Genomic DNA, 72,089 nt, shown 5'->3' on the forward strand with positions numbered 1-72,089 from the left:
ACCAATAACTCAGAGATCACCAATTCAGATCCCACTAGGGCAGTTTGAGAATTTAAATTTAGTTTAGAACAACGTGGAAATACAAAGTTGGTATCTGTTAAAGTGACCATCAAGTTGTTGGATTGTGGTAAAAGCCCAACTGGTTTACTAATGTCCCTTGGGGAAGGAAATCTGCCACCCATACCCAATCTAGCTTCTACGTGACCCCTTTTCCCACACCAACATGGTTGACTCTTAACTGCCCTGAAAAGAGGTCTGTCCAAGTAATTCAGTTGTATCAAACCGCTGTTGGTGGTCCATCACTACCTTCGCAGGGCTACTAGAGATGGGCAATAAATCGGCCTTGTGAGTGACACCCAAAACTTGAGAATGAATTTTTAAAAAGGCATAAAAATAAAATCGGACAAAGCTTATCAAGTGTACATTTCAGAAATGAATGCCTGTCACAAGTGGGATATCATATTTCAGAATCTCCTATATAAAAAAAAGTCAGTCATTTCATGCTGCTGTTTTCTGACCTGGAGTCAGAAATTTACAAGTACTCTACTTGCCACTCTAACTTCTCGCACTGAAAAGAGACTAAATTCTAAGGAACCTCAGGTTGTGTACCTTTTTGGGTCAGGTAATTTTAAACACAGAATAATGGAAGTTGGACGGGAAAGTGGAGTTGAGATACAAGTACAGCCATGAGCTTATCGAATGGCGAAGCAGTCTGGAGAGGCCGGATGATCCACTCCTGCTCCTAATTCTTATGTTCTTACAATCCAATGTGCAGTACGTGATGTAACGCTCCAGTCAGCGTAGCCTCTATTTACCATGAGCAATGCCATGGGAGATCTAGTAGTATTTATTATTTATTGAGAGGCTGCCCAAAGTTGAATAACTTGCACCTCAGTCCCTGTTCTGGAAGGTTCTGGAAAGTCAACCGCTCACTGACACTTGCATTATAGTTTTCCCATCAATGGCAACTGAACATTTAAAACTACAATGATCTCTGACAGTGGGGGAAAAGAGTACAGATTATATGCAACTGCAACAATATTACTGACTAATCCTCCTATTTAAAGTGAAGTACCATGGTGAGATAATCTCATGGCATTTGCATCCTATTTCTTCTCTGCAGGCTAACAAAACACCACACAGTGCATGAACCAGCAGACCAGAGTGACGATGCAGAGCCGATTTCTGTATTGCATCGCGTGTCCTATTGCTCTGCAACATGCTGTCTCCTTCCTGATATATTAGCGGAGTAATTCATGTTCAACATTCACGATTTTGCCACGATCCTAGTCCTGCAGATGGTATTTCTCCATGAATGAGGAATGTCCTGATAGAATCCAAGGCACTTCAAAAATACAGCAAGTACACACCTTAAAAAGTTAATGCGAGATATTGCCACAATACAGCAGGGCCTGTGTGGAAGTATCGGCCTCGCCTCTCGGCTGGGGGGTTGCTGCTGGGAGGCTATTTGTAACTGGCGTTAAATGCTCTGCCGATGATGAGCCTCCTGACTTCACTGGTTCCAGCCCCTATTTCGTACAGCTTGGCATCCCGTAGAAAGCGGCCCATTGGGTAGTCATTGATATAGCCATTGCCACCTGCAATTGCAAACACATTAGAATAAGCATGAGCAGATGCACAATAGTACAAGAGTCAATTAGCAAAGACCATATCGTGCAGTCATGAATAACGTCTGAGAGTCCCCACTTCCCAAGTATTAGATGAGTTAAAAAACACGGAACTAGTGAACAGATCTGAAACTCTGATAGGGTGAATGCATTAGGGGTACGGAACTGTATTTGTTCATGCTAATCTAGAGGCCTGGACTAATAAATCCAGAGATCAGGAGTTCAAAGTCCGCCAGGGCAGATTGAGAATTTACATTCAAATTCTCAAACTACCCTGAGAATTTTTTTTAAAAAGCTGGAAATTAGAAACTTGCATCAGTAAGAGTGACCGTGAAGCTGTGAGAATGTTGTAAAACCCAACTGATTCACTCATTTCCTCTCGGAAGGAAACCTGCCATTCTTACCCGCCTGACCTATCTGTTACTCCAGTCTCACACCAACGCAGTTGACTCTTAACTGTGCTGTGAGGTGGCTGAGCAAGCCACCCAGTTGTTTGGGATGGGCAATAAATGCCGGCCTTGCCAGCAATGCCTTTATCCTGAGAATGAATATATATATTATATTTATTTAAAACTGTGCTTGCTATTGCGCACAGACACTTATTGCATGTTTGTTCTTTGGATCTGGGCATTTAGTTTATCAGCATGTTTCACATTTCATACAAATTACATTTTAAAGTTGTCATTCGTCATTCCATCGTCACAAGTACAAATACTTCAGCGATGGACAGTTCAGACCCAAGTATCTCACTAGGGTTGGTCCATTTAAAGTCCGTGCAATGGGAAAGAGTGGAAAGAGGTTTGTATTCATGAGAATTCTGTGCTTGGATTGGGTAATGTTGAGTTGACTGCACACGTTTAATAGCAAAATCTAATTAAGGGCCCATAATTTGCAGTCAGCAGTGAAGCAAAGGCGTTTGCTACTGACTGCGAGTTACAGCCCATACATTTGATTTTGTTGTTAAATGCGGAAGTAAGTTTCCCACAGGGATCTCGCGATCTCTCTGCAGAGAAGTTCGGCTTTTCCGAAGCATAGTTGAAGTCAACAGAAGTTAATGGGGAGTCCCAGCGAAGAGCTGTTGTGACATCAGCAAGCTGTCTAAGCAGCCAATGAAAAAGCAGAATTCTCAGAGACCGAGAACCAGGAAGTGGATAAGCTCCTTTGATTATGACTTTTCAAAAATGTTAGAGAGCAAAACAAAGACTGGGGCTCTCACATGGGGAAAAGGCAAACCTGAAATAAAGATGAAAAGACTTTAAAAAATTCTTAATGTTTCTTATAAATTTTATTTTTTATTAAAATGGATAAAATTGACACTCCACAAAATTAAAATGAGTTTTTCAGGGGCCATAACCTTTGTTTAGCAGTCAATATACTGTGAAAACCTCAGTTACAGCGAATCCAAAAAGGTCTAACTTTTAATAGGGTATCCAACAGTGATATTACTGCGGAAGAGCCAAAATATTTGTCAGCTTCCATGATGTGACAGATTACACTGATTGCTGTCTCTGGAGGGGTGTGGCACAGCGTAGCCAGGGTCAGAGCACTGAATGACAGACCACAACTTCAGGATCTCTGTGTTAGGCTGCACGTGTGCTAAAGCCTGAAGTTGCGGTAAGTTTCAAAGACGAAATGACAGCATATGCTGACATCCAAGACTTGGACTGTGCTCCATTTCCAGGGGCTCTCTGTACATCTCCCTCAGAGTCTGGGACAGACAATGAGGAAATACTGGTCATTAAAAAAGGAAATCCATCTTACACTTAGAGCCTGTAATGTTTCATCCCCCTGCAAAACAGATATACCGCTTTGGGTACGATTGAGGGGGATGACTCACCAGGGGAGGGCAGCAGCAGCCAAGTTCATGGCACCGTGGGTGGCTCTGCTGCACAGGAGGGCAGGAAAAAGAGTGGGAGAGCTATAGTGATAGGTGATTTAATTGTAAGAGGAATAGATGGATGTTTCTGCGGCCGCAACTGAGACTCCAGGATGATATGTTGCCTTCCTGGTGCAAGGGTCCAGGATATCTCGGAGCAGATGCAGGGGATTCTGAAAAGGGAGGATGAACAGCCGGTTTCGTGGTGCATATAGGTACCAACGATAGAGGTAAAAAAAAAGGGATGAGGTCCTATAAGATGAATTTCGGGAACTAGGATCTAAATTTAAAAAGTAGGACCTCAAAAGTAGTAATCTCAGGATTGATACCAGTGCCACATGCGAGTCTGAGTAGGAATCGCAGGATAGCTCAGATGAATACATGGCTTGAGGAATGGTGCAGCAGGGAGGGATTCAAATTCCTGGGACATTGGAACCGGTTCTGGGAGAGGTGGGACCAGTACAAACCGGACGGTCTGCACCTGGGCAGGACCGGAACCAATGTCCTAGGGGGAGTGTTTGCTAGTGCTGTTGGGAAGGAGTTAAACTAATACGGCAGGGGGATGGGAACCTACGCAGGGAGACAGAGGGAAGTAGAATGGGGGCAGAAGCAAAAGATAGAAAGAAGAAAAGTAAAAGTGGAGGGCAGAGAAACCCAAGGCAAAAAGCAAAAAGGGCCACATTACAGCAAAATTCTAAAGGGGCAAAGTGTGTTAGAAAGACAAGCCTGAAGGCTCTGTGCCTCAATGCGAGGGGTATTCGGAATAAGGTGGACGAATTAACTGCGCAGATAGCAGTTAACGGGTATGATGTAATTGGCATCACGGAGACATGGCTCCAGGGTGACCAAGGTTGGGAACTCAACATCCAGGGGTATTCAACATTTAGGAAGGATAGACAGAAAGGAAAAGGAGGCGGGGTGGCATTGCTGGTTAGAGGAAATTAATGCAATAGTAAGAAAGGACATTAGCTTGGATCATGTGGAATCGGTATGGGTGGAGCTACGGAATACCAAGGGGCAGAAAATGCTAGTGGGAGTTGTGTACAGGTTGGGGACAGCATCAAACAAGAAATAAGGGATGCATGCAATAAAAGGTACAGCAGTTATCATGGGTGACTTTGATCTACATATTGATTGGGCTAACCAAACTGGTAGCAATGCGGTGGAGGAGGATTTCCTGGAGTGTATTAGGGATGGCTTTCTAGACCAATATGTCGAGGAACCAACTAGAGAGCTGGCCATCCTAGACTGGGTGATGTGTAATGAGAAAGGACTAATTAGCAATCTTGTTGTGCGAGGTCCCTTGGGGAAGAGTGACCATAACATGGTAGAATTCTTTATTAGGATGGAGAGTGACACAGTTAATTCAGAAACTAGGGTCCTGAACTTAAGGAAAGGTAACTTCGATGGCTTGAGGCATGAATTGGCTAGAATAGACTGGCAAATGATATTTAAAGGGTTGACGGTGGATAGGCAATGGCAAACATTTAAAGATCACATGGATGAACTTCAGCAATTGTACATCCCTGTCTGGAGTAAAAATAAAACAGGGAAGGTGGCTCAACTGTGGTTAACAAGGGAAATGAAGGATAGTGTTAAATCCAAGGAAGAGGCATATAAATTGGCCAGAAAAAGCAGCAAACCTGAGGACTGGGAGAAATTTAGAATTCAGCAGAGGAGGACAAAGAGTTTAATTAAGAGGGGGAAAATAGAGTACGAGAAGAAGCTTGCCAGGAATATAAAAACTGACTGCAAAAGCTTCTATACATATGTGAAGAAAAACGTAGGTCCCTTGCAGTCGGATTCAGGTGAATTTATAATGGGGAACAAAGAAATGGCAGACCAAATGAACAAATACTTTGGTTCTGTCTTCATGAAGGAAGACACAAATAACCTTCAGGAAGTACTAGGGGACCGAGGGTCTAGTGAGGAGGAGGAACTGAAGGATATCCTTATTAGGCGGGAAATTGTGTTCGTGAAATTGATGGGATTGAAGGCCGATAAATCTCCGGGGCCTGATAGTCTGCATTCCAGAGTACTTAAGGAAGTGGCCCTAGAAATAGTGGCTGCATTGGTGATCATTTTCCAACAGTCTATCGACTCGGGATCAGTTCCTATGCACTGGAGGGTAGCTAATGTAACACCACTTTTTAAAAAGGGAGGGAGAGAGAAAGCGGGTAATTAAAGACTGGTTAGCCTGACATCAGTGGTGGGGAAAATGTTGGAATCAATTATTAAGGATGAAATAGCAGCGCATTTAGAAAGCAGTGACAGGATCGGTCCAAGTTAGCATGTATTTATGAAAGGGAAATCATGCTTGACAAATCTTCTGGAATTTTTTGAGGATGTAACGAATAGAGTGGACAAGGGAGAACCAGTGGATGTGGTGTATTTGGAGTTTCAAAAGGCTTTTGACAAGGTCCCACACAAGAGATTAGTGTGCAAAATCAAAGTGCATGGTATTGGGGTAATATACTGACGTGGATAGAGAACTGGTTGGCAGACAGGAAGCAGAGAGTCGAGATAAACAGGTCTTTTTCAGAATGGCAGTCAGTGACTAGTGGAGTGCCGCAGGGCTCAGTGCTGGGACCTCAGCACTTTACAATATACATCAATGATTTGGATGAAAGAATTGTGTGTAATATCTCCAAGTTTGCAGATGACACTAAACTGGGTGGCGGTGTGAGCTGTGAGGGGGACGCTAAGAGGCTGCAGGGTGACTTGGACAGGTTAGGTGAGTGGGCAAATGTATGGCAGATGCAGTATAATGTGGATAAATGTGAGGTTATCCACTTTGGGGGCAAAAATGCGAAGACAGAATATTATCTGAATGGTGGCAGATTAGGAAAAGGGGAGGTGCAACGAGACCTGGGTGTCATGGTTCATCAGTCATTGAAAGTTAACATACAGGTGTAGCAGGCAGTAAAGAAGGCAAATGGTATGTTGGCCTTCATAGCTAGGGGATTTGAGTATAGGAGCAGGGAGATCTTACTGCAGCTGTACAGGGCCTTGGTGAGGCCTCACCTGGAATATTGTGTTCAATTTTGATCTCCTAATCTGAGGAAGGACTTTCTTGCTATTGAGAGAGTGCAGCGAAGGTTCACCAGACTGATTCCCGGGATGGCCGGACTGACATATGAGAGACTGGATCAACTGGGCCTTTATACATTGGAGTTTAGAAGGATGAGAGGGGATCTCATAGAAACATATAAGATTCTGACGGGACGGGACAGGTTCGATGCGGGTAGATTGTTCCCGATGTTGGGGAAGTCCAGAACCAGGGGACACAGTCTTAGAATAAGGGGTAGGTCATTTAGGACTGAGATGAGGAGAAACTTCTTCACTGAGTTGTTAACCTGTGGGATTCCCTGCCGCAGAGAGTTGTTGATGCCAGTTCATTGGATATATTCAAGAGGGAGTTAGATATGGTCCTTACGGCTAAAGGGATCAAGAGGTATGGAGAGAAAGCAGGAAAGGGGTACTGAGGGAATGATCAGCCATGATCTTATCGAATGGTGGTGCAGGCTCGAATGGGCGAATGGCCTACTCCTGCACCTATTTTCTATGTTTCTATGTTGCTATTGCAAACGTTGCTCTTTCTTTTTGAATCAATTCTACTCTCCTGAGTTTTTGCCTTCTCATTCTTTATCAGCTTCATAGGAACAGGAGGCCATTGAGCCCCGTGATCCTGTTCCACCATTCAGTTAGATCATGGCTGATCTGTACATTTACCCACATAGGTAAAAGTATTCAAGGATATGGAACCAAACAAATATCGAGCAATCTAAGTTTTGAAATTTTCAACTGACGTAACCTGAACAGCTTTTTGGGGGCGAGTATTCCAGATTTCCATGACCTTTTGTGTGAGGAAGTGCATCCTGCCATCACCCCTCAACACCCTAGCACTAATTTTAAGATTATGCCCTCCACCACCAGAGGAAATAATTTCTCTCTACCTACCCAATCTTGTCCTTTAATCATCTTCAATCCTCCAACCTACGCATTCTTCCTTTTCATTGCATTACTTGAAAACTAAGGGGGCAAAATTGCCCCTTTTTAGAACCGAGTTAGTGCCTCTGGGGGCACTAACTGGGCACAATGGCATTTTTGCCTGGGGAGGGGGGGGGGTGCTACCGCCTCCCGGGAAATGGTTCCGGAGTTTGGGGGGTGGGCGCTGTTCCGATAGTGCCGCGCTCCATGCCGGCACGTAACCGGCAATGACGCGAAGCTGGCGGACAACTGCTGCCGGGACTTTATTTGAAGGGGAGGCATTTAGTGTCGACCGGACCACCGTCGTTTTGGGTGCCGGGCTGCTGGCCCGGTTTACCGCGTTCCTGGTGGCCCAGTGGCGGCCACCAAAGGGCAATGCAGAGTGTGCAGCGGCCTTCCCCTTTAATGAGTGCGCCGCTCAAAGGAAGTGGAGCTCTGGGGGCCAGACTTCTGGGCTGGGCGATAAAAATCCAGGCCCCAGAAGGTTACTGGCCCCGAAGACTCACTGTAGAGTCGCCTTGCTCCAACTCCCTCTGACGTGTAGGACCCTTCTGCCCTCAGCTAATAATGGAGAACAGGGAAATGCCAGAGACGTTGAACAAATATTTTGTATCGGTCTTCATGGTAGAAGACACTAAAAACATCCCAATAGTGGATAATCAAGGGGCTATAGGGAGGGAGGAACTTAATACAATCACTATCATTAAAGAAGTGGTACTTGGTAAAATAATGTGAATAAAGGCGGACAAGTCCGAAAGGTGGACCTGATGGCCTGCATCCTAGGGTCTTAAAATAAGTGGCTGTAGAGGTAGTGGGTGTAATCTACCAAAATTCCCTGGATTCTGGAGAGGTCCCAGCGGATTGGAAAACCACAAATGTAACACCCCTATTTAAAAGAGGCAGACAGAAAGCACAAAACTATAGACCAGTTAGCCTAACATCTGTCGTTGAGAAAATTCTGGAGTCCATTATTAAGGAAGCAGTAGCGGGACATTTGGAAAAGCATAATTCAATCAAGCAGAGTCAGCTTGATTTTATGAAAGGGAAATCATGTTTGACAAATTTGCTGAAGTTCTTTGAGGATGTAACGAGCAGGGTGGATAAGGGGGAACCAGTGCATGTGGTGTATTTGGATTTCCAGAAGGTATTCGATAAGGGGCCCACATAAAAGGTTACCGCACAGATAAAAGTTCATGGGGTTGGGGGTAATATATTAGCTTGGATAGAGGATTGGCTAACTAACAGAAAACAGAGTCAGGATAAATGGGTCATATTCCAGTTGGCAAACAGTGATTAGTGGGGTGCAGCAGGGATCGGTGCTGGGTCCTCAACTATTTACAATCTATATTAATGACTTGGATGAAGGGACTGAGTGTAATATACCCAAGTTTGATGATAAAAAAATGGGTGGGAAAGCAAATTGTGAGGAGAACACAAAAAATCTGCAAAGGGATATAGACAGACTAAGTGAGTGGGCAAAAAATTTGGCAGATGGAGTGCAATGTTGGAAAATGTGAGGTTGATTCCAGAGATGAAGGGGTTGACTTACAAAGATAGGTTGAGTAGGATGGGCCTATGCCCATTGGAGTTCAGAAGAATGAGAGGTGATCTTATCGAAACATATAAGATAATTAGGGGGCTCGACAAGGTGGATGCAGGGAGGATATTTCCACTTATAGGGGAAACTAAAATTAGAGGACATAGTCTCAGAATAAGGGGCCGCCCATTTAAAACTGAGATGAGGAGTAATTTCTTCTCTCAGATGGTTGTAAATCTGTGGAATTCTCTTCCCCACAGAGCTGTGGAGGCTGGGTCACTGAATATATTTACAGCATAGACAGACAGATCTTTGAGCATAAAGGGTTATGGGGAGCAGGTAGGGAATTGGAGCTAAGTCAATGATCAGATCAGCCATGATCTTATTGAATGGCGGAGCAGGCTCGAGGGGTCAAATGGCCTACTCCTGTTGCTATTTCTTATGTTCTTTCCCTTCCTCCTACTGTTAACAGAGGTGCTGAAAGCAGGGATGTTACCCCGTTATTATTTGTCTTCCCTTTCCAACTGTGGTGGTTTCCTCATCGGTCGGTCTCGGCCCTTCACCTGGAATTATGATTTAAGGAAGACAGCACTCACCCAGGCATTGAATTCCATCCAGGGCGACTTTGGTAGCAGCCTCTGCAGCGTAAAGAATCACACCTGCACAATCCTAGAAAAGGAAGGTGGAATATATTTGCCTCATAGGTTCTTTGCTTAATAATTCATAGCAACACATTACTATTAAGAACTAGTTGGTTCATTAGCAAAGGTTTAACAATCACACTACACATTACCAGTTCATCCACCAGGCTCACAACCACCTGCCTCATCGTGTATCCCCCCCGAACCCAATTGGCTGAGGTTTTATTGAGTCTTGTGAACATCACATGACTGGCTAAGCCACTCACAACTCAACAGCTCTACCAGCCTGTGAGCATACATTACAGAGGGAGAGGTAAAGGAGGTCCTAATCCTGGAAATGCTTTGTGTAGCCAGATGTAGTGAAGTAATCAGGACTCAAAGTGTGCAATCTCGATCAATACCCCATGCCACTCAATATATTGTAGAACCGGCCTGACGGATCTCAATGTTCCTTTCTAGTCCTATGCATGCCGAATCTAAAGAGAGAACTTGCATGTATACAGCGCTTTTCATGACTTCGGGATGTCCCGAAGCGCTTTACATCCAATGACATATTTTTGAAGTGTAGTCAGTCACTGTTGTAATTGTAGGAAATACAACAGCCAATTTGCGCACAGCAAGCTCCCAGTAACAGCTTTGCGATAATGACCAGATAATTGTCTTTAGTGGGGTTGGTCGAAGGATAAATATTGGCCAGGACAATATGTGCATGATGTAATTACAAGAGAAGGTGTGGCTTAATACCTTGTCCTGTCCATTAAACATCGGGGAAGGGGAAACAGGTGAGTGGGTAATCTTGTCCACCAATCATAATTGTTTGTACATGCCACCTTTACTAATAATTATATTTTGACCTTTTTATGGACCAAAAGCATGAGCAAGCAAGTTAGAAAGACACACACACACAGAATGAGAAGCAATTAACCAGCGAAGATTCGATGGGCCGAATGGCCTCCTTCTGTGCTGTATTATTCTATGAAAGCAGAAAGAAAATCTGCAAAAGGATGAGGAAGAAGCAGCACTATTATTCCAGATAGGATATGACATCTAGAGATGTTGTTTCCCAGAACATCAGCAACTTCCTTTCAGTCTATTGATTGTCCTCCTTTCCTTTAAGTAATTAACAGAGGTTTTTAAAATGATAAGGTTTTTGATGGTATAAATAGGGAAAGACTCTTTCTTCTGCGTCAGCTGTGGCTCAGTGGGTAGCACACTCGCCTGAGTCAGAAGGTTGTGGGTTTAATTCCCACTCCAGGAACTTGAGACCATAAATCTAGGCTGACACTCCAGTGCAGTGCCGAGGGAGCGCTGCATTGTTGGAATTGCTGTCTTTTGGATGAGACGTAAAACCGAGGCCCCATCTGCCCTCTCAGGTGGACGTAAAAGATTCCATGGCACCATTTTGAAGAGCAGGGAAGTTATCCCCGGTGTCCTGGTCAATATTTATCCCTCAATCAACATAATAAAAACAGATTATCTGGTCATTATCACATTGTGGGAATTTGCTATGTGCCAATTGGCTGACGCGTTTCCCAAATTACAACAGTGACTATACACCAAAAAAAAACAGTACTTCATTGGCTGTAAAGCATTTTGTGAGGTCCAGCAGTCATGAAAGACGCTATATAAATGCAAGTCTTTCTTTCTTGTTAGGCAAACAGTTCCACGCAGACATCAATTTAAAATTGTTACTAAGAATGCGTAAGGAAATTTCTCCAAACCTCTCCTCGGAAGGCCGTTGGAACCTGGAATGCTTTTCCACCGGGAGTGATTGAGATGGAACCATTGGATCTTTTACTGGAAATTGGATCAATATCTGAAGTTGATGAAGGTACAAGGCTATGGGGAGAGCGCAGGCAATGACATTGGCTTTGGATTGCTCAAGCAAAGAGCTAGCACCGACACAATGGGCCAAATAGCTTCCCGTGCTGTAAACTTTGATGATTTTCAAATGATGCGCCGTTGCCTGGCTGAGATCACAAGAAAGCCACCTGTTGCCAGGTATCTGCCTAAGCAGCCCTTGAGCAAAATGGTATGCAACTGTCCTGTTGGGAAGTCTTCCTCCAGGTTTCTCCACGTACCGTTGGGAAATCATTTAGAAATCATAGAAAGAATTGGCCCGTCGTAACCTTGCCACCGACCAAGATCATCATCATCATAGGCAGTCCCTCGGAATCAGGGAGACTTGCTATCACTCTTAAAAATGAGTCCTTAGGTGGCTGAACAGTCCAATACGAGAGCCACAGTCCCCGTCACAGGTGGGACAGATAGTCGTTGAGGGTAAGGGAGGGTAGGACACATTTGCCGCACGCTCTTTCTGCTGCCTGCGCTTGTTTTCTGCATGCTCTATGCGACGAGACTCGAGGTACTCAGCGCCCTCCTGGATGCACTTCCTCCACTTAGGGCAGTCTTTGGCCAGGGACTCCCAGGTGTCGGTGGGGATGTTGTACTTTATCAGGGAGGCTTTGAGGGTGTCCTTGAAACGTTTCCTCTGCCCACCTGGGGCTCACTTGCCGTGCAAGAGTTCCGAGTAGAGCGCTTGCTTAGGGAGTCTAGTGTCGGGCATCCGGACAATGTGGCCCGCCCAACGGAGCTGGTCAAGTGTGGTCAGTGCTTCAACGCTGGGGATGTTGGCCTGATCGAGAACACTGACGTTGGTGCGTCTATCCTCCCAGTGGATTTGCAGGATCTTGCGGAGGCAGCGTTGGTGGTACTTCTCCAGTGCTTTGAGATGTCTGCTGTATATGGTCCACGTCTCTGAGCCATATAGGAGGGTGGGTATCACTACTGCCCTGTAGACCATAAGCTTGGTGCCAGATATGAGGTCCTGGTCTTTGAATACTCTCTTCCTCAGGCGACCGAAGGCTGCGCTGGCACACTGGAGGCGGTGTTGGACCTCGTCATCAATGTCTGCCCTTGCTGATCGTCGGCTCCCGAGGTATGGAAAATGGTCCATGTTGTCCAAGGCCGCACCTTGGATTTTGATAACCGGGGGGGCAGTGCTGTGTGGCGGGATCAGGTTGGTGGAGGACCTTTGTCTTACGGATGTTTAGTGTAAAGCCCATGCTTTCGTACGCCTCGGTGAAGGTGTTGACAATGGCTTGGAGTTCAGCCTCTGAGTGTGTGCAGATGCAAGCGTCGTTGCTATACTGTAGTTCGATGACAGAGGATGGGATGACCTTAGATCTAGCCCAGAGGCGGCAAGGTTTGGTCAGGTTCCCATTGGTTCTATAGTTTAGTTCCACTCCAGCGGGGAGCTTGTTGACTGAGAAGAAGCATGGCGGCGAGAAAGATCGAGAAGAGGGTTGGGGCGATGACACAGCCCCGTTTGACCCTGGTCCGGTCGTGGATTGGGTCTGTGATGGATCCATTGGTCAGGATCACGGCCTGCATGTCATCATGGAGCAAGCAGAGGATGGTGACAAACTTTTTGGGGCAGCCGAAACAGAGGAGGACGCTCCATAGTCCCTCACGGTTGACAGTGTCAAAGGCCTTTGTGACATTAAAGGTGACCATGTACAAGGGTTGGTGCTGTTCTCTGCATTTCTCTTGTAGTTGTTGTGCAGTGAAGATCATGTCCGTTGTGCCCCTTAGTGGACGGAATCCACATTGCCACTCTGGGAGGAGCTCTTCAGCCACAGAGAGAAGTCGATTGAGGAGGATTCTAGTGATGACTTTTCCAGTGTTCGACAGCAGGGAGATTCCTCTGTAGTTAACGCAGTCGGACTTGTCCTCTTTTTTGAAGATGGTCACAATTACGGCATCTCTGAGATCTCCTGGCATGCTCTCCTCCTTCTAGATAAGGGAGATGAGATGATGCATTCGTGCCAATACTGCTTTACCGCCATACTTTAGTGCCTCGGCCGGGATTCCATCTGCTCCTGTTGCCGTTATTCTTGAGCTGACAAATGGCCATTTCTACCTCGTGCAGGGCTGGGGTTTTGCTGAGATAGTGGCGAGTAGCATGCTGTAGGATGGAGTCGAGGGCACTCGCTCTTAATGTATTTCTAAAACATCTTTGGGTTTTATTGTGTTCCTAACACAGATGAGGCTGCACACAGGGAGGCTAAAGTAACAGTGACCTCAGCCTTTAATAAGACACTCCAGAGTGAGGAACAGTCCTTAGGGGCCGGCTTATATACAGTGCTCCCAAGGGATGCTGGGATCCCTTGGGACTTCAGGGGATGAGCTCCCTAGTGGCGGAACATGGGAGTGCATGCTTTACAGATACACAACACGTTTTCCCTGATTTTACTTGTTAACATTCTTTTATGCTCTCTCTTTGCTTTCCTGATATCTTTTTTAATTGCATTCCTGCACTTCTTATACTCCTCTAGAGTTTGAGTTCTCGGTATCTGTCATAAGCTTCCCTTTCTTTCTTTACCTTATCCTGTATGTCCCTTGGCATCCAGGGGACTCTAGATTTGTTCGCCCCAGCCTTTTTTTTTTCAAAAAAAGAGAACATACTTGCTCTGTTCCTCAGGATCTCCTCTTCCTAGCATGCTCCAAAATGTACCTCAACCACTAATACCCCTACTGCACGAGTGCACAATTTCCATTTGCCACCGTCCTCAGTGAGGCTGCCATAATAGGTTTAAACTTTGGGCAATTCTTTTTGCTGCAGTTTTATTCCCCCACCAGGAGGCATTGGATTGTGACTGTCTCTAAAGGTTTTAAGTTTGGGCAAAGAGGACACATTCATTAAAAGAGTTTTCCATTCCAGGGAGCCACTGAACATTGAGAAATAAAGATGATTGTGTGAATTTTGGGTTATCAAGACGAAGCGTCAGTATACTATAAACACCGTGTCAGCATCCAGTACCCCCAGATCTGATACAGGATAGATCCAGAAAACATCCCTCAACACTGGCCCAACAATGTACCTCAGCTTCACCAGCAGACGATTACCACCATTGCAGAAGTGTAATATCTTACCCGTTCCCCATACCAGCCACCCTGCGGGTAAGATTGCCAATTTAATGCCAATTAGTGCTGGATTAAGGATGATTTTGTGGCGCACCTACCAGGAACCAGACTGTGACTGTTCAAGTTCATTTTGTAGGACCCCTGCAACCAGCAGACTGAGGAGACGTTCAACCCATCAGTCTGGGCTGAATTAGAGCTTGGATCCCACAGGTGACCACTGTGGCACCCAGTCCATGACTGCAGCCAATAATTTATGCAAACCGTTCAGAGCGATTTATCTTCCAAGTGTTTGTTGACAGTGAGGTTGCTTATACGGTAGCCCACGAGGATGGGCCCCGCAGCTCCCTCCACCCTCACCTTTGAGCTCATGTGGCCCTCGTCACAGGCTCTTGCCACGTTGTACACGTACTGTCTGCACGCACTCAGGCGGGTATACATGTCTGCCATCTTGCCTTGCAAAAGCTGCAATCAAGTGAAGGAGAGAGAGACACAGATTAACAAACAGCAAATTAAATACACCAAGGAAACAGTTTTGCGAGCCCATCTCAGTACAACTCATTAGTATTGGGTAAAATGAGGACATAACAGGGACAAATCGTGACCATTGCTGCGATCACAGAACTCCATGATGCATTGGGGAGGAGGAAAGTGTTGAGAAAGAGAGATGGAGCTTTTGCTACAACCACCATGGCAATGCCAGGAAAAAGGCTTTCCACTTCAGTCGAGAACTGGCTAATGTGTGTCACAGAGTCAGATCCAAACCCTCTAAATGGGAAGGAAGCAGCTCTCAACTGCTAGGCCTACCGTCCAGAGTGGGGCCTAAAGCTCGGTTGTTAGGGTAATTGTATCCTCTGAAATGGTAGCTCATTTAACCATATCTGTGGTTATCATCCCTAGATAACAACAACTTGCATTTATATAGTGCCAACATCCCAAGGCACTTCACAGGAGTGTTATCAGACGAAATCTGACACCAAGCCACATAGAGAGACATTAAGAGTGACCAAAAGCTTGATCAAAGAGGCAGGTTTTAAGAAGTGACTAAAGGAGGAGAGGTAGCGACAGAGAGGTTTAGATAGCCCAAACCCTCATCACTACTATTACTATACCGCCTCAAATTGTTCCCAACCTCTATCTACAGAGCTCCCATCCCTCCTTTAAGGGTGTAATGTATTTGCTTCATGGGTTCTTTGCTTTAGAATTCATAGCAACACATTGCTATTAAGAACTAGTTGGTTTATTAGCAAAGGTTTAACAATCACACGACCATTACCAGTTCATCCACCAGGCTCACAACCACCTGCCTCATCGTGGATCCCCCGAACCCAACTGGCTGGGGTTTTATTGAATCTTGTGAATATCACGTGACTGGCTGAGCCACTCACAACTCAACAGCTCTACAAACCTGTGAGCATCCTCACACGGTGCATACATTACAGATGGAAACCCAATCCTCCATCTCTCGTGCTACAACCCCTCAATGAATGGGAACCCAATCCTCTGTCACTGGGGCCATCATTCCTCCCCACAGGTAGCCCATTGCTTTATCACTTGGTGCATAAATTTCCTGAATGGGATTTTAATGCTTCAACATCAAACCCCCTCAATGGGAGTTACTTACTCCACCACTAGAACTAATGGGCCTCTCAAAAGCAGTTGATTGTTCAAAGTGTTCTGCTCACATAGCAGCAGAGGCCCAAAAGGATGCTGCTTACCAAAGTGATGTGTTTACCAAAGAGAGTTAATAATAGAAGGGAAAAAGGTTTTTTAAATAACTACATCACATTATATTCAGAGTCCTTGTGGCACCTTACCTGAAACTCTCCAATCCTCTGACCAAACGCTTCTCGGATATGCAAGTACGGGAGAGCATTGTCCAGGACCGCCTGCATGATGCTGCAAGTGAACGACAAGAAACGTTCACCATTCAGTAAGATGAAGGTAACGAATGAAACTGGAGAAGAGCTGAGCCCAACCTCATTCTTTCCCAGACCTCGATAGCATAGAAATCAGACCTCAGTATTCTCTTGCCTCTACAATCTACTGGCATTTAAAATCCAAACTTGACGTTACCTGCTACTTCTTGATTTAACTTGTTCACTATCCTCATCCTCATGGGCCTTGGCCTTTCACCTAGGTTCTTCACTAAAAAAGGTAGTAATGCATTCCAAGCCAAAGGATTTTGTAATGAAACCTTATCTTTTATGTGTCAGCCTTGGCTCAGTGGGTAGCACTCTTGCCTCTGAGTCAAAAGGTTCAGGGTTCAAGTCCTACACCAGAGACTTGACCACATAACCCAAGCAGACACTTAAGTGCAATGCTGAGGGAATGCTGCAGTGTCGGAGGTGCCGTCTTTCGGATGAGACGTTAAACCAAGACCCCATCTGCCCTCTGAAAGTGGATGTAAAAGATCCTATGACACTATTCGAAGAGGAGCAGGGGAGAGCTCCGGATGCCCTGGACAAAATTTATCCCTCAAACAGCATCACTAAAACAGATTGGGCCCGAACTTGGTGGACTTATCGCTGGCTGCTCGCTGGTCTCCCTGCCGAGCGAGTTTGGTGAGGTCCTCACGCCGGCGGGGAAAAAGACCGCTGGGGAGCGTCCGCTAGCGCGTGCCGGCGCTCAACGCTGACAAAAGTCCTCCCGCCTGCTCACTTCCCAGATTGATCCGGGCGGCCCTCCGTTCCAGCAACAGAAGAGACCGCCGTGTGGAGGCAGGTCTTACCTGAACGGTAAGTATGAAGACCTGCAAGAAAAGGTTAGTGCACTTGTTTTCTTCATTTCTTTTGCAACGATTTTGGTGGATGGGGTCTTCTGAAGGATTTGGAAAAGTTTTTTTTTCTATTTGTTGACATTTTTTTTCCCGTTCCTGCTCCCTGGGCCCGCCTCTATCCTCGGCCTTACTTTGCCGAGGATCGCATTTGCCGCCCAGAATCCGACATGCCACCCAGAATCGGCGTGTACGGCACACTTTTTCCGCCGGGCGGTTTCCCCCACATTTTTCCACCAAACTTCTGCCCAAAGTACCTTCAGGATCTTAGTGGTCCTTTCGACGGTACATGGGCGGAACTTAGGTTTGACCAAACTCGGGCCCATTATCTGGTCATTAGCTGTTTTTAGAAGGTTGCTGTGTGCAAATCGGCTGCTGTGTTTCCCTACATTGCAACAGTGACTACATGTTAAAAGTACTGAATTGGCTGTAAAGCGCTTTGGGATGTCCTGAGGTCATGAAAGACGCTTTAGAAATGAGTCCTTCTTTTACTGCACCCCACCGTCAAACTCACAAGTGCCGAGACCCCTCGCCTCTCGTTGTGGGTTCAAGTCCCACACCAGGGACGTGAGCACACAAAAAAATCTAGGCTAACAATCCAGTGCAGTGGTGAGGGAGTGCTGCACTGTCTTTCAGATGAGCCGTTAAACCGAGGCCCCATTTGCTTTCTCAGGTAGACATAAAAGATCCCTTGGCACTATTTTGAAGAGCAGGGACGTTATCTGGTCATTATCACATTGCTGTTTGTGGGAGTTTGCTTGTGCGCAAATTGGCTGCTGCATTTCCCACATTACAACAGTGACTACACTCCAAAAGTACTTCATTGGCTGTAAAACGCTTTGAGACGTCCGGTGGTCGTGAAAGGCACTATATAAATCCAATTCTTTCTTTTCTTTCTTAAAGCAATCCAATTGTTGCCGTAGCGGAAACCAGCTGACTCAGCAGAGACCAGGGATCAAACTCGACTCCTTCAGGTCTGTATGACTGAGTGGTACATTTCACCCTCTACAGAGCCATCGGGGAATCTATTCTCTTGTTTCTGGTCAATGCTATAGTGCAGTGGGCGAGCAGTACGAACAACCTGGGCTCGCACCTGAACTCACGCACTCTCGAGTTATTGATGGTTATTAGTTTACTATTGCAGAGCACTGGGGAGGAGAGAACCGAGGGAGCATTGTAGCCCTCCTCCCCTGGGAATACCATCCTGGAGCCTAATTCTGAGAAGGTTGTATTTACACTGAGCCTTTTTTGACTTCAGGGCGTTCCAAAGCGCTTTACAGTCAATTAAGTACTTTTGAAGTGTAGCCACTATTGTACTGTAGGAAACGCGGGAGCCAATTTGTGCAGAGCAAACTCCCACAAACAGGAAAGAGATAATGACCAGATAATCTGTTGTTATTTTAAGTGGTTTTGAGGAATAAATATTGGTCAGGACACCGGGGAGAACACCCCCAGCTCTTCTTCGAATTAATGACGTGAGAGCTTTTATGTCCACCCGAGGGGGCAGACGGGGTCTTGGTTTAATGTCTCATCTGAAACACCTCTGACAGTGCAGCGCTCCCTCAGTACTGCACTGGAGTGTCAGCCTGCATTATGCTCTCAATTGCCTGGAGCGGGGCTTGAACTGACTCAGAGACGAGACTACGACTGAGTCACGGCTGGCACCGCATGCATTGCAGGAATAGGCTCAGCTAATATGCCTTCTGCAGTCGAATTGCCTAGCTACACTCAGTGCCAGTCTTGCACTATTTTGTTACACACGTGAAGAATGGGCAGTTGAGTGAAGCATCAGGAGGCTGCTGGCAGAATCCGCACATTCAAGAGACGAGGAGGGAAGACTGGTGCAGAAAAACAAAGGAGCTTCACCTGCTTGTTTTTCACCTCACAGGGGTCAAAGTTTCCTAGTCGGTGGAGTCTGGATCAAAGTTTCCCACAGTCGATGGAATCTAGATCAAAGTTTCCCCACAGTCGATGGAATCTGGATCAAAGTTTCCTACAGTCGATGGAGTCTGGATTAAAGTTTCCTACAGTCGATGGAATCTGGATCAAAGTTTCCTAGTCGATGGAATCTGGATCAAAGTTTCCTACAGTCGATGGAGTCTGGATCAAAGTTTCCTACAGTCGATGGAATCTGGATCAAAGTTTCCCACAGTCGATGGAATCTGGATCAAAGTTTCCCCAGTCAATGGAATCTAGATCAAAGTTTCCCACAGTCAATGGAATCTGGATCAAAGTTTCCTACAGTCAATGGAGTCTGGATCAAAGTTTCCTACAGTCGATGGAATCTGGATCAAAGTTTCCTACAGTCGATGGAATCTGGATCAAAGTTTCCAACAGTCAATGGAGTCTGGATCAAAGTTTCCTACAGTCAATGGAGTCTGGATCAAAGTTTCCTACAGTCGATGGAATCTGGATCAAAGTTTCCCACAGTCAATGGAATCTAGATCAAAGTTTCCCACAGTCAATGGAATCTGGATCAAAGTTTCCCACAGTCAATGGAGTCTGGATCAAAGTTTCCTACAGTCGATGGAATCTGGATCAAAGTTTCCTACAGTCAATGGAGTCTGGATCAAAGTTTCCTACAGTCAATGGAGTCTGGATCAAAGTTTCCTACAGTCGATGGAATCTGGATCAAAGTTTCCCACAGTCAATGGAATCTAGATCAAAGTTTCCCACAGTCGATGGAATCTGGATCAAAGTTTCCTACAGTCGATGGAATCTGGATCAAAGTTTCCTACAGTCAATGGAGTCTGGATCAAAGTTTCCTACAGTCAATGGAGTCTGGATCAAAGTTTCCTACAGTCGATGGAATCTGGATCAAAAGTTTCCCACAGTCAATGGAATCTAGATCAAAGTTTCCCACAGTCAATGGAATCTGGATCAAAGTTTCCCACAGTCAATGGAGTCTGGATCAAAGTTTCCTACAGTCGATGGAATCTGGATCAAAGTTTCCTACAGTCAATGGAGTCTGGATCAAAGTTTCCTACAGTCAATGGAGTCTGGATCAAAGTTTCCTACAGTCGATGGAATCTGGATCAAAGTTTCCCACAGTCAATGGAATCTAGATCAAAGTTTCCCAGTCAATGGAATCTGGATCAAAGTTTCCCCAGTCAATGGAATCTAGATCAAAGTTTCCCACAGTCAATGGAATCTGGATCAAAGTTTCCTACAGTCAATGGAGTCTGGATCAAAGTTTCCTACAGTCAATGGAATCTGGATCAAAGTTTCCCACTGTCGATGGAATCTGGATCAAAGTTTTCTACAGTCGATGGAATCTGGATCAAAGTTTCCCACAGTAGATGGAATCTGGATCAAAGTTTCCTAGTCGATGGAGTCTGGGTCATTCTTGGAGTAATTATATAAAGTCAGTATAACCTCTCCCACTGAATCTCTGAGCAGAAACCAATGGTACGAAGTTCAGATATTTGGCCTTGGTGTGACCACACCTGGAGTACTGTGCACAGTTTTGGTCTCCTTATCTAAAGAAGGATATACTTGCCTTGGAGGCGGTATAACTAGCTTGATTCCTGGGATGAGAGGGCTGTCTTATGGTGAGAGATTGTGTAGAATGGGCCTATACTCTCTGGAGTTTAGAAGAATGAGAGGCGATCCCATTGAAACATACAAGATTCTGAAGGGGATTGACAGGGTAGATGCTGAGAGGTCGTTTTCCCTGGCTGGAGTGTCTAGAACCAGGGGTCACAGTCTCAGGATATGGGACAGGCCATTTAAGACAGAGATGAGGAGGAATTTCTTCACTCAGAGGGTTGTGAATCTTTGGAATTCTCTGCCTCAGAGGGCTGTAGATGCTGAAACATAGAAACATAGAAAATAGGTGCAGGGATAGGCCATTCGGCCCTTCGAGCCTGCACCACCATTCACTATGATCATGGTTGATCATGCAACTTTAGTACCCCATTCCTGCTTTCTCTCCATACCCCTTGATCCCTTTAGCTGTAAGGGCCACATCTAACTCCCTTTTGAATATAACTAATGAACTGGCCTCAACAACTTTCTGTGGTAGAGAATTCCACAGGTTCACAATTCTCTTGAGTTTCTCCTCATCTCAGTCCTAAATGTGTTACCCCTTATACTTAAGACTGTGACCCCTGGTTCTGGACTTCCCCAACATCAGGAACATTCTTCCTGCATCTAACCTGTCCAATCCCGTCAGAACTTTATATGTTTCTGAGATTCCCTCTCATTCTTCTAAATTCCAATGAATATAAGCCTAGTCGATCCAGTCTTTCTTCATATGTCAGTCCAGCCATCCCGGGAATCAGTCTGGTGAACGTTCGCTGCACTCCCTCAATAGCAAGAATGCCCTTCCTCAGATGAGGAGACCAAAACTGAACACAATATTCAAGGTGTGGCCTCACCTGTACAACTGCAGTAAGACCTCCCTGCCCCTGTACTCAAATCCTCTCGCTATGAAGGCCAAAATGCCATTTGCCTTCTTCACCGCCTGCTGTACCTGCATGCCAACTTTCAATGACTGATGTACCATGACACCCAGGTCTCGTTGCACCTCCCCTTTTCCTAATCTGTCAACATTCAGATAATATTCTGCTTCCTGTTTTTGCCACCAAAGTGGATAACCTCATATTTATCTACATTATACTGCATCTGCCATGCATCTGCCCACTCACCTAACCTGTCCAAGTCACCCTGCAGCCTCTTGGCATCCTCCTCACAGCTCACACTGCCACCCAGCTTAGTGTCATCTGCAAACTTGGAGATATTACATTCAATTCCTTCGTCTAAATCATTAATGTATATTGTAAATAGCTGGGGTCCCAGCACTGAACCTTGCGGTACCCCACTAGTCACTGCCTGCTCTTTGCTTCCTGTCTGCCAACCAGTTTTCTATCCATGTCAATACATTACCCGCAATACCATGTGCTTTAATTTTGCACACCAATCTCTTGTGTGGGACCTTGTCAAAAGCCTTTTGAAAGTCCAAATATACCACATCCACTGGTTCTCCCTTGTCCACTCTACTAGTTACATCCTCAAAAAATTCTAGAAGATTTGTCAAGCATGATTTCCCTTTCATAAATCCATATTGACTTGGACCGATCCTGTCACTGCTTTCCAAATGCACTGCTATTACATCTTTAATAATTGATTCCAACATTTTCCCTACTACCGATGTCAGGCTAACTGGTCTATAATTCCGTGTTTTCTCTCTCCCTCCTTTTTTAAAAAGTGGGGTTACATTAGCTACCCTTCAATCCATAGGAACTGCTGAATTCTAAATTTCTCCCAGTCCACAGGTTTGCTGCTTTTTCTGGCCAATTTATATGCCTTTTCCTTGGATTTAACGCTACCCATAATTTCCCTTGTTAGCCACGGTTGAGCCACCTTCCCCGTTTTATTTTTACGCCAGACAGGGATGTATAGTTGTCTATAGAATGTTGGAAAATGACTACCAATGCATCCACTATTTCTAGGGCCACTTCCTTGAGTACTCTGGGATGCAGGCTATCTGGCTATGGGGATTTATCAGGCTTCAATCCCATTAATTTCCCTAACACAATTTCCTGACTAATAAGGATTTCCTTCAGTTCCTCCTTCTCGCTAGACCCTCGGTCCCCTAGTATTTCCGGAAGGTTATTTGTGTCTTCCTTAGTGAGGGCAGAACCAAAGTATTTGTTCAATTGGTCTCCCATTTCTTTGTTCCCCATTATAAATTCACCTGATTCTGACTGCAAGGGACCTACATTTGTCTTCACTAATCTTTTTCTCTTCACCTATCTATAGAAACATTTGCAGTCAGTTTTTATGTTCCCTGCAAGCTTACTCTCATACTCTATTTTCCCCCTCCTAATTAAACCTTTTGTCCTCTGCTGAATTCTACATTTCTCCCAGTCCACAGGTTTGCTGCTTTTTCTGGCCAATTTATATGCCTTTTCCTTGGATTTAACGCTACCCATAATTTCCCTTGTTAGCCACGATTGAGCCACCTTCCCCGTTTTATTTTTACGCCAGACAGGGATGTATAGTTGTTGAAGTTCATCCACGTGATCCTTAAATGTCTGCCATTGCCTATCCACCGTCAACCCTTTAAGTATCATTCGCCAGTCTCTGAATATATTCAAGGCTGAGATCGCTAGATTTTTGGAGTCTAGGGGAATTAAGGAATATGGAGATCATGCGGGAAAGTGGAGTTGAGGTCGATAATCAGCCATGATCTTATTGAATGGCGGAGCAGGCTCGAGGTCTTGTAGGGCCTTCTCCTGCTCCTATTTCTTATAGAAACATAGAAAATAGGTGCAGGAGTAGGGCATTCGGCCCTTCGAGTCTGCACCGCCATTCAATGAGTTCATGGCTGAACACTGTTATGTTCTTATCTGAGATACCACTAGTTGGGAACACTACTTATCTGTATTGAAATAGTGGCTTTCAGATCAGAACATCAAGCGCTCATTAAGAGGTCGAAATACATGATCAATGGGAAGGGAGAGGAGGTACTTCCTTACCCTAGAGGACCAGCAGACAGCACCAGTCGCTCCAAGTCCAGACCGCTCATCAGCACATAGACTCCTTTGTTCACTTCTCCCAGGATATTCTTGGCTGAAACCATAGACATCATGTAGATATGAACGTCACATCTTTAAAGAGTGGGCTCAGGTCAGTGTTGTGGCCGTGTACACTGGCGGTAGGTATGCGCCAATACAGCAATGGAGCACCCTTCACCCTCCCTTGCTAAGAAAGAGTTCAGCCTTATTTCCTTCCCTAGGAATCCTCTGTGCACCCATGTATCTAGTCACTGTCCAAGCCATGTATCAAGTCACTTTCTCCAACATAGGATGTCATAGGTCACAGGATTCTCATCAAGCTGATTTGCCCTGGTACTTACCAAAATCCCAGGAAGGCGGCTTGCGATAAGCACTTACAAATTGGGCAGTCCGCTGATGTATGATCCAAATGGAGTTGGGGATGAAGCTGCATTTTAATAACGCTTTGCGCAAGCGCATAATGGGTCCACTCACACATGTCTGCCTCGTTAATGCTAATTCAATTAACAACGACATTTTTGGCCAACTCTATCTGCAATGGATTTGAGAGCCGGGGGGGCGGGGGGGGGGAAATAGAGGGGAGAGAGGGTAGTGGGCAGGGGCTGCCCTTCTCTTTAGGGTGCATTTGCCTGCCACATGCTCACATTACCACAGAGCTGCAGGAGGGACACTTCTGAAGCAGATTCTTGCAAAGGCCCCAAAAGCTCCATCTGTCTATGTCATACAATCACTCAGCACCAATGGAGGCCATTCAGCCCATCGTTCCTGTGCCAGCTCTTTGAAAGAGCTGTCCAATTTAGTCCCACTCTCCTGCTCCTTCCTCACTGCCCGGCAAATGTTTTCTTTTCAACTATTTATCCAATTCCCTTTCAAAAGTTAGTACTGAATCTGCTTCCACCACCCTTTCAGACAGTACATTCCCAATCATAACAATAATTAGATTCATATATGGAGCAGTTGAATACCTGGCACTTTGCAGTCTTCAAAGATTAGCTCACACGTGTTGGAGCCTCTCATTCCCAATTTATCGAGTTTTTGAGCCGTACTGAATCCAGGCATGTCCTTGAAGACAAACAAAAAGCACAGTGCACCAAGAACAGCATCAGTCCTGTTAACAATGGAGTTGCTCTGTTAACCACAGTGCGGACTATCTTGTGCTCAACTCTGTCGCCGTGTCTCCCAGCAATGGTTGTGAGTGGTTCTCTCAGCTGCTCGTGCTTCTTAATTATCTTCTCCCGAGCTCCTACCCAGAAAGAGCACAGTGCATCACTAGGGGGCAAGCCTATGAAACATGTCCACCCTAGCTAAAGGGAACAGGTTCACAACCATACTGGTGGGAAGACTAGAACTCACTCACCCGCGCTGCAAGGGCAGGAGCAAGCAAATATATTCAACATTGGAGCTACAGGATAGCAGGTAGCCAGGATAGATGCAGACCAGACAGAAAGAGGTTCAAAGGGACACCAAAAGAGGCACAAGAAGGAACGCACAAGTGGATATATTGGGGGACCGAATTGTGCTTCAGAAAAAGGCCCATTGGCGCCGCTAAGAGGCGGTAGTGGGGTGGTAAGGCATTTCCGACTGGAGGCAAGCGGTGGGACCGACCCTGGGCCGGCGGAAACGGGTTCTTGCCACGCCCCGTGTTTCCGCCCCGCCCAGCGCTCCGACCCGTTTTCGGCCGTGCGGCGAGCCCTTTTCCACCCCGTAAGGGAAATTGCCGTGGCCGCCATTTTGTTTTAATTGTTGGTGACCCGGCCGAACCAGCCGGGTCACCAACAGGCAGCCCGGCACCACCACTCGGCCTTGTAGCGTCCCTCCCGTCCTGATCTCACCTCCAACAGCGCCCCAAAGCGCTGGGAGGCGATGTCAGAGTTGAAGAGCCGAATTTTCTGGCTCTTCCTTCCGACTCCGGCCGGGCACTATATTTCCGGCTAATTCGAAGTGCCCTCCCCAATTTCTCACTGAGGGAAATTTCGTCTTTTAAGTGTTACGAACTCTGGCTGCTTGGACAGATAACTGTATCTGAGCCACACCAGAGCAAAGACATAGTGAAGAAAGCTGGTAGATGATTATAACAGCCCTGCTGTAATCGGCTTGGTCTACCTGCCCTGTTTGGCAGGGTGCGGAGAAAATCCATTTTTTGTTGCTGAGCTCACAACAGCTCAAAGTGACGTGGACCAGCCGAGTTGGGGATGGTCTACTCCACACCTGTCAACCCATTACAACACTGGAGATACAAGGCTGACAGACTGGCACATAAGAGTGTGGCCTGAGCAGCAGTACAATAGTGAGTGCTTAAGCCAGTCTGCATGTTAATGCCAGGGACTCGGGAGCTGCGTCTCAGCATTCTGTATTAATCCGCTTCACAACATTTGGGATGGAGCCCCAGGTAGTTCAGTGGAAGCAAAGCCCCTAGAATCATTGAAGGAGCAGCAGGGTATCGTGATGGGGTCTTTTTGGCTGGATGAGCATGCCTAATAAATACCCCTAATAACCAAATGTCTCCTCTAACTGCTGTATGCTGTATGTTTTTTTTATAAAACCATCCATTACACCCCATCTCCTCCCCTGTATCTCAGAATTTCCAGCAGAGTGCTTAGAGAACTAGTTCCTACACCTGAATCACTCCCACTCTGCAGCTGGTTAATACAATGTTATAAAGAGCCTCTCCAGATTGACATACCTTCTAAAAATACCACTCTCTTTGAAAGAAAGCACTTTGCCCCCACAGGATGGGAGAGATAAGGCACGCACCACAGGTGAATCTGCTTACCATGCGAGCACTACCAGGCAGCTTGTTCCTTAGGTCAAAGGCCACTCAGTACAAGGGGGGTGTGGGTGAGCTCATGTCCAGCAATGAGCTCCACACGGGGAGCCCTGATCACCGCTCCACACGGGGACCCCTGATCACCGCTCCACACGGGGACCCCTGATCACCGCTCCACACGGGGAGCCCTGATCACCGCTCCACACGGGGAGCCCTGATCACCGCTCCACACGGGGAGCCCTGATCACCGCTCCACACGGGGACCCCTGATCACCGCACCCAGCCATGGCTCCACACAATGACCCCTGATCACCATGTCCAGCCACAGCTCCGTGGGACAGCACTCGGTGAAGATTCACTCTTGAAGCTCAGGTGAAATTTTTTTGATATAAAGCAGGCCAAGCTGAAGATGTGTCCCTGAGCCCAAGCTCACATGACTGTGTAAAGAGAAAGCCACTGCCATTTACAAATGTCTGATGCCCAAAATGCCCCCAAATGATGTTAGAAGGTCCCGATGGGAATCGGTGTAAAACGTTACCTTCTCTACAACGAATGCTGTGATGCCGCGGGACGCTGGCTTGGCATTAATGTCCGTCTTGCCATAAATAATCAGAACGTCCGCGTCAGGGCCATTGGTAATCCAGAACTTGTTGCCATTGAGAACGTAGTAGTCACCTTACAAAAAAAAGCAACACAAATAAGTCTCAGACAGTGAAGCTTCCTCTCCACTGCCATAACCAGGTACCTGGCCTCCAACCTCAGGAGATCATTTACTGCTGCATTAAACATAACATTTTCCACACCAGTCAAACTTGTGGGCCTCTTAAGAGTTTATTGACATGTTTCAGGATTCTTTGGCCATCTTGCTATAAATAAGGTTCAGATAGGAGCTGTATCAACATGTGTTTTGGGTTGCAGCTTGCTTTAAAGGGGTTAAGTTTCCCAGGACAGCCCTGGAATGGGCTGTAAGTCCAAAGTCCGGTGTAAGGTGGTTCGTCTGCGAATTGGAAGTTGTGTTCCCGAGCGATCCAACTGACTGCAGTCAGAAGTAAGGCTGAACACAGACACCGCGGAAGGCAGTCTGGTTTTTGGGAACAGGGCTGCACAGCTAGCAAAAAGCTGCAAAGGAAAATAGTTCTGCCGCGGGAATGTCAGACAGGGTGCAAAGAGATTAATCGGTTTCAAGTTAACTACGACAACCTGCCAACGTGGGGCAAAGTCACATGCTCTTTATTTTAGATGATTATGCAAGCATAAGTTGGAACAATTGAACTAAGTAAGTGACTCTGATCACACCTGTTAATCTGTGCTTTCTGCCTTACCGTGGATTAAAGCAGTTTCTGATTCAACTCAAACTTTGCCTCCTCTAGTGTTGACCCGGTCCGCCTTCGGAGAGATTGAAGACGTGCACGTGCGTGAAACACGGAGAGCCGGTCCAGGTTAACAGCGAGTTTCACTGTTACACGCCCGGATCCCACTACTGCACAAGTAGATACAGAACCGTGTGAGTCAACTCCCATAAAAGTAAGATCTTCAAGATGCTTATGGGAGTAATGGCACCACTGAACCCAAGAAGGTATCCAGGGCAGACTCAAGTCCATAACACTTACCTATTTAATACCAAAATATGGCTAGTTTTATACCATCAATTTGGGCCCACCTGGAGATACATAAAAAAATGACCAAACTTGTTTCACATGGGACCAAGATTTTCATCACTCCACCATTGGCGGTCGTGCTTTCAGCTGCCTTGGCGCCAAGCTCTGGAACTCTCTCCCTAAGCCTCTCCACCTCTCTCTCCTCCTTTAAGATGCCCTATAAAACCTACCTCTTTGACCAAGCTTTTGGTCTTCTGTCCTGATATTTCCTTTTGTGGCTCGGTGTTAAAAATGTTTTTACTGATATTAGTCTTGTTAAGCGCCTTGGGATATTTTGCTACGTTAAGCACGCTATATAAATGTAGGCTGCTGTTGCTGTTGTTGACCCTTACAGCCAAATTGTGACAACTTTGATCATTCTGGGCTGGATTCAAATCCAGGTCCCGAAGGGAAACCACCAAAGTCCTAAGCCACAGTGTCATCAAAGAAAAGAAAGACTTGCATTTATATAGCGCCTTTCATGACCACCGGCTGTCTCAAAGCGTTTTACAGTCAATGACGTACTTTTGGAGTGTAGTCACTGTTGCAATGTGGGAAATGCAGCAGCCAATTTGCGCACAACAAGCTCCCACAAACAGCAATGAGATAATGTCCAGATAATCTGTTTTTGTTATGTTGATTGAGGGATAAATATTGGCCAGGACACCGGGGATAGTGCGCATGGGATCTTCTGCGTCCATCTGAGAGAGCAGACAGGAACTCGGTTTAACTTCTCTGGGGTACTGAAGTGCATGATCATATTGAATGGTGGTGCAGGCTCGAAGAGCTGAATAGCCTACTCCTGCACCTATTTTCTATGTTTCTCATCTGAAAGACGGCACCTCCGACAGCACAGCACTCCCTCAGCACTGCACTGGAGTGCCAGCCTAGATTTATGTGCTCAAGTTCTTGGAGCGGGACTTAGGGCCCAAAATTTGCCACCATTTAGCTCCATTTTGTTTGAGCCAACAATGTTTTTTGGAGCTAACTTAATTTTGTAAGTTTTGCCAAGGGTATAACACCGTACTTAAAAAAAAAAACATCCATTAATTGTTAAGTACTGTTTTTCTGACATCAATCGGGGTCAAACCCATTCATAACGCCATTTTTCCCGGTTTTGCGAGTTTCGCCAATAAGGATTTCTTTTTAAAACGGCGCTGGGGACCACTTTGTAAAACCTTAACTTACCAAATCAGACTCCCATCGAAATCAGCATTACCGAAGCCATCGTGATTTGTTGTGTTGATCTGTATTTATTATGTTCCTATTGAATGTAGTGATGCAATATTATCTTCGAATTACTTCATTATAAAAGAAAGTTATTTTATTTTTAGGACTTAATATTTACTGTAATAAAACACACTGCGGGCCATTTGGCCAGGGATAGGGGTGGCTACAGTGGGCTGTTTGGCCAAGGAACACCTAACATTTTCAGTGACTGTGGAACAGTAAAACAACAAAGAAAAGTTGAAGGATGTCATATTAGCACTGTACAGTATAGTACTCATTTGCGAGCCGTCGGCAGTCCGGTGGCTCAGACGGAGAGTTCACGTTTCAGTTTCAAAACACTCCCAGGGCAGGTACAGCACGGGTTAGATACAGAATAAAGCTCCCTCTACACTGTCACATCAAACACTCCCAGGGCAGGTACAGCACGGGTTAGATACAGAATAAAGCTCCCTTTACACTGTCCCATCAAATATTCCCAGGGCAGGTACAGCACGGGTTAGATACAGAATAAAGCTCCCTCTACACTGTCCCATCAAATATTCCCAGGGCAGGTACAGCACGGGTTAGATACAGAATAAAGTTCCCTCTACACTGTCACATCAAACACTCCCAGGGCAGGTACAGCACGGGTTAGATACAGAATAAAGCTCCCTTTACACTGTCACATCAAACACTCCCAGGGCAGGTACAGCACGGGCTAGACACAGAATAAAGCTCCCTCTACACTCACATCAAACACCCCCCAGGGCAGGTACAGCACTGGTTAGATACAGAGTATCGCTCCCTCTACACTGTCCCATCAAACACTCCCAGCACAGGTATAGAACAGATTAGTTACAGAGTATAGCTCCCTCTACACATTTTTTCTTAAAAGCAGCCCTCATCCCACATTTCCTTCATCTGGGAACCGGAGAGAGACAGCTCGTTCCCTTCCATTGTGCCTCGCTGGAAACCTAAATGCTTGGGCATGCAGAGAACAGGCCTCACTTTTTCGGCGCTAACAGTTAGCTCCACCCTCAGAACCAAAGGGCTTTCGGCGCTGCGCCAAAATGAAAACTATTTTTGGCGAAACTTCAGACTTTTTTGGGGGGTGTTATTTCAGACTAAAAAAACAGCACTGAATCTGAAATAACGCCAAAAAACCGCAATGTGGAATTTTAGGCCCTTGAACCCACAACTTTCTGACTCAGAGGTGTGACTGCTACCCACTGAGCCACATCTGACAGTCTTAAAGAAAAAACTCGAATTCCTTTCGGGGATTTAGACAGCTCGTCAGGCTTGGACCCCGCCGGTGGGGTGACACTCATCACGTCATTAATTCCACAAACCTTTCTTATCTGCCCTCAATTTCATCGAGACAACATCCGACCCCGCATTCGGTTCACTCATGGCGAGAGCCCCTAAGTGATCTCCACTGATTAACTGAAAAGGAGAGAGAAAGCCAGTTAAGCAGATGGAAACCCATTTCACAGTCTAACTGCAGTGTGGTGACAAGTACACTTTGGGGCTGCAGAATATAACACAATCAATGGATTCACTTCTCACTGTAACGCAGTTACACAGGTGATAGTTTAAAGATTTTTCTTCACTTGCAATCTGTTATAACCATTGCTGATCTGAAAGCCCCTGCTTCTGCTGTTAATTAACAGCCCACTTCAATAGATTTTGTGCCATTTTTGAAGATGCCAATTGCAAGAGCACTGAAATGTTTTTTATCCTTGTATCTTTAAAAAAAACTTTGCTACCTTGTTATTCCCCTCAGTTTTTAACCTGGCTGCCCGTGTTATCTTATTTTTGGCAGAATGTAGGGATTCAGTTAGGCTCAAATCCCAGCAATCTTTATGGTACTTTGGTCATAATGTCAGCCCCGTTTCATCTCTGTGATGTAATTAATAATAACTGGTGTCTGGTTAGGCAGGCTTTACTGGTCCAATGAGATTGATGCTATATCGTTTTTAGATATATAAATTTTTTAAGTTGGAATGCAGCATCTAGCATGCCATCATCCTTTGAGAACGGTAGCAGTTGTCTAATGACACCGCTGAGCCCACTATGTGGGATGGCAGTTGAACCAAAAAGTAGAACATTTGGATAAAAGTCAAATTTACATTCTTTAACTGAATAAACTTTGGGCCACTTATATCATCACTTCAGCATCAATGCAAAGTGGTTTGCAGTGCACACTGATGCAACAGCAGTAGCACAGGATCAGGTGACAGGAGGCCGTATGAAGTCCGGAGGTGCGAGCCCACAGCTAGCAGACAGGCCCACACTGCTAGGCCTCCAGTCTTGCTGCAATATGGTGAAGCCAAGCAGAGCTGCTTTATCACTGGACGGAGCACATTGCTCAGCTGAGAACTGTAGGCTGCAGAGAAGGTCCACTGGATTGATTCCTGAGATGAAGGGGTTGTCTTATGAAGAAAGGTTGAGCCTATACTCACTGGAGTTTAGAAGAATGAGAGGTGATCTTATTAGATTTTGAGGTGGCTTGGTAGGGTAGATGCAGAGAGGATGTTTCCCCTCGTGGGGGAATCTAGAACTAGGGGGCATAGTTTCAGAATAAGAGGTCACCCATTTACAACCGAGATGAGGAGAAATTTCTTCTCTCAGAGGGTCATGAATCTGTGGAATTCTCTACCCCAGAGCTGTGGAGGCTAGGTCATTGAATATATTTAAGGTGGAGATAGACAGATTTTTGAATGATAAGGGAGTGGGGAGGGAAGTGGAGTTGAGGCCAAGATCAGATCCTGCTCCTATTTCTTATGTTCTTATGTAAGTATGCCACTATACAGGTCTGAGCTGGTACCTATACTATAACTGGCCACTCAGAATTTGGGGTTAAGGGGTACTGGAGATTCATTATTGGGTCCCTCTACGGCGCTTTCCTTTCGGTAGTCAAGGCTGGCCTGTGAGTGAGTAAGGATTAGACAGCTATTTGGTACAGCCAAGTAATTCAACTTAAGCAGGGCTGAAGCTTTGAGGCATTGGCGCTGTACCTTTGGTAGGTATTTCTTCTTCTGTTCTTCATTGCCATTTCTCACCAGCTGATTGATGCACAGGTTGGAATGAGCTCCGTAACTGAGACCGATGGCAGCAGACGCACGGGTTATTTCCTCCATAACAAGGACGTGATCCAGGTATCCGCCTCCTGCCCCTCCATACTCCACTGTAAGGTACCACAGAGTTACTTGAACAAGATGCCCACTAAGCTCACCGCAATAGTAACAAAATGCTGAACACACTGCATCCTCCATGAGAGACAGACACTGTAATTACATACACAACACATACACTAGTGGTGAGAATGTGGAACTCGCTATCACATGGTGTCGTTGAGGCGAATAGCACAGTTGCATTTAAGGGAAAGCTAGATAAGTACATGAGGGAGAGAGGAATAGAAGGATATGTTGGTGGGGTTAGATAAAGTAAGGTGGGAGGAGGCTTGTGTGGAGCGCAAAGATTGGCATGGATCAGTTGGGCCAAATGGTCTGTTTCTGCGCTGTAAATTCTATGTAACTAGGGCAGTACACAGACACACACACAAAATCATCCGGTACTCAAAAACTCACTGCAGTAACCATACTGAACACACCATGCGCTCTGCTGCATACAATGCACACGCCAAGCTAAAAACACTGCAGTCCCATCCATTCAGCAAACTCATTCAAACTGCAAAATGCAGTGCCCCCCTCCCCACATAACACACCCCAGCTGCATATATATATACACACACACAAACACCTATAAAACATACTGCAACATGACATGAAGAACACACAGCACACTGTTGCATACAATATACACACCAGCGAAACACATGCAGGCACAAGTCTGCAAACACACAGACTTGTCCACCAGAGACATACTAAATACATTTAGTGTTTATAAGTGTAAAAATGCAGTTTATAATTATCAGCCGTGTCTCAGTGGTAACATTCTCACCCAAGAGTCAGAAGTTTGTGGGTTCAAATCCCACTCCAGGACTTGAGCACAAAATCTAAGCTGAGACTCCATTGCAGTACTGCGGGAGTGCTGCACTGTCAGAGGTGCCGTCTTTTGAATGAGGTTAAACCCTCTCATATAGGCGGTTAAGAAAGCAAATGGCATGTTGGCCTTCATAGCAAGGCGATATGAGTACAGGGGCAGGGAGGTGTTACTACAGTTGTACAGGGCCTTGGTGAGGCCACACCTGGAGTATTGTGTACAGTTTTGGTCTCCTAACTTGAGGAAGGACATTCTTGCTATTGAGGGAGTGCAGCAAAGGTTCACCAGACTGATTCCCGGGATGGCGGGACTGACATATCAAGAAAGACTGGATCAACTGGGCTTGTATTCACTGGAGTTCAGAAGAATGAGAGGGGATCTCACAGAAACGTTTAAAATTCTGATGGGTTTAGACAGGTTAGATGCAGGAAGAATGTTCCCAATGTTGGGGAAGTCCAGAACCAGGGGTCACAGTCTAAGGATAAGGGGTAAGCTATTTAGGACCGAGATGAGGAGAAACTTCTTCACCCAGACAGTGGTGAACCTGTGGAATTCTCTACCACAGAAAGTTGTTGAGGCCAATTCACTAAATATATTCAAAAAGGAGTTAGATGTAGTCCTTACTACTCGGGGGATCAAGGGGTATGGTGAGAAAGCAGGAATGGGGTACTGAAGTTGCATGTTCAGCCATGAACTCATTGAATGGCGGTGCAGGCTAGAAGGGCCGAATGGCCTACTCCTGCACCTATTTTCTATGTTTCTATCCCATGGCACTCTTTCGACGAAGAGCAGAGGAGTTCTCCCTGGTGTCCAGGCCAATATTATCTCTCAACCAACATCACTAAGAACAGATTACCCAGTTATTTATCTCATTTGCTGGTTGTGGGAGCTTGTAGTGCACAAACTGGATGCCAAATATGCCTACATTAATAACAGTAACTACACTTCAAAAGTAATTCAGTGGCTGTGAAGCACTTTGAGACATCGCAAGGATGTGAAAGGTGCTATATCAATGCAGGTTTCACTCTCTTCTTCAAAGTTACTGCAATAACGTGCAAAGTAGACTCCACTACCACATCCCAGTTAAAAACACCTACACAAGCACATACCTGCTAAACATCTCCACCACACTGGCCCAATATACACTCACATTCTCAAGTTCCACTTTATTTTCTGCATGATGTCCCCGGAGCAGTGCAAATTCAGCCACACCCAATGATTTGTAACGAATTCTCCAGGGGTTATCGGCACTTTGATATCATGTGGGGAAATCGCAGACACAAACCTGTGCCCTTTTATTCTGCACTGCACTGCACTGCAATGCCACCTACTTAACGTTAAGATTAAAAAAGAATTCTTGAAGACATAGACTCACATACGGTGGTGTAGTGGTTGAGTTACGGGACCAGTAATCTAGGAAACGCAAGTTCAAATCCCTGGCAGTGTGAGAATTTGACCATATAGGTCTGGTCTGGTTTATATCCGACTCCAGACCCACACCAACATGGTTGACTCTTAACTACCCTATGATGTGGCCTACAACAACAACAATTTGTATTTATATAGCGCCTTTAATGGAGTAAAACATCCCAAGGCCCTTCACAGGAGTATTATGAGATAAAAATTTGACACCAATTTGCACAAGTCGAAATTAGCGCAGTTGACCAAACTCTTGGTTAAAGAGGTATGTTTTAAGGAACGTCTTGAAGGAGGAAAGAGAGGTAGAGAGGCGGGGAGGGTTAGGCAGGGAATTCCTGAGCTTGGGGCCTAGGCAACAGAAGGCACGGCCACCAATGGTTGAGTGATTATAATCAGGGATGCTCAGGAGGCCAGAATTAGAGGAGCACAGACATCTCGGGGGTGGTCGTGGGGCTGGAGGAGAATACAGAGATAGGGAGGGGCGAGGCCATGGAGGGATTTGAAAATATGGATGAGAATTTTGAAATCGAGGTGTTGCTTAATCAGCAGCCAATGTAGCTCAGCGAGCACAGGGGTGATGGGCGAGCAGGATTTGGTGCAAGTTAGGACAGCTATGTCGTATCAAACCGCTAGTGATCCAATAAAGCGGCCCACCTGCACCTTCTCATGGCAACTAGGGATGGACAATAAATGTCGGCCTTGCCAGCGAAGTCCACAACCCAGGAATTAATGACTATTTTTAAAATGTTGGGGTGCAGTTGAACAGTTGCTGGCAGTCTTCCAGTACTTCATTAAAGTAGTCCTTCTTTGTGCAAAGGCTGGCTACTCAGTCTGATTCATCCGAGATGTACATATGTATAGAATCAGAGCACTGGAGGCCATTCGGCCCATCATGCCTGTGATGTCTCTTTGAAAGAACGATCCAATTCGTCCCACTCCCTTGCTCTTTTCCCCATAGCCCTGCAACTTTTTCCTTTTCAAGTATTTATCCAATTCCCTTTTGAAAGTTACTCTTGAATCTACTTCCACCACCCTTTCATGCAATGCATTGCAGATCATAACAACTCGCTGCGCTAAAAATAACCTCTCATCTCCCCATTAGTTCTTCTGTATAGCGGAGTCACTGGATAGCATCCAAAGTGGGAGCCTGTGATAAATTGTTCCCTCTCCCTAGCCCAGAGATACTAACTCAAATTATGACTGTGATCAGCTAACTCAGTACTGGTGAAAATCAAACCTGGGACCTTCCTGGTTTGTATGACTCAAGTACTACACTGGGCAGTGGGCAGCTAAGTTGTTGGATGCACCAAGACTCTTAAAAGAACATAAGAACATAAGAAATAGGAACAGGAGTAGACCATACGGCCCCTTGACCCTGCTCCGCCATTCAATAAGATCATGGCTGATCTGATCATGGACTCAGCTCCACTTCCCCGCCCGCTCCCCATAACCCCTTATTGTTTAAGAAACTGTCTATTTCTGTCTTAAATTTAGTCAATGTCCCACCTTCCACAGTTCTCTGAGGCAGCGAATTCCAGATTTACAACCCTCAGAAGAAATTTCTCCTCATCTCTGTTTTAAAAGGGCGGCCCCTTATTCTAAGATCGTGCCCTCTAGTTCCAGTCTCCCCCATCAGTGGAAACATCCTCTCTGCAACTTGTCAAGCCCCCTCATAATCTTATACATTTCGATAAGATCACCTCTCATTCTTCTGAATTCCAATGAGTAGAGGCCCAACCTACTCAACCTTTCCTCATAAGTCAACCCTCTCATCCCTGGAATCAACCAAGTGAACCTTCTCTCTACTGCCTCCAAAGCAAGTATATCCTTTCGTAAATATGGAAACCAAAACTGCACGCAGTATTTCAGGTGTTGCCTCACCAATACCTTATATAGCTGTAGTAAGACTTCCCTGCTTTTATACTCCACCCTCTTTGCAATAAAGGTCAAGATACCATTGGCCTTCCTGATCACTTGCTGTACCCTGCATACTCTCCTTTTGTGTTTCATGCATAAATACCCCCAGGACCCGCTTTGCAATCTTTCTCCATTTAAATAATAACTTGCTCTTTGATTTTTTTCTGCCAAAGTGCATGACCTCAACTTTCCAACATTATACTCCATCTGCCAAATTTTTGCCCACTCACTTAGCCTGTTTATGTCCTTTTGCAGATTTTTTGTGTCCTCCTCACACATTGCTTTTCCTCCCATCTTTGTATCGTCAGCAAACTTGGCTACATTACACTCAGTCCCTTCTTCCAAGTCGTTAATATAGATTGTAAATAGTTGGGGTCCCAGCACTGATCCCTGCGGCACCAGAGAATCAACCATTTATCCCGACTCTCTGTTCTCTGTTAGTTAGCCAATCCTCTATCCATACTAATATATTACCCCCAACCCCATGAACTTTTATCTTATGCAGTAACCTTTTATGTGGCACCTTGTCAAATGCCTTCTGGAAGTCCAAATAGCTGATTACTAAGCATTTCCAGAGCAAAAAATAATTTTTTTATTGGACAAGTTTAATTGAAAACAGCAAAAGCCGATCTTTATTCAAAAATATTACAGGTGGATGCTCACAGAATGAAATCCTTACATTTATATAGCGCCTTATCAAATCTTCAAAACCTCTTGAAGCGCTTCACATAACTAATTCATTTTGGACCACAGTGACATACATAGGCACACATGGCAGCCATTTTGTCCCAGACAAATGGCCAATTAATCTGTTTTACTGGTGGTTGTTTATTTGTTGAGGGATTAATGTTGGTCAGGACAACCATTCTTCAAATAGTGCCATTGGATCTTTACTGTCCATGAGACAGGCAGAAGAGACCTTTGGTGTAACATCTCATTTGATGGACAATACGGCTTGACAACGTGCCCTCAGTGCTGAACGAAAGTCTCAGTCACAATTGTGTTTGATTAGGGACTGTCTAGTTAGCATCACGTTCTGTAAATGGAGGGACTCCTGCCAACGAATCAGAAGGCCCCAAATTTAAAAAATAACGTTCATACAGACGGAGGTCTGCGTAAATGCCAACTCTTATTTGCTTTTGATGACCAAAATATCCATTTATTATTTGTAATATTTTCCAGCTTTGCAGTTAAGATTTATAGTTCTGTGGAGACTCCAATTTGAGGCATGAAATAGAGAAATGAATATTAAAACATTCCTGTTGGATTAGCTTGATAAATATCTTCGTTATTTAAAAGGTACATTATAGCGTTTTTTTCTCTTGTTGGAATTAATTTTATTATAAAGAAATGGAAATAAAATTTAAAACCACATCATTTTCCCATTAGCAATCCAGGCTCAATTGTATAAGAACATAAGGAATAGGAGCAGGTGTAGGCCATTCGGCCCCTCGAGCCTGCTCTGCCATTCAAGGAGATCATGGCTGATCTTCTACCTCAACTCCACTTTCCTGCACTGTCCCCATATTCCTTGGTTCCCTTAAGATCCAAAAATCTATCGATCTGTCTTGAATATACTCAATGACTGAGCCTCCACAGCCCTCTGGAGTAGAGAATTCCAAAGATTCACCACCCTCTGAGTGAAGAGGTTTCTCCTCATCTCAGTCCTAAATGGCTGACCCCTTATTCTGAGACTGACCCCTGGTTCTAGACTCCCCAGCCAGAGGAAACATCCTCCCTGTCAAGCCCTACAAGAATTTTGTATGTTTCAATGAGATTACCTCTCATTCTTCTAAACTCGAGAGAATTTAGGCCTGGGCTGCTCAATCTCTCCTCATAGGTCAATCCCCCAGGAATTAGTCTGGTGAACCTTCGTTGTACTCCCTCAATGGCAAGTTTATCTCATGTTTAATATGTTTCTCTGTCTTTTTAAAAAAAAAAAACTTTCCTATCATCTAAGCATGTTGCATGCTCAACTTCGCCGTCTTTTAAATAAAACATTGGAACTGCGCAGGCGCAACTATTTCCGGTATGTTGGCAGCAGTCTCATTCTTCTGTAAATAGTGCAAGCCTGTGCTTTATCAGACATTCCCCGAGCATGCTACCACCATTTGATAGTTCAAATAACTGCCATGTAAATCAAAGCAGATGGGGTCTGAGGCTATCACTGTAATGTATGCTCACAGGTTTGTAGAGCTGAGAGGTGGGCGCCGGAGGGACTGGAGTGCATTATCACCCCCGGCAACCAAATTTTAATTTGATTTTATTTCTTTGAAAGTTTAATTTGTTTTAATTGCCGGGTTTTAGTGTCCCCCTCCCCTTTTATAGGGGGCACTTGTAAATTATATGATTGTAATGCCCCAAAAAAAAAATCACAAAAGGAAAAACAAAAAAAGAGGGCAGGTATAAGTGTTTGGAGTGTCCCCCAGATCGGGGGGCACTCGATCTAATGTTTGTTTTGTACTCCCTAAAAGAGTTGTAGAGCTGAGAGGTGGGCGCCGGAGGGACTGGAGTGCATTATCACCCCTGGCAACCAAATTTTAATTTAATTTTACATGTTTTAAAGTTTAATTTGTTTATTGCCAGATTTTTAGTGTCCCCCTCCCCTTTTATAGGGGGCACTTGTAAAATATATGGTTTTAATGCCCCAAAAAAAAACATTTATTAGAAAAAGGGGCAGTTAAGTGTCTGGAGTGTCCCCCAGATCGGGGGGGCACTTGATCTAATGTTTATTTTGTTCCCCCCCCCCCAAAAGAGTTGTAGAGCTGAGAGGTGGGCGCCGGAGGGACTGGAGTGCATCATCACCCCCGGCAACCAAATTTTAATTTGATTTTATGTTTTAAAAGTTTAATTTGTTTTAATTGCCAGTGTTTTTAGTGTCCCCCTCCCCTTTTCTAGGGGCACTTGGAAAAAAATTTGATTTTAGTGCCCAAAAAGAACAAAAAAATACAAAAAAACCCCAAGAAAAACACAAAAAAAGGGCCTTGAAAATGTTTGGTGTGTCCCCCAGATCGGGGGGCACGATTTAATGTTTTTCTCCCAAAAGAATTGTAGAGCTGAGAGGTGGGCGCCGGAGGGACTGGAGTGCATTATCACCCCCGGCAACCAAATTTTAATTTGATTTTATTTCTTTGAAAGTTTAATTTGTTTTAATTACCGGGTTTTAGTGTCCCCCTCCCCTTTTATAGGGGGCACTTGTAAATTATATGATTTTAATGCCCCAAAAAAAAATCACAAAAGGAAAAAAAAAACAAAAAAATAAACAAAAAAAAAAGAGGGCAGGTATAAGTGTCTGGAGTGTCCCCCAGATCTGGGGGCACTTGATCTAATGTTTATTTTGTTCCCCCCCCCCAAAAGAGTTGTAGAGCTGAGAGGTGGGCACCGGAGGGACTGGAGTGCATCATCACCCCCGGCAACCAAATTTTATTTTGATTATTATTTAAAGTTTAATTTGTTTTAATTGCCGGGGTTTTTAGTGTCCCCCTCCCCTTTTATAGGGGGCACTGGTAAAATATGGAATTTTAATGCCCTAAAAAAAAAAACACAAAAAAAAGGAACTAATGTTAACTAAAAGAGTTGTAGAGCTGTTGAAATGGGCAATTCGGAAGGACTGCTCCTGGGCACGCCCGACTGCCTGCCTCTCTTCCGCGGTTACATCTGAGCCAGGGTGTCCCTGGAGATGGAGCATTCGGTGTCGAGAGGTGGGCGCTGGAGTGCATCATCACCCCCAGCAATCAAATTTTATTTTGATTATTATTTAAAGTTTAATTTGTTTAATTGCTGGTTTTAGTACCCTTCCCCCACCTTTTAGCCAGGAGGCACGTAAAATTTGTGTTTTTTAGTGCCCTAAGAAAAAAAAACAAGAGGGCAATTGTTTGAAATTTAATCAGGGGGCACTTGATTTATTGTTTTACAACAAAAATAGTTGTAGAGCTGCTGAAACGGGCAGTTCGGAAGGCCTCCTCGTAGGACTGCTCCTGGGCCTGGCCAAGGTGGCCATTAACAGGTCCAGGCAGCGGGGAGTTGAGAGGGTCATTCAGTCCGACTGCCTGCCTCTCTGCCGCGGCTACGTTTGCGCCAGGAGATGGAGCACACGGTGTCTACCAGCTTGCTCACGGCCTTCCGCGAGAGGTGGGCACCGGAGTGCATCATCACCCCCGGCAAGCAAATTTTAATTTGAACCAAGTTTCCTTTAAAGTTTTATTTGGAAATTTGTGGGTTCTAGTACCCTTACCAAAACAGAGCACTTGATTTAAAGTTATGCTCAAAATAGTTGTTGAGCTGTTGGGAGTGGCTTAGCCAGTCATGTGTTTCTGACAAGACTCAATAAAACCCCAGCCAATTGGGTTCGGGGGATCCACGATGAGGCAGGTGTTAGTGAGCCTGGTGGATGAACTGGTACTATGTAGTGTGATTGTTAAACCTTTGCTAATAAACCAACTAGTTCTGAATGGCAATGTGTTGCTATGAATTCTTAAGCAAAGAACCCTTAAAGCAAATACATTACAACCACAACTCACCGGGTGCAGTGATCCCAAGAACTCCAAGATCACCAAGCTGTTTCCAGAACTCCTAAACACCAAAAAGGCAAATGGCAGTAAATCAAATCGATGGGAAGAATTTATCACCAAATCCAAACTGGTGCATAAATCAATCTTTTACAGGATGTGTACATGTGGGATTTGCACAAAATATATTGCAGCATGCCATCTCAAAATGTACTGGTCATATCATGCCATGTTACGGATTACCTAGCAATGAGGTACAGGCTGTTATTTAATCATAGGTACTCAAACAGTTTATATACAGGATAATGGAAAGTTACAGGCTGGAATCTCATTGAGGGGTTCAAATGGAGTATATACAGAATAACGAATGACTCAGAGTGAGTTATAAAATGCAATCCAATTAAGAAGTTCAGAAAAAAAATGAGCGGAGAAGAGCTCTTTTGTGAATTTTGGGTGGGAGTGGAAAGAGTAAATGCACTTCCATGAAATGGAGGCAAGTACAGACAAGTGACTCCTTGGACTGATGGATGAGCAATTTTATGACCTGAAGTGGAAGAGGGAGGCATGAGGAAGGGAGTAACAATGCCTCTGTAAAACAGGAGAAAGAGAAACGGGAACGGGAAGAGAGAGGAGAAAAGATCACCTCAATGAAATGGGGCAGAAGGGAAGAATGCCACCATGAAATGGAGTGAAAAAGAGCCTCCATGATGGGGCAGGAGGGAGGTGGCCCCATAAAATGGGGCAGGGGGGAGGGAGGGAAAATGGGGCAAGGGGGAGGGAGGGAGGTGGCCCATAAAATGGGGCAGGGGGGAGGGAGGGAAAATGGGGCAGGGGGGAGGGAGGGAAAATGGGGCAGGGGGAGGGAGGGAGGTGGCCCCATAAAATGGGGCAGGGGGGAAGGGAGGTGCCACCATTAAATGGGGCAGGAGGGAAGACTGCCCTGAAATGGGGCAGGAGGAAGGGAAGATTACCTCATGTAATGGGGCAGAAAGGAGGGAAGATTGCCCCCAAAGATTTCAACACAGTGAGGATACAGAAGGATGGAAGAAAATGTGGATAGCATATTTGGACCTTAGAAGGCAGAAGTTCAGAGGACCAGTGGGCATAGTACCTGTAATGTATAAAAGAGAGAAAGACATGAAAGATTGTAATGGGCAGAGATTACAAGGTAGAAAAGAGAGTGGGTTTGTGTATCTGGTCTTTTCTAGTATCCTGTCTAGGAGTGAGAGAAGAGTCTACCCAGATATAGGAGCAGCATTCACACCTTGGGTAGTTAAGAGCTTTTTAGGGGAAAACAAGATCTGGCATGAAGGAGGAACTCACAATTCTTGGGAATCGATTTTAGCAATAGGGGATGTGTGTTTCATTTGAGCGCAGAGGAGACAGCGAGGCCGAGATATAAACAGACGAAGAAGGGTTGAGCCAAAGATGAGAGATGATAGCAATTGGTTAAACTTGGAAGTAATACAAAAATATTGTCTGAAAAATTCAGGAATAGGAAAGAGATGATGTAGGGATTCACACATTGCACTGCAAGAGCAGAGGGTATTGAGTGCTAAAGTCTGAAGGAAGCTGATGAATATAAAATGCAATCATCAGCAACAGCTTGGATAGAGTTGAAAGGTGAGAGCAGGAGGTTAATGGTAGGAAGGACCAGAGCAGGTGAACACAGGGCCCTGGAGAACCACTGGAGAAATGGAAAAAGAGTCAGAGGATGAGCTATAGGGCAGATTTTTAATTACAACATTTTGATGGGAAACTAGATTGCAATGACTTGTTTAGAAGCTCTTGCTACCAATGTTGTTAAAAGCTTTGGAAATATCGACAGCAATGAGATGATTCATGAACGTGTTCAAGAGAACAGTTCCACAGCTACATTTCAAGCAAAATGGCCATGCCAAAAACCACATCAGCAGTCACTGAGTAGGCCAGAACTTTTAAAATGATGGACATTTTGAGTCAACAGTAGTTTTCATAACTTTGGAAAGTAACAATACAAGGGCAATGGGATACATTGAAAGGCAAAATCATTTCACTTTCTTAGCAAATACAAACTTTCAATAAGGAAGAGTGGACGGGAGAGTGTGACAACATTGGACAGTATAAGTTAGGAGCCACATCTTGAGGACAATGGGAGGGACACTGAGGACCAGAAGTTTTATCCGACAGGCCAACTGGAGATCATCAAAATGGTCAAACAATATGGAGCAATGAAAGGAGGTTCTTTACCAATATTAGAGTTGGAGGGGGAAAGAAAGGTTAACTCAAAAGGGTCAGCATTCTATTTAAAAGTGATAAGAACTGTATCTGAAGAAGCAGGTGCTGGAGGGGCAAGGAGACTGTAATGTATGCACCTGTGAGTATGCTCACAGGTTTGTAAAGTTGTTGATTCCATGTGTATGCACAGTGTGTGAGGTTGCAGCCCCTCTTCCATTATTTGAAGAGGCTGCTCCTCGATTTTTGGCTGCACTTCAGTCCCATACTCCTGATCTTTGGGCACCCTGTGTGGAGGGGAGCGGGTAGGTCCGAGGGCCTCCTCGTAGGACTGCTCCTGGGCACGGCCAAGGGTGCCATCAGCCGGTCCAGGCAGTGGGCGGTCGAGGGGGTCGTTCAGCCTGACTACCTGCCTCTCTTCCGCGCCTACATCCGGGCCAGGGTGTCCTTAGAGATGGAGCACGCGGTGTCCACCGGTACGCTCGTGGCCTTCCGCGAGAGGTGGGCGCCAGAGGGACTGGAGTGCATCATCACCCCCGGCAATTTTAATTTGATTTTATGTTTTAAAGTTTAATTTGTTTTAATTGCTGGGTTTTAGTGTCCCCCTCCCCTTTTATAGAGGGCACTTGTAAATTATATGATTTTAGTGCCCAAAAAAAATCACAAAGGAAAAAAAAAACACAAAGAAAAACCCCCCAAAAAAGAGGGCAGTTATAAGTATCTGGAGTGTCCCCCAGATCGGGGGGCACTCGATCTAATGTTTATTTTGTACACCCCCAAAAGAGTTGTAGAACTGTTGGAAAAGGGGCAGAAAAGTGTCTGGAGTGTCCCCCAGATCGGGGGGCACTTGATCTAACATTTATTTTTGTTCCCTCCCCCAAAAGAGTTGTAAAGTTGTTGATTCCATGTGTATGCACAGTGTATGAGGTTGCAGCCCCTCTTCCATTATTTGAAGAGGCTGCTCCTCGATTTTTGGCTGCACTTCAGTCCCATACTCCTGATCTTTGGGCACCCTGTGCGGAGGGGAGCGGGTAGGTCCGAGGGCCTCCTCGTAGGACTGCTCCTGGGCACGGCCAAGGGGGCCATCAGCCGGTCCAGGCAGCGGGCGGTCGAGTGGGTCGTTCAGCCTGACTGCCTGCCTCTCTTCCGCGGTTACATCTGAGCCAGGGTGTCCCTGGAGATGGAGCACGCGGTGTCCACCGGTACGCTCGCAGCCTTCCGCGAGAGGTGGGCGCCAGAGGGACTGGAGTGCATCATCACCCCCGGCAAGCAAATTTTAATTTGAACCACACGTTTAAAGCGTAATTTGTCTATGTTTGTCGGTTTTAGTGTAGCCATGGGGCACTTGTATAATTTTTACTGCCCTCAAAAAAAAACAAGGGGGCACTTGTTTAAAAGTGTTTGGAGTGTGCCCCCCCCCCCCCCTTTAACCAGGGGGCACTTTAATCAAATGCACAACTAAAATAGTTGTAGAGCTGTTGATTCCATGTGTATGTACAGTGTGTGAGGTTGCAGCCCCTCTTCCATTATTTGAAGAGATTGCTCCTCGACTTTTGGCTGCACTACAGTCCCACGCTCCTGATCTTTGGGCACTGGTGCGGAGGGGAGTGGGCAGATCGGAGGGCCTCCTCGTAGGACTGCTCCTAGGCCTGGCCAAGGTGGCAGTTGAGGGGGTCGTTCAGCCCGACAGTCTGCCTCACTTCTGTAGCTACGTTCGCACCAGGATGTCCCTGGAGATGGAGCACTCGGTGTCTACCGGTATGCTCACGGCCTTCCGCCAGAGGTGGGCACTGGAGGGACTGGAGTGTATCATTGATTTGATTTAAGTTTCCTTTAACAAGTTTTATTTGTAAATTTGTGGGTCCTAGTGCCCTTACCAAAAGGGGGCACTTGATTTAAAGTTATGCTCAAAATAGTTGTAGAGCTGATGAGTTGGGAGTGGTTCACAAGACTCAATAAAACCCCAGCCAGTTAGGTTCAGGGGATCCACGATGAGGCAGGTGGTTGTGAGCCTGGTGGATGAACTGGTAATGTGTCGTGTGATTGTTATACCTTTGCTAATAAGCCAACTAGTTCTTAATAGCAATGTGTTGCTATGAGTTCTTCACCAAAGAACCCATGAAGCAAATACATTAGAGACAATCGTTGACACTTCTTGTCAATAAAGTTGTCAAACAGCTGGAACACTGGATTCCAGGGATGGCTGAACTGACATATGAGGAGAGACTGGATCAACTGGGCCTTTATACATTGGAGTTTAGAAGGATGAGAAGGGATCTCATAGAAACGTATAAGATTCTGATGGGACTGGACAGGTTAGATGCGGGAAGAATGTTCCCGATGTTGGGGAAGTCCAGAACCAGGGGACACAGTCTTAGGATAAGGGGCAGGCCATTTAGGACTGAGATGAGGAGAAACTTCTTCACTCAGAGAGTTGTTAACCTGTGAAATTCCCTGCCGCAGAGAGTTGAGATATTCAAGAGGGAGTTAGATATGGCCCTTATGGCTAAAAGGATCAAGAGGTATGGGGAGAAAGCAGGAAAGAGGTACTGAAGGAATGATCAGCCATGATCTTATTGAATGGTGGTGCAGGCTCGAAGGCTACTCCTGCACCTATTTTCTATGTTTCTATGTTTCTAGAGGTTCCCATCAGGGGGAGAGTCAGCTCGGAATAGCTCAGATTGAAACATCTCGATGCGGCAGGATCTTGATTAACCACTGCACCACAGACCACGGACATAAACGATCCAAGATGTCGGAGTAGAGTTGGAAAGAGTAAAGTCTGAAGCATTCCAAGCCAACTTTAACCTTTGTTGTATCTTCTGGTCCTTCTCAATCAAGAGAAACTTTGATATATTAGGAGATTATATTGATATCTGGTATTAAACTCTCAGATGTAAGGGAGTGATTAATACACAAGGACATGAGCTACGTGTCACATTGCACCTTTACCTTCAACTCCGGGAAGTCATTCTTCTGGTCGATATCCTGGGCTCTGGGAGTGAGGTGATCCCGGCAGAATTTTTGAACCATCTGCCGAAGCTAATTAGCAAAGAAGGAAAAGCAAAAAACAATGGAGTCAATTCTGGAGCTTAAAGGTTACTTAGAAAACATAAGACACTGGGGTAGAGTTTCATCTTTATCGTTTGTGCGGAGTGCAGAGAGAGAAATCTGGCTGGGAGAATTGCACTGAAATGAATGGAAGAGAAATCCAGTGTGCAATTCTGCCCGTCAGATGTTCCTTTCTCAACTCAGCCAAAGGATTCTTAATTCCCAGGTTGTAAAGGTGACAAATCTACCCCACTGTGTTAATCGGTGAGCACTCTGTGAAGGAAGGGACATTTGCTCCCTACTTTGTCCAGGCCTAGACAAGAACATAAAGCATGGTCAAGAAAAGACCACTCCTTCAAATGGGTCTGAATTTATATTTTATTCATCAAAACTCGGCTGCACGTGTTCTAACTCGCATCAAGTCACGCTCACCCATCACCCCTGTGCTCACCAACCTACATTGGCTCCCGGTTAAGCAACACCTGGATTTCAAAATTCTTATCCTTATTTTCAAATCCCTCCATGGCCTCGCCCTTCCCTACCTCTGTAATCTTCTCTAGCCCCACAACAACCCTCTGCCACCACCCTCCCCCCCACCCACCTCCCCTAAGATGTCTGCGCTCCTCAAATTCTGCCCTCCTGAGCATCCCTGATTATAATCGCTCAACCATTGGTGGCCGTGCCTTCTGTTGCCTGGGCCCAAGCTCTGGGACTCCCTGCCTAAACTTCTCCGCCTCTCTTTCCTCCTTCAAGACCCTCCTTAAAACCTACCTCTTTGACCAAGCTTTCACCTGAACTAATTTCTACTTATGCGGCTCGGTGCCAAATTGTTTTATCTCATAATACTCCTGCGAAGCGTTCCTGGGACATTTCACTATGTTATATAAATACAAGTTATTGTTGAATTATACCAACTTGTTACGGACTCTACTTCGGGCTTTGTGCCTGCCTATACAGGAGAAATGGTCACTTGGGAGGGGGCGAAATTAAAAAAACTGCAGCAGAAAACGCTACGCTGTGACAGATACAGAGTCCGTTTCCACACAAAAGATAAGCTTAAAATGGCAGTGTTGCGGGCAAGAAAGTTCATAGGTCAGCCCACCACAGCCAGCCAATGGCAGTCTGAAAACAACACACCCCGAACCAATGAAAAAACAACCTGCAGGCTCCAGAATGTAAAGCAAAGCCTTTGCTTACACAACCTCTCTCACTGTCCAGTCCAAGGCTCCTCACTCAGCTCTGACAATCAACTACCTCACTGGGATTACTCGTCTTGGAACGGTGCCATCCTCGTTGTGTGCTTGTGCCTTTCCAGTTTTAAAAAGAACATTCTGAACTCAGCACACGGAGGAGGCACGTGGGCTGACGGGACGTGGGTTTAAACTAAAATGGCAGGGGGATGGGAATCTATGCAGGGAGACAGAGGGAAGTAAAAAGGGGGCAGAAGCAAAAGGTAGGAAAGAGAAAAGCAAGAGAGCAGAGAAAAGCAGGAGGGCAAAAATCAAAAAGGGCCACATTACAACATAATTCAAAAAGGACAAAGAGTGTTAAAAAAACAAGCCTGAAGGCTCTGAGTCTCAATGCGAGGAGCATTCGTAATAAGATGGATGAATTGACTGCGCAGATAGCTGTTAACGGGTATGATGTAATTGGGATTACGGAGACATGGCTCCAGAGTAACCAAGGCTGGGGACTCAACATCCAGGGGTATTCAATATTCAGGAAGGACAGATAGGAAGGAAAAGGAGGTGGGGTAGCGTTACTGGTTAAAGAGGAGATTAATGCAATAGTCAGGAAGGACATTAGCTTGGATGATGTGGAATCTATATGGGTAGAGCTGCGAAACACCAAAGGGCAGAAAACATTAGTGGGAGTTGTGTACAGACCACCAAACTGTAGTAGGGAGGTTGGGGATCCTAAGGGTACAGCAGTTATCATGGGTGACTTTAATCTACATATTAATTGGGCTAACCAAACTGGTAGCAATATGGTGGAGGAGGATTTCCTGGAGTGTATAAGGGATGGTTTTCTAGACCAATATGTCGAGGAACCAACTAGAGAGCAGGCCATCCTAGACTGGGTCTTGTATAATGAGAGAGAATTAATTAGCAATCTGGTTGTGCGGGGCCCCTTGGGGAAGAGTGACCATAATATGGTAGAATTATTCATTAAGATGTAGAGTGACACAATTAATTCAGAGACTAGGGTCCTAAACTTAAAGAAAGGAAACTTCGATGGTATGAGACGTGAATTGGCTAGGATAGACTGGCAAAGGATACTTAAAGGGTTGAAGGTGGATAGGCAATGGCAGACATTTAAGGATCACATGGATGAACTACAACAATTGTACATCCCTGTGTGGCGTAAGAATAAAAAAGGAAGCTGGCTCAACCTTGGCTAACAAGGGAAATTAGGGATAGTGTTAAATCCAAGGAAGAGCATATAAATTGGCCAGAAAAAGCAGCAAACCTGAGGACTGGGAGCAATTTAGAATTCAGCAGAAGAGGACTAAGGTTTTAATTAGGAGAGGGAAAATAGAGAATGAGAGGAAGCTTGCAGGGAACAACAAAACTGACTGCAAAAGCTTCTATAGATATGTGAAGAGAAATAAAATTAGTGACGACTAATGTAGGTCCCTTGCAGTCAGAATCAAGTGAATTCATAATGGGGAACAAGGAAATGGCAGGCAAAGTGAACAAATACTTTGGTTCTGTCTTCACTAAGGAAGATACGAATAACCTTCCGAAAATATTAGGGAACCGAGGGTCTAGCGAGTAGGGGGAACTGAGGGAAATCCTTATCAGTCAGGAAATGGTGTTAGGGAAATTAAAGGGACTGAAGGCCGATAAATCCCCAGGGCCTGATAGTCTGCATCCCAGAGTACTTAAGGAAGTGGCCCTAGAAATAGTAGATGATTGTTGGTAATTTTCCAACATTCCATGGACTCTGGATCAGTTCCTATGGATTGGAGGATAGCTAATGTAACCTCACTTTTTAAAAAAGGAGGGAGAGAGAAAACAGGGAATTATAGCCTGACAGTGGTGGTGGGGAAAATGCTGGAATCAATTATTAAAGATGTAATAGCAGCGCATTTGGAAAGCAGTGACAGGATCGGTCCAAGTCAACATGGATTTATGAAAGGGAAATCGTGCTTGACAAATCTTCTAGAGTTTCTTGAGGATGTAACTAGCAGAGTGGATAAGGGAGAACCAATGGATGTGGCGTATTTGGATTTTCAAAAGGCTTTTGATAAGGTCCCACACAAAAGATTAGTGTGCAAAATTAAGGCACATGGTATTGGGGGTAATGTATTGACGTGGATAGAGAACTGGTTGGCAGACAGGAAGCAAAGAGTGGGAATAAACGGGTCCTTTTCAGAATGGCAGGCAGTGACTAGAAGGGTGCCGCAGGGTTCAGTGCTGGGACCCCAGCTATTTACAATATACATGAATGATTTAGACGAAGGAATTGAAGGTAATATTTCAAAGTTTGCAGATGACACTAAGCTGGGTGGCAGTGTGAGCTACGAGGAGGATGCTAAGAGGCTGCAGGGTGACTTGGACAGGTTAGGTGAGTGGGCAAATGCATGGTAGAGGCAGTATAATGTGGATAAATGTGAGGTTATCCACTTTGGTGGCAAAAACAGGAAGGCAGATTATTATCTGAATGGTGACAGATTAGGAAAAGGGGAGGTGCAAAGAAACCTGGGTGTCATGGTCATTGAAGGTAGGCATGCAGGTACAGCAGGCAGTAAAGAAAGCAAATGGCACGCTGGCCTTCATAGCGAGGGGATTTGAGTATAGGAACAGGGAGGTCTTACTGCAGTTGTACAGGGCCTTGGTGAGACCACACCTTGAGTATTGTGTGCAGTTTTGGTCTCCTAATCTGAGGAAGGACGCGCTTGCTATTGAGGGAGTGCAGCGAAGGTTCACCAGACTCATTCCCGGGATGGCAGGACTGACAAATGAGGAAAGACTGGATCGGCTAGGCTTATATTCACTGGAATTTAGAAGAAGGAGAGGGCATCTCATAGAAACTTATACAATTCTGATGGGACTGGACAGGTTAGATGCAGGTAGAATGTTCCCAATGTTGGGGAAGTCCAGAACCAGGGGTCACAGTGGAAAGATAAGGGGTAAGGCATATAGGACCGAGATGAGAAACTTTTTCACCCAGAGAGTTATGAACCTGTGGAATTCTCTGCCACAGAAAGCTGTTGAGTCCAGTTCGTTGGACATATTCAAAAGGGAGTTAGATGTGGCCCTTATGGCTAAAGGGATCAGGGGGTATGTAGAGAAGGCTGGGGTGGCGTACAGAGGTTGCACGATCAGCCACGATCATATTGAATGGCGGTGCAGGCTCGAAGGGCCGAATGGCCTACTCCTGCACCTATTTTCTATGTTTCTATTCATGTGTGTGTGCTTCCCAAGCTGGCTCTGCAGTGCACCCAATCTGAGTCATGCTGCTACAGGGTGATATCAAGTGGGGGCCAAGTGCCTCTCCACGGGGAGCAAAGGAACACAAGAACTTAAGAAATAGGAGCAGGAGTAGGCCATTTGGCCCCTCGAGTCTGCTCCGCCATTCAATAAGATCATGGCTGATCTGATCCTGGCCTCAACTCCACTTCCCCGCCCGATCTCCATAACCCTCGACTCCCTCATCATTCAAAAATCTGTATCTTCACCTTAAATATATTTAATGATCCAGCCTCCACAGCTCTCTGGGCTAGAGAATTCCAAAGATTCACGACCGTCTGAGAGAAGAAATTTCTCCTCATTTTCATTTTAAATGGGCGGCCCCTTATTTTGAAATTATGTCCCTAGTTCTAGATTTCCCCCACGAGAGGAAACAACTTCTCTGCATCTACCGTGTCAAGCCTTCTCAGAATCTTATACGTTTCAATAAAATCACTTGGGGCAAGTCACAGCGAGTCATTGAAGGCCATTCCGGTACAGTTCCTAGCAGGACCTTTCACAGCACGAGTCGTGAAGGCTTGGAGCAAGACCAGAATTGAGATTTTGTACATAGGCTTGAAGTGGGGGAGGGGGAGAAAGAGTGGAGGACCCAACTGGATGAGGAAAAAAAATATATCACAAAGGACTTACTTCACAAAAAAAAATTATTTTTAAACTTATATGTAATGGCCCTTTTAAATACGCAGTTCATTTTTTTTCATCCAACGATATGAAACAAGATGAATAAAATATAAAAGCAGGGCCTTAAACAGCTATGAGCACTCCTCCATGTTGAGTGACACTAGAGCAGAGGGCGTCCTGACATTCAAGAAAGTTCATAGGTCAGCTCACCACAGCCAGCCAATGGCAAACTGCAAACAGCAACACGCCCCTAGCCAATGAAAAACAACATGCAGGCTGCAGAATGTAAAGCAAAGCCTTTGCTTACACAACCTGACGAGTCCAAGGTTGATCACTCACATTCTTGCTCAATCAACTACCTCACGTGATCATGTATGATTATAATGAATTGCAACTGTATTTTCTTTAATGTATTTATTTGACCTTCCCCCCAATTCTCACCCTCCTTAAAAAAAATACAAATGTAACAAAGGTTTTATAGAAGTCCGAATGTGAGCTTCACATTCAGTGGTTATATCGTGCACTCCGCACATAACCCAAGTCTTTACTTTGGCAAGCTGTGGCTCAGTGGATAGCACAGTCACCTCTGAGTCAGAAGGTTGTGGGTTCAAGTCCCACTCCAGGGACTTGAGCAAATAAATCTAGGCTGACACTTCAGTGCAGTGCTGAGGGAGTGCTGCATTGTTGGAGGTGCTGTCTTTCGGATCAGGTGTTAAACTGAGGCCCCGCCCTGCCCTCTCAGGTGGACGCAAAAGATCCCAGGGCACTATTTCAAAGAAGAGCAGGGGTGTTATCCCCGGTGTCCTGGCCAATATTTATCCCTCAATCAACATAACAAAAACAGATTGTCTGGACATTATCACATTGCTGTTTGTGGGAGCTTGCTGTGTGCAAACTGGTTGCCACGTTTCCCACATTACAACAGTGACTACACTCCAAAAGTACTTCATTGGCTGTAAAGCGCTTTGTGATGGTCGGTGGTCGTTAAAGGCACTATATAAATACAAGTCTTTCTTTCTTTCTTTCTCTCATATCTTGTGTATCTCACATGATCAGCCCGGATGACATACATTCCGGGAAGGTTCACGTCACCTATACGAGAACACAAACCTCACCAGCGCCACGCAATTGTTGGTAACCCCTTTAAAAATGCCCTGAATATCAGCAGAACCTGGCAACTCCTGGTAATCCTTGTTGTTTTTCTGCGTAAGGAACTCCTTCCTGGGTACAGCTCCCTGGACACCAGGAAGCCACTCAAATAGCCATTCACTGCACGTGAGATTAGGTGGGGAGCTATTTAGAAACATAGAAAATAAGAGCAGTAGTAGGCCATTCGGCCCTTCGAGTCTGAATCGCCATTCAATATGACCATGGCTGATCCTCTATCTCAACACCATATTCCCGCTTTTTCCCAATACCTCTTGATGTCTTTTGTTTCTAGAAATCCATTTATCTCTCTCTTAAATATATTCAGTGACTTGGCCTCCACAGCCTTCTGTGGTAGAGAATTCCACAGGTTTACCACCCTCAGTGAAAAAAATTCTCCTCATCTCGGTCCTAAATTTCCTACCCTGTATCCTGAGACTGACCCCTTGTTCTAGACTTCCCAGCCAGGGGAAACATCCTTCCCGCATCCAGTCTATCCAACCCCGTCAGAATTTTATACGTTTCAATGAGATCCTCTCTCATTCTTCTAAACTCTAGTGAATACAGGCCTAGTCGACCCAATCTCTCCTCATACGACAGTCCTGCCATCCCAGGAATCAGTTTGGTGAACCTTCGCTGCACTCCCTCTATGGCAAGTATATCCTTTCTTAGGTAAGGAGACCAAAACTGCACACAATACTCCAGGTACAGTCTCACCAAGGCCCTGTATAACTGTAGTAAGCCATCCTTGCTCCTGTACTCAAATCCTCTTGCAATGAAGGCCAACATACCATTTGCCTTCCTAACTGCTTGCTCCACCTGCATGTTTGCTTTCAATGACTGGTGTCCAAGGACAACCAGGTCCCTCTGTACATTGACACTTCCCAAGCCATCACCATTTAAATACTTTGTCCATATGTTTTTCCTACCAAAGTGGATAACTTCACATTTATCCACGTTATACTGCATCTGCCATATGTTTGCCCACTCACTCAACCTATCTAAATCACCTTGCAGCGACTTTGCATCCTCCTCACAACTCACAATCCCACCTAGTTTTGTGTCATCAGCAAACTTGGAAATATTACATTTGGTTCCCTCATCCAAATCATTAATATATATTGTGAATCGCTGGGGCCCAAGCACTGATCCCTGTGGTATCCCACGAGTCACTGCCCGCCACCCCGAAAAAGATCCGTTTATTCCTACTCTCTGTTTCCTGTCAGTTAACCAATTTTCAATCCACGCCATTACATTTCCCCCAATCTTATGTGCTTTCATTTTGCACACTAACCTCTTATGTGGGACTTTATCAAAGGCCTTCTGAAAATCCAAATACACTACATCCACTGGTTCTCCCTTATCTATTCTATCAGTTACATCCTCAAAAAACTCCAGTAGGTTTGTCAATCATGATTTTCCTTTCATAAATCCATGCTGACTTTGTTTAATCCCATTGATATTATCTAAGTGTGCCGTTATCACATCCTTTGTAATACACTAGCATTTTCCCTACTACCGATGTTAGGCTAACTGGTCTGTAGTTCCCTGTTTTCTCTCTCCCTCCTTTTTTTAAATAGTGGGATTTCATTTGCCACCTTCCAATCTGCAGGAACTCATCTATAATCTATAGAATTTTGGAAGACGACAACCAATGCATCTACTACTATTTCCATGGCTACCTCTTTTAGTACTCTTGGATGCAGGTCATCTGGCCCTGGGGATTTATCGGCCTTCAGTCCCATTAGTTTCTCCAGCACTATTTTCTTACTAATAATCATTTCCTTTAATTCCTCTTGCTCACTAGACCCTTGGTTCCATAGCATTTCTGGGAAGTTATTTGTGTCCTCTTCCGTAAGACAGAACCGAAGTATTTATTTAATTGTTCTGTTATTTTCTTGTTCCCCATTACAAATTCTCCTGTTTCTGCCTGTAAAGGACCTACATTTGTCTTCACTAATCTTTTTCCTTTTACGTACTTGTAGAAAGGTGAATGGGCACCGCAGTCAAGCCCAGTCATGGCTTCCAGCAAAACCAATTGAAAAGCAAACGGGAGCAAGAATCCTGTCTGTTTTTTCCCTAACCTGCGAATTCTGGCACCCAGACAGCCACCCCAGCTGGAAAGGCTTGGAACTGATCTGGACAGTGTGGCTGAGGGTATTAACCAGGCCGATGAGGGAGACCATGATTATTTAAAATCAATCACAACCTAGTACAGACAAAGGATTCCACTTCACAATTCCTCCTACAGTTCCACTCCTGGATCATGAGCCACCATTTGCTGAGAAGACAGGGACTCAGTGTTGGGTACAGCTCCCGAGGCACCAGTAAGTCACTCAAATAACCATTTGTCACACTTGAGACTAGTTCGGAAACTATTTGGCTGTGAACGGGCCTCATAATCAAGGTGCTTCCAGGTGAAACAGCGATTTACTTCTACTTCTTGCAGTTTAGTATACAGTATTCGCTGCTCATAATGCGGTTTCGTCTACATTGGGGAAACCAAACACAGGTTGGGTGATCGCTTTACAGGGATATCTCTATTCAGTCTTCAAGCGTGACTGAGCTCCCGGTCACCTGTCATCTTAATTCTCCATTAACTCTGGCCTCTGTCCTTGGCCTCCGACACCAGTCTAATGATGCCCAAGGGAAATTCGAGGAACAGCACCTCAGCTTTCCATTAACCGATAAGGGATTAAGGGTTAATGGGAAGCGGACAGGGAAGTGGACCAGAGTCCATGATCAGATTAGCCATGATCGTATTAAATGGCGGAGCAGGATCAAGGGGTCGTATGACCGACTCCTGCTCCTATTTCTTATGTTCTTATATTCATTAGACCTTTACAATCTTCTCGACTCAACACTGGGTTCAACACTTTCAGTTCATAATCACTGCTCTCATTTTTTTGGGCAGCAGTTGTTGGTAATAATTTTGCTATTTCCATTTACACCTCCTCCAGACCATCTTTTGTTTCTTTACTTGTTCCATTAACATCTCCTTTTGCCTTGCACCATCATCTCTTTTGTCATTTAATCACTCCTGCCTTCCAGCTTATCACAGATCTTCCCTTTTGTTCTTTCCTCCCCTCCCACCTTTTTCCTGCCTCTGCACTTGCTTAAAACTTTTTACATCCGTAACTTTTTGTAGTTCTGACAAAGGGTCGTCAACCTGAAACGTTAACTCTGTTTCTCTCTCCACAGATGCTGCTTGACCTGCTGAGTATTTCCAGCATTTACTGTTTTTATTTCTGGTTGCTTATCTCTGCTTATCTCCCTATTATCCATCTCTGTCTCTGGTTAGCACGAGATTGCCTGTCTCTTGTTAGCAGATTACCTGTCTCTGGTTAGTAGCCGATTACCTGGCTCTGGTTAGCAGCAGTTTACCTGTCCCTGGTTAGCAGAATAACTGTCCCTGGTTAGCAGGAGATCACCTGTCTCATTACCTGGCTCTGGTTAGCAGCAGTTTACCTGTCTCTGGTTAGTAGCAGATTACCTGTCTCTGCTCCTCGGTCAGCCCGTTCACCATATCATCGATGGACAGCTGGCTGCTCATGTGGCGGTGCCCGGGGTCGAGCGCTCGGGAGCCGGGCTGCAAGCCTGCGGCGGCCCGGTGCCGGGCGAGGGTGAGTGAGGGCCCACGGAATGCGCGGAGAGCGGCCATCGCCAGATCACTGGCCGGGGGAATCGGCGCCGCACACTTCCGGCTACACAGCACCCGGACCCGCACTGTCGCGGTCGGCCGCGCCACTTCCGGTCGCCGCGTTGCCATGGAGCCCGAGCTCCCCCTCCCTGCCACCGCCAGAGGAAATAGTTTGTGTGTAACTACTCTCTTTACAGTGTCCAGATTGTACGTTTATCCTTGTCGTGCCCGGTGACAGACGAGCAGTTCTGCAGTGGGTAGACTACAGAATCTTGCAGCACAGATTCGCTCCATCGTGCCTGTGCTCAGAGACATGGACCATGTACAGTAGACACCTCAAGTCGCTGGAGAAGTACCACCAACTCTGCCTCCGCAAGATCCTGCAAATCCCCTGGGAGGACAGATGCACCAACATCAGTGTTCTCGACCAGGCCAACATCCCCAGCATTGAAGCACTGACCACACTAGACCAGCTCCGTTGGGCGGGCCACATTGTCTGTATGCCAGACACAAGACTCCCAAAGCAAGCGCTCTACTTGGAACTCCTACACGGCAAGCGAGCCTAAGGTGGGCAGAGGAAAAGTTTCAAGGACACCCTCAAAGTCTCCTTGATAGAGTGCAACATCCCCTAAGGCACATAAGAAACATAAGAATTGGAGCAGGAGTAGGCCATTTGGCCCCTTGAGCCTGCTCCGCCATTTAATAAGATCTTGGCTGATCTGATCATGGACTCGGCTCCACTTCCCTGCCCACTCCCCATAACCCTTTATTCCTTATTGCTCAAAAATCTATATTTCCGCCTTAAATATATTCAATGACCCAACCTCCACAGTTCTCTGGGGCAGAGATTTACAACCCTCTGAGAGAAGCAATTTCTCCTCATCTCAGTTTTAAATGGGCGGCCCCTTATTCTAAGTCTATGTCCCTTAGTTTTAGTTTCCTCTATGAGTGGAAATATTCTCTCTGCATCCACCTTGTCGAGCCCTCTCATTATCTTATAAGTTTCAATAAGATCACATCTCATTCTTCTGAACTCCAATGTGTATAGGCCCAACCCCCTCATCTCCAGAATCAACCTAGTGAACCTTCTCTGAACAGCCTCCAATGCAAGTATATCCTTCTGTAAATACGGAGACCAAAACTGTACGCAGTACTCCAGGTGTGGCCTCACCAATACCCTGTACAGTTGTAGCAGGACTTCTCTTTTTATACTCTATCCCCCTTGCAATAAAGGCCAACATTCCATTTGCTTTCCTGATTACTTACTGTATCTGCATACTCACTTTTTGTGTTTCATGCACAAGGACCCCCAGGTCCCTCTGTACTGCAGCAGTTTTCAATTTTTCTCCATTTAAATTATAATATACTTTTCTATTATTTCTGCCAAAGTGGATACCTCACATTTTCCCACATAATACTCCATCTGCCAAATTTTTGCCCACTCACAGCCTGTCGATATCTTTTTGCAGATTTTTTGTGTCCTCACAATTTGCTTTCCCACCCATCTTTGTATCATCAGCAAACTTGGCTACATTACACTTGGTCCCTTCATCCAAGTCATTAATATAGATTGTAAATAGTTGAGGACCCAGCACCGATCCCTGCGGTACCCCACCAGACACTGCTTGCCAACTGGAAAATGACCCATTTATCCCATCTCTTTGTTATCTGATCGTTAACCAATCCTCTATCCATGCTATTATAGTATCCCCAACCCCGTGAACTTTTATCTTGTGCAGTATCCTTTTATGTGGCACCTTATCGAATGCCTTCTGGAAGTCCAAATACACCACATCCACTGGTTTCCCCTTATCCACCCTGCTCATTATATCCTCAAAGAACTCCAGCAAATCTGTCAAACATGATTTCCCTTTCATAAAACCATGCTGACTTTGCTTGATTGCATTATGCTTTTCCAAATGTCCTGCTACTGCTTCCTTAATAATGGACTCCAGCATTTTCTCAATCTGGGACCTAGAAATCCCTGGCCCAATACCGCCCAAAGTGAAGGAAGAGCATCCGGGAGGGCGCTGAGCACCTCGAGTCTCGTCGCCGAGAGCATGCAGAAATTAAGCGCAGGCAGCAGAAGGAGCGTGTGGCAAACCAGGCTCCCCACCCACCCTTTCCTTCAACAACTGTCTGCCCCACCTGTGACAGAGACTGTAACTCCTGCATTGGACTGTACAGTCACCTGAGAACTCACTTTTAGAGTGGAAGCAAATCTTCCCCGATTTCGAGGGACTGCCTATGATGATGATCCTTCTTTGAAAGAGCTGTTCAATTTACTCCCACTCCCCAGCTTTTGCCCCATAACCGTACAAATGAATCCTCTTCAAGTACATGTCCAATTGCCTTTTGAAAGTTCCTATGGGATCTAATTCCACCGCCCTTTCAGGTCGTGCATTTCAGATCTTGTGTGAAAAAAAATTTGCTTAGTTTCCCCTCTAGTTCTTTTGTCAATTATTTTAAATCTATGGCCTCTTGTTACCAACCCACTTGCCAGAGGAAATAGTTTCGCCCAACTTGCTCCATCAAAACCTCCTAATAATTTTGACTACCTCTATTAGGTATCCCCTTAACCTTCTCTGTTCTAAGGAGAACAATCCTAGCTTCTCCATTAGCTCCACTTACCTGAGGTCCCTCATCCATCCCTGCTTTCATCCTGGTTATGCTCCTCTGTAATTTATCCACATTAAATTTCATCTGCCACGTGTCTGCCCATTTCACCAGTCTGTCTATGTCCTCCTGAAGTCTGTTACTATCCTGCTCACTATTTACTACGTTGCCAAGTTTTGCATCATCCGCCAACTTCAAAATTGTACTCCTATACATAAATCCAAATCTTTTATATACAAGAAAAGCAATGACCCCCATTGCATACTTCTCTCCAGTCAGAAAAGCATCCGTTCACCACTTCTCTCTGCCTCCTCCTATCCCATAGCCAATTACCCAAGTTACAATCGTCTCTTTAATACCACGTGCTTCTATGTTCCGAATAAATCTTTACCATTCCACCATTGTTCATTGTTCATAGGTTTATATGTAACCTTCAGGGCTGCTGACTGAGGGCCGTGTGGCTCTTTGTCGGCTGGCGCGGACATGATGGGCCGAAATGGCCTCCTTCTGTGCTGTAAATTTCTGTATTTCTATAAGAATTAGGAGCAAGAGTTGGCCATACGGCCGTTTAAGCCTGCTCCACCATTCAACAAGATCATGGCTGATCTTCTACCTCAACTCTACTTTCCCGCTCAATCCCCATATCCCTTGATTCCCCTAGAGTCAAAAAATCTATCTATCTCAGCCTTGAATATATTCAGAGACCCACTGCCCTTCGGGGTAGAGAATTCCAAAGATTCACAACCCTCAGAGTGAAGAGATTCCTCTCATCTCAGTCTTAAATTGCTGACCCCTTATCCTAAGACTATGCCCCCTAGTTCTAGACTCTCCAACCAGGGGAAATAACCTCTCAGCATCTACTCTGTCAATCCCCTTCAGAATCTTATATGTTTCAATGAGATCACCTCTCATTTTTCTAAACTCCAGCGAGTATAGGCACTATCTCTCCTCATAGAACAACCCTCTCATCCCAGGGATTAAGCTAGTGAACCTCCGTTGCCTAAGGCATGTATTCCTTTCTCAGATAACTCCAGGTGTGGTCTCACCAAAGCCCTGTACAATTGTAGTAATACTTCCTTACTCTTGTACTCCAACCCCTGCCTCAGCCTCTAAGGGACTAATGCTTAATTTTGCTACACTCTTCCTTTTTACATACTTTTAGAAGCTCTTGTAATCTTTTTATATTTATAGCTAGTTCACTCTCATACTCTATTTTTCCCCTTTTTATCAATTTTTTGGTCATCCTTTGCTGGTTTCTAAAGCTCCCCCAATCCTCAGGCTTACTACTATTCTTCACAACATTATAAGCTTCTTCTTTGCATCTAATACTATGATTAACTTTTTTAGTTAGCCACGGATGGATCACTTTTCCTATGAAGTTTTTATTTCTCAATGGAATGTATATTCGTTGAGAATTTTGGAATATTTCTTTAAATATTTGCCACTGCTTTTCTACCATCATACCTTTTAATCTAATTTCCCAATCTACCTCAACTAACTTGCCCCTCATACCTATGCAATTGGCTTTATTTAAGTTTAACACTCTCGTTTTCGACTGAAGTATTTCACTCTCAAACTCAATGTGAAATTTTGTCAAATTATGATCACTCTTCCTCAAAGGATTCTTTACTATGAAATGACTAATTAACCCTGTCTCATTACACAATACAAGATCTAAAATAGCCTGTTCCCTGGTTGGTTCCATAACATATTGTTTTCGTAAACTGTCCCAAATGCATTCCATAAACTCGACCTCCAGACTACCTTTGACAATTTGATTTGCCCAGTCCATATGGAGATTAAAGTCCCCCCGTGATTACTGCATTACCTTTGTTACTAGCTCCTGTTATTCGTTGATTAATATTCTGCCCAATGGTATAGCACTGTTTGGAGGCCTGTAAACTACTCCCACCAATGTTTACTGCCTCGTATCTGTTACTGTTATTTCTTATCTGATACTGATCACCCATACCGATTCTACTTCCTGATCTTCCCAACCACTGTCCTTCTCACCACTGTCCTTATGTCATCCTTTATTATCAGGTTACACACACCCTCCTCTTCCATTCTGCCTGTCTTTTCTAAATGTCAAGTACCCTGGAATATTTAGCTCCCAACCTTGGTCACCTTACAATCACGTCTCTAATGGCTATTAGATCAAAGCCATTTATCTCTAGTTGTGCCACTAATTCGTCTGTTTTGTTACGAATGCTTCATGCATTCAGATAAAGAAGCCTTTAATTTTAACTTTTTAACATTATTCCCTGCTTTCACCTTACTCGCTGATGCACTTTTACCGTTAAACTCTCTGTCCCTTCTTGTCAGATTCTGCTTATCGTTACTCAAACCACTACACTGCTCCATTGCCTTGACTTTTCTCTTTAGATTTCTAAATTTCCCCTCATCTGACACCCCCCCCGCCCTTTTTTTTAGTTTATAGCCCTGTCTACAGCCTTAGTTATGTGATACTTTATCAAATGCCTTTTGGTAGGCCTTATATACTGCACATATATTGCACTTCCTTCATCAACCCTCTCTGCTACTTTATCAAAGAACATAATCTGGTTAGTCAGACACATTTTTCCTTTAACAAATCCATGCTGGGGGAGTCTCTTATTAACCCATACTTCTCCAAGTGCAAATTAATTTTATCCTTGACAATGGTCTCTAGTAGTTTTCCCACCTCTGACGTGATTGGACTGTAGATAGACGGATCAAGGTGGGTTTTCTTAGATGAAGGGCAGGATGATGGCGAAGTTTTAAAAGGGAGAGGGACAATATCTGAGGAGAGGGATCCGTTTACAATGTCAGCTACCATGGGGGCCAGGAAGGGAAGTTGGGTGGTCAGCGATTAGGGGGAATAGAATATAACATAAGAAATAGGAGCAGGAGTAGGCCATTCGGCCCTTCGAGCCTGCTCTGCCATTCAATGCAATTATGGCTGATCTCTGACCCAAACTCCACTTTCCTGCCTGATCTCCATATCCCTTGATTCCCCTAGAGTTCAAAAATCTATCTATCTCAGCCTTGAATATACTCAATGACTCAGCATCCACAGCCCTTTGGGGTACAGAATTCCAAAGATTCACAACATTCATGAGTGAAGAAATTCCTCCTCATCTCAGTCCTAAATGGCCGACCCCTTATCTTGAGACTGTGCCCCCGAGTTCTAAACTCTCCAGCCAGGGGAAACAACCTCGCAGCATCTACCCTGTCAGTCTCCCTCAGAATCTTGTATGTTTCAATGAGTTCACCTCTCATTCTTCTAACTCCAGAGACCCCAAGCTACTCAATCTCTTCTAATAGGTGTATGGCTTTCCTTAAATAAGGAGATCAAAACTGTGCACAGTACAGTGTGGTCTCACTAGACTTCTATACACTTGTAGCCAAGACTTCCTTACTCTTGTATTCCAACCCCTTTGTAATAAAGGCCAAATTGCCATTTGCCTTCCTAATTGCTTGCTGTACCTACATGATAACTTTCTGTGTTTCTTGTACGAGGGCACCTAAATGGGGTAGGTGGGCAGTTAAAATATTGCTGGAGGCTTACCCGCCGGCCTTCTGCTTCAATCCGAGTGATACAGTTTTAAATTGCAGGTGCTAAGGACCCCCGCCCAAAGCTGGAGGTGTGACTTTCAATATGTAGATTGGGTACTGATGACATTGTCAAGACCTGACTGCCATTTCACTATTGGCCTGAGCGAGGAAGCGGCTTTCCTGCTGGGCTGGAGCAGGCTGGAAGCTGATCACTAGGAGAAGACCCTCCAGATAATTATTGTGGCATGGATTGGTAATTGGCTGGGAGGTAGGGGACAGTGTATGGATAGAGGGAACATTGGGCTGGATTTTCGGCTGAGGCAGGATGTGACAAATTATGCTCCCGAGGGATCTGTACAGGGGCCTCATCTTTTCACCATATTTATTAATGACTTGGATGAAAGAATAGAGAGCCGTCTATCCAAATTTGCAGATGACATTAAGTTAGGAGGCACAATAAGTTACAAAGGGACATAGACTGATTAAGTGAGTGGACAAAGGTGCGGCAAGTGGAGCTGAGCAAGACAAATCGGAATGTTTCCTTAAGGGTGAGAGACTTTGGACTTAATTTTGCCCAAGCCCGTTTTCTGGCGTATTGCCAGAGTTACGCACGTTTTTCTAGGCCAAAAATGCAACAGAAATATTTTGCCAAAGTTTCCCCGATGTATAATTCAAATTTGGCGCCGCGCAGTGTGTCCAGTCGCCTTGGGGTGGAGCCTGCTGTCTGCCCTGAAAAAAATGATGTCGCACATTTTGTGAATGCGCGACAAAAAAAATGAAGTTTTTGACGTTATATCAATGTACGTGCATGCGCAGTACACCTCCGGGTTGGCAATCGCCCATTTTTAAAGAACCAGTTGTATGAGAAGGAGTGCTGTGTGAGAGCATTGGAAAAATCGGATCTGCAGCAGTACAAGATGCAACGCAGTGCAAGGACCACGAATATCATACAGGACCAAATGGAGGTACTAAGTTACCGTGATTGAGAACAGATGGCAGGAGCTGGACACCAGCAGAGGTCACATAAAAGTTCCACATGAAGAAATGCTGGAACAAGTTGCAGAAGATTACTGTGCAGTGGTGACCACCACAAGATCGGGAGGCCGGTGTAAAAGTAGTGACAGGACCTTGGTCAAGTAGTAAGTAATATTTTAATTTATTCAATGGAATTGCAATTGTAAATGTGACCAGCTGTACATGTCCCACCCAGCAGAAAGTCACCCTCTCTTAAAAAGTTGCATTTTCATCTTTGCAGAGGAAGGTGGCACATAATAAAAGGAAAAGAACTTGAACAGGAGGAGGCCCGGCAAATCTGCAGCCACTGAAACCCTTGGAAGAGGGGTGTGGAAATGTATTTTTATCTAAGCTGTACCTTTCTAATATAAAACAAAATGGAGTCCTGGTCCTTCCAGGAATTTCTGCAACAAGCAGTCGGTTTGCATAAACAGCTAAACCTGGCTTGAAATGGCTGATAGCCACCAGACAGCTGGGATGCAAGTCCTGCTGAGACAAGTACCCCCTATGGTGCTCTCCTATCGTCTATACGACACCAGTTCCACTCCACCCCACTCTTTTCGAAGTACACAAACCATCAGCCATTATCTCTTGAAGAGACCTCATCCATTTGATGCAAAAAGATAACACCAGGAAACTGGACAATCCTGACACAATGCAAGGCAGGTAATAGCTCATTAACACACTCTCATCGAGTATTGGCCGGCTGGCCAACTAATAGCCCTGAGAAAAGGAAATATCTGGAAATCATGTCAGGACAAGGATGTAGTAATTAACTCTTTATTTAAATTCACTGACTGCGAGTCAGAGCCAATACACAGGAGAGGCCATAACTTGGGTTTTACTGTATAAATATTTCGTGAAATTGTTCCATTTCGAGGGTGTTCACTTAACCATTGACTGAGTGTGACCTTTCCCTTGCTAGTAAGTAAATTAAAGAAACTTCTGCCGGAGCTGAAGGTGTCTGAGTTGTTTATCGGAGGTCGAGATTCCGACAGGGGGTCGCTGATTTGATGGGTCCTGCCTGGAGAAAAACAACCATCACTGCACACTCGAGGGAGAGGGTAGGTCCTGAAAATTCCACAGTCTCGCTTTGCTAAATGTTAAGTACTGCGCGGGCTAGCTACACTTTGGTTCCTGGGGATGTCTCCATCAGCTACACTTCGATTGATGCCATGTGCTATCATTCATCATGGTCCTTCAAATCAGCCTGCTGCCTGTGCTGTGTGAGCCTACTCATGCCATCCACCCAGCTCCTCCTCTGCTGTGTTCTGTTATATTTTGCAGAACTTGAGGCCAACCCTGACGATGCAGAAGAAGATTCAGACGAGGACGAGCATCTTCCAATCCCACCCTCCAGACTAAGAGCGTGGGGGTGAGGGGGAGGGGGAGGGGATGGAGATGGATGAAGCCCCACTGTTTTATTGACTTTGGTGGAGGTGCAGGTGCCACCCATTGAAGTGTCAGCCCCTTCCGTGACTAGTGGTTTGAGTGTTGGTGGGACATTCCATGGTTTCCTAACGTCTGAGGCTGCAGGTCCCAGTGGTGTGGTGCAGCAAGGCACATCCAGTGTGTAAGGGTAAGGAGGGGGAGGTGTTTGGGGTGTGTTGTGGGAGTCAGGTTCCCTTCTGACCAACTTGAGCAGTTTCGAATCACTCCCCTTCCCTTGGGTTCTGTACTCTGGATTTATTTGGGGGGTGTGATAAAAGTGCAAAGGACACTGGTTTGATGCAAAAGAACTTTGTTTTTATTATAGTCAGGGTAATACAGGCTTACTACTCTAGTAAGAAAATACACGGCCAAACTTACAATCACTCTAATAAAGTACAATACAAGGAAAGGTACAAGGTCAAACTTACAATCATTCTAATAAAGTACCATACACTACACATTCAAAGGGGGTTGCAGTAAAATTATACCTCCCACCTCCCAATACCTAATTCTAGCTAGGTTAGACTCCAGGGCAGGGACTTATGCTTACCAATCCTTTTGATAGTTAATGGTAGATGGCGATGTTCTTCCTTCCTTCAGGACTTCAAGACTTCGAGGCTGGAGAAGTTAGTTTTACAACTGCCACGTTGGTTTCTCTCCTTGTCTTGATGAGGTAGTAGCGACCACCTCTCTCCCCCACTCTCTCTCTTCGTCTTCTCATCTCCCTAACTTGAAAACAGTGGCCAGTTATACGATTTCAGTGTTCTAATCTTGCCACCAAATCTGTTCACAATCCTTTGTATAATTTTGGCGGGCTTGGTTTTTCTTTGTAATATTTTGTCGGGCTCGTAAAAGTTGATATGTCTTGGGTGGGTTGATGTTCGAAAAACTGTTTCCTGATGGAAAATTAGTTTGGTAATTGCAATGTCCTTTTGTGCTTAGTCTTTCGCATACAGGCTGGATTGGGCCTCTTTGTGATGTATATGCTAAAATGGTTTGTCCAGACCCATGTTGATGGGGAGCTATCTCTGGGTGATACTGTGATGGTAATGTCTCTTGTGGAGGAAGATTTCCAAATACTCATTCTTCCAGACAGGTTACCACAGTCCTCACACCCAGACAGTTCCAATAATCAAGTGGGCTTCCTTTGTTCCCTAGGTCCGCCCACTGGCTTGAGTTTGTCTTGTAAAAGTTCATGACTCTATTAAAGTTCGTAGTTTCTTCCATAAGCACTTTGAGTTCCAAACTTTTCGGTAGATAGTCCCAAATTAAATTTCCTTTTGAATGAGCTCAAACACAGGGGGGGTTCTGGTGAATTTTGCTCTCTGCAGTCCCCCCTGTTGACACTCTACACTCTTTGAGTGTCAATCAAGGTAAGCAAAATTCCTACTCCCGAGAGTCAACCTGCCCTGCATTTATACTGGCTAAACATTACCCTGCATCCCCCGTTGAAATGCAATGCAATATACAGATGAATACAGTTATTACAATTTGGTTATAGCATAGAGTGGGTGTGATGTCCCTCTTTTACTCGGTTTTCACAATAAGATGACGGTATACAGTCATACATAACTTTAAGTAAAGTAAAATGAAAGCACATAGTAACACATTCTCAAATAGCATAAAGGGTCCATAGGCAAACACATTTTAAGTTCAGTAAAATAAAGGTACATAGTCAAAACATTTAAGTAACACTCTTACAACACTCGCGATGTTGCGGTTTACAGCAGATAAAATCAAACACAAATTAAACATGGTAGTATGGTGTCACCCCTCCCTGCGCGATTCCCAAGTTCGGTCAAGGAGCGTATAGCACCCTTTGGTGCCTGACCTGACGGCCTCTGCGTTTCACTCGGCAAGTGAGACACCATAAGTAAAGTATAATCGCGAGTTGACAAATAACGAAAGTGTGGGAAGCGATTCGGATCCAGACTGGGACCTCTATATTTCTGAAAAGGTCCCACCAAAGCGGAATTGTGATCTCGAGAATCTTTTTCCCTATCTCAATGGTTTTCTGTTCCAGAGTATAGAAGTGTTTTTGTGAGATAATTACAGCTTTTAGCAGAGTGGTAAGATGTTTGGGTAGAGGGGGAATTGCATAGCCAAAATGTACAACATTATCTGTGTTTGCAGTTCTATGTCATCTAGGCTATTTATTACAGAGGATGCTGTATTGTAGGTAGTGAAAACGTCGTTTAGGATTCCCCTTCTAGGTCTCCCTGAACCCATGGTGTCCCTAGCGTTTAGAGTATATAGGTCTGCTTTGTCTACATTTCCAAAATCTAACTCATAACATTTCTTGAACATGTCTCTAAGTAGGGCCTGGTATAGCAGCTCTGTTTCCTTTGGACACCATGCAGGCAGGTGTACCTCGGTAAGGTTTAATATTACTAAAGCTACTGCATAATGCACCCCCTGATATAACACCTTTTCGGTCGGTACCAATACTAATCCATTTCCAGGTCCCTTGGTGGTGGTAGGACACCTTTCTATTACTGTGCGTATTGACAGGGTTGTGGGCAGGGGTTTCTTAATGTGTGCTCTTAGTTCGGTGGCGTTAATTGGGAGTGGGGAGTGTGGGACCACGCACCTGTGTAGGCTAGAATCCCACCCCATCCCTTCCCCTTCATCTTGCCATTGCCTGGCGAAGGCGATCAATGCACCTGCGGGACAAATACTCTCTGATCCCCACATGCAAACATAAATTCCTTGTTCGGATTCCCACCATTTGTCCCAACACACTTTTACTCCTCCCCGTGTCCCCGTGATGGTGCGGTACGTATCATTACCGAGTCTTTCCCAGTCCGATTCTTGGTCCCATGCGTCCTTGCTGAGTTTTCTGAACCACCACCATCTTCCCAGGGAAATGTTCCCTTTGCAAGTCAAACACACACGCTTTCCCTCTAGCACTGACTCGGGCAGCGATGATCCGTATCCGGGGGCATGGAACTGAGGCCTCCCCATAGGTAAAGCCTCCCTGGCTGGAGTAACGGGTAGAATTAGATCCCAGCCACCCTGGCCATCTTCCCTCGTGGGCGTAAACGGTGAGTTCTTCCACGTCTCGGGGGCCACCCCCGGCGGTTACGATCGGTGCTCTCCCTCCTGAACATCCGTAAATGAGGGATTCTTCCACGTCTCCTCGGTCGCTGCTGCTCATCCCTATCAGGGTGAGCAGGAACAGGATCCTTCTCATGCTGCTCTCTTTCCTGTAGGGGCACATGAAACAGATTGTCTAGCCCTGAGAAAGCTCTCTGGCTTGACAAAGGTGACTGAGTTCCAAATTTAGGCTCATAGTCTTTAGTTGACTGACTGTCTTATTCAGTTCCTTGTGGACTGATTGCTTTTAACTTTATCTCACAGTCATTCTGCTTGTTATCTTACCGATGCTTCCTTAATAGCCATACCTGTAGATTCTTCTTACTCCCGGGTATTACCCGGCCTGTACCTCTTTTAACAGCTGCACAGGTAGATTCTTTTCCTTACCCCAGTTAACTAATACATATATACTTATCATTACACAGATAAATCTTACACTATTCTAAACTTATTCACTAAACATCCTTAAATTCATATCGCTATATATGTACATCTGCCACACGTCTCCAGGTGGCCAGGTTAATTCCTGCCTTCTCTCTTTCTTCTTCTCCCACTGGGTGTCCAGTGAGGTAGGTGATAGGTCGGTCTGCACCGTCTAACCCTAAGTACCCTGACCGGACGTGGCTTTGAGTCCCACACTATCGGGGGAACATCCCCTCCGGTGCTGCAGCACACCGCTCCTTTGGCGGTGGCTGCCTGGTCGAGGGCTACGGGCTGGGGACTCCCACTTGGTGGCTGATCCACCGCTATCTCTTCTGGGGGTCCCTTGTTGCCCGAGGCTACCAGCTGGGTGTCCCAGCTCGCGGGCTGGTCTCTGACCTTAGGTACCCTTTTGCGGCTGGTCCCTTTTCCAGGGCTGAACCATTCAAATTGGAGAACTGGTGACCACGGTGTCTTTGGCCGTGGTGTGCAGGGAGTCCTTCTTAAGGCTCCGGCTGCGGGGGGTGCGTCCGAGTCCCAAATGATCGGGGGGACAGCTCCTCCAGTAACACAGTTCACCGCCCCTCTAGGTACAGTCTGTGGGTCTGTCACGTCCCCTGTGGGATTTCCACAGTCAGGTGCTGTTGGCTGGGGGTACCTGTCTTTAGCACGGTTTACAGTTTTTGGCTGCCCCTTACGTTTAGCTGCTGCCCCTGGGTTGAAAAGTTTGCATTGATTTATGTGGAACCACTTTGTTTGGCGGGGCAATTTTATGGCATAGACCGTGGGGCTTGCCTTGTCGACAATGTGGTACGGTCCCATGTACTACTCTAGCTTAGTTCCTCACCATAACCTGGTCCTCTATCTCCCACTTATAGTGTTTGCGGGGCTCCGATGCTGTTTTCCCATGTTGTTAGCAGCCTGCCAGTGAATCTGCTTAAGGTGTTCAAACAGATTCCTGATGAAGCTGTCCCGGTTCGCTTCCCTAAGCTGACCTTCCGTGAGTCCCGGGGCTAACACATGGGTGGGGGTTCGCATAGCTCTGCCGGTCATGAGCTCATACAGGGAGTACCCCGTGCTCTTTGACTGGCTGGCCCGGATCCCCATGAGGACCAGTGGTAGGACCTCTACCCACCCTTTGGGTGAGTCCCCTGTCTCTTTGCGCAGCCTTTCTTTGATGGTGCGGTTTAAACGCTCCACAGGCCCGGATGACTGCGGGTTGTGGGCGACATGCCATTTCCCTTTGATGCCGAGTACCTTAAGAGTCTCCTGCATCACCTGCCCGGTGAAGTGACTCCCTTGGTCGGACTCCACGTATTGTGGTAGTCGCCATCGAGAGAACACTTCTCTGACCAGGATCCTAGCTGTTCCCAGGGCAGTGGCTGTTCAGCATGGGAAGGCTTCCACCCATTTGGTGAATACATCCACCAATACTAGGCAGTACTTGTAACCTCCCTGGGCAGTGGGTAGGGGCCCGATGTAATCGATTTGGATCGACTGCCAGGGTCCCTCTACCCTCCTGATATGTCCCATAGACCCCTTTCTTTTCTGGGGGTCGGGGTTGTTGGCCGCGTACACCAGACAGCTAGCACAGAACTCGCGGACATCTTCCCTGAATCCTGGCCACCACCCTGCCTGTTCCACTCGTTGCCAAGTGGTCTCAGGTCCGGGGTGTCCTGTTCCTGGACCCTCGTGGACCAGCTGGAGGAATTCTCTCCGGTGTTGTTACGGTATTACCCATTGCTTCCCCCTGAACAGCATGCCTTCTTTAATGGCAATTGCTGCAGTGCCGTACGGGCCAACTATCCCCTTTAGCTAGCATGTTCAGGACAGTTTTGATGACAGGGTCTTGGGTCTGAACTGTTTTTAGGTCCAGGGACAAAGCTATCCCTGCCTTCCCTGCCATCCCTATCTGCTGCTATGGGTCCTGAGTTGTACGGATCCCAGAGCTTGCCCGTGCGGGCCCCTTGCTTGGCTAATATGTCAGTCTGCAGGTTTCCCTCGCAACGGGGTTCTGTGGTGGAATGTGCCTTCACCTTATGTATGTAGATATTCCCTTCCTCCCCTACGGCTTTCATGATCTTTTCCAGTGGGGGCTTAATTGCCAGAGGTCTCCCGTCTATGGATGTGTATCCGTGGCGAGACCAGATAGCCAGGTACTCCGTACACGAATTGCATATGAAGTTAGTGTCGGAGCAAATTGTGTATGGGGTAGGGAATTATTCAGGCTGTGTGACTACGTACACCACTGCAGACAGTTCAGTGTGCTGGGCACTCATAGTACTGGGGAGTTTAATCACCAGGGCAATGCCTGCCTCAGGGTCATAAACTCCGCAACCGTGAATCGTTCACCTGCAGATACCATACTTGAACCGTCCACATAGATCTCTCGGCCTGTGGGGTGTAACCCAGCCGGAAAGCCTATGTTAATTTTCCATACTCCTATGGAACACCGGTGGGCTGTCCCTGGATAAATCATGTTGGCTGCGAGTCTTGGCTCGCATTGACCCTTGACCCATAGGTCCATTTGAGAGAGGAGCAGGGTCCAGCGAGCAATGCCGGCACTGCTCACTGTCCCGTCCTTGATTCTCCCATCCAGGAGCATTTGGGTGGACATATGGTGGGTAAGGAGTGTGATAGGGGACCCCCCTGTGAAGATCAGTAATCTTTTCACAGCCCAGTGAGTGGCTAGGAGGTGCCGCTCACACTTGGAGTATCCCTTCTCCACGTCCGTGAGTATCCTGGAGGAGTAGACCACTGGTCTCAGCTGACCGTGCCGTTCTTGGAGCAGTACTGCGCTCACGCTGTCCCCACTGGCTGCTACCTCCAGGAAAAACTCTTTACCCCTATCTATGGCCCCTAGAGCTGGCGCGGTCTGCAGGTCTTTCTTGAGTTGGATCAATGCTGCCTCGCAACCTTTGTCCCATTCCCACTCCACTCCCTTGTGTAGGAGTGGAAGCAGAGGGGCTGCTGTGGCTGCATAATCCTCAATGAAATCTCTGCAGTACCCGATTAGCCCTTGAAAAGATCTTACTCCTGTCACTGTGTTAGGGGCGGGTAACTTCTGCACTGCTTCCCTTCTAGCTTTGTCAATGGCTCTCTCCCCAGCGCGCACAGCCAGTCCCAGGAATTTTACTTCCTTCAGGCCGATCTGTGCCTTCTTGGGGTTTACTTTAAATCCCTCTTCTTTCAGCAGCTCAGCCAGCAGTGGACCATGCTCCTCCCCCTCATCGGTGAACAGAAGCAGGTCATCTACATACTGTACTAATTGCTGGGGTCTGCTGAAACTCTTTAAACAGTTGGCCATACACTGATGGAAAATAGTGGGGCTGTTGTGGAAGCCCTGAGGGAGACAGTTCCAAGTATATTGCTGTCCTTTAAAGGTAAAAGCAAACTTGTACTGATCTTCCTTTCTTAACCAGCACTGTGAAGGTGGTCATGGAGGCTGGGATACTTCCAATGAGGTCGGCGACA

The 72,089-nt window shown here is 45.6% G+C and overlaps 1 protein-coding gene across 1 annotated transcript; it reads right to left on the minus strand.

The window, feature by feature from the left end:
* Positions 1–841: 841 nt before the first annotated feature.
* ivd (isovaleryl-CoA dehydrogenase) lies at positions 842–56,567 on the minus strand. The gene is made up of 12 exons (XM_070878825.1): positions 56,355–56,567; positions 46,521–46,610; positions 41,367–41,418; positions 32,523–32,692; positions 30,855–30,948; positions 27,198–27,334; positions 24,858–24,954; positions 23,854–23,947; positions 16,413–16,494; positions 14,956–15,060; positions 9,628–9,700; positions 842–1,598 (listed from the first exon to the last, which is right to left on the minus strand). Exons 1-12 carry the CDS (start codon positions 56,520–56,522, stop codon positions 1,465–1,467), a joined length of 1,296 nt encoding a protein of 431 aa, XP_070734926.1. The 5' UTR covers positions 56,523–56,567; the 3' UTR covers positions 842–1,464.
* Between the last annotated feature and the right edge of the window lie 15,522 nt (positions 56,568–72,089).

This window comes from Pristiophorus japonicus, chromosome 4, assembly GCF_044704955.1.
Source record: "Pristiophorus japonicus isolate sPriJap1 chromosome 4, sPriJap1.hap1, whole genome shotgun sequence".
NCBI classification, from domain to species: Eukaryota; Metazoa; Chordata; class Chondrichthyes; family Pristiophoridae; genus Pristiophorus; species Pristiophorus japonicus.

Excerpts from the sequence above, each read along its gene's own strand:
- ivd (XM_070878825.1), bottom strand. The coding sequence starts at position 56,522 with ATGGCCGCTCTCCGCGCATTCCGTGGGCCCTCACTCACCCTCGCCCGG. Across the intron at positions 30,949-32,522 it reads AGAAGAAATACCTACCAAAG|TTAATCAGTGGAGATCACTT; the intron begins GTACAGCGCCAA and ends TCTCCTTTTCAG. Across the intron at positions 15,061-16,412 it reads AGAGGATTGGAGAGTTTCAG|CTTTTGCAAGGCAAGATGGC; the intron begins GTAAGGTGCCAC and ends ACTTGATTGCAG.